This window comes from Synchiropus splendidus, chromosome 6, assembly GCF_027744825.2.
Source record: "Synchiropus splendidus isolate RoL2022-P1 chromosome 6, RoL_Sspl_1.0, whole genome shotgun sequence".
In the NCBI taxonomy this organism is placed as follows: domain Eukaryota; kingdom Metazoa; phylum Chordata; class Actinopteri; order Syngnathiformes; family Callionymidae; genus Synchiropus; species Synchiropus splendidus.
The window spans coordinates 14,617,286-14,689,374 of NC_071339.1; the positions used below are offsets into that span (position 1 = coordinate 14,617,286).

The 72,089-nt window shown below is 45.2% G+C and overlaps 1 non-coding gene across 1 annotated transcript; it reads right to left on the minus strand.

Annotated features, from left to right (window-relative positions):
* Positions 1-22,000: 22,000 nt before the first annotated feature.
* On the minus strand, positions 22,001-22,072 carry trnaq-uug (transfer RNA glutamine (anticodon UUG)). The gene has a single exon. It is a non-coding gene; the product is annotated as a tRNA-Gln (tRNA).
* Positions 22,073-72,089: the final 50,017 nt, after the last annotated feature.

Genomic DNA, 72,089 nt, shown 5'->3' on the forward strand with positions numbered 1-72,089 from the left:
TAATTCAAAGCGACTCCAAAACAATGTACATTCACCGTATGGTGCTACTCCAGCACAAAAGCACGTGGTCGCCAGCGGGACAATGGCAGATGAGGGGGAAAGAGTGAAGACAGAGAGGGGCTACGATAACAAACCATTAAACTTGCCTCTGCTGTCCAAAATCCTGAGGAGAGGGAGATAGAGCATCTTTAAACACTGTCATTTGACTTTGAACAAAGTGACTTTTGAAGTGAAAGAAGCCATTTCCCCCCTTTTTCTCTTTTTTCTCTTGCGCTTCTCTCCACATTTTAATGCTCCCTGCTCTATCATGTAAATCCCCATTCAAATTAGTTGGGCATTAGAGCCCTCAGCAGTAATGTCAGAGAGACTGAATGAGATGGGGGACTTAAGCACCTAACGAACAATGAAATTCCCAAGCCTTGGGACAGGACAATTAAGAAGCAGGCTTAGCCAATGATGAAAATTTATTGCTATCTAATACATATTTCTATTTTCTGAACACTAACCAATTTGAATGTGATTAAGGGGGGTGGGGCGCTTCATTAAAGAGACGCCGGTTCTCAGAGGTCGCTGGAAGAGGAGCCTTTTGATGTTAAATTACAAATACGGAGGAGAAAGCCACCTCCATTGTCTTTTTGGGCTCCTCCTATTGTTTTCCGCTGTTCCTCTTAAACGGGTTAGTTAACCCGCCGCTGTCCAGGAGAGACGTGGATACAGGGGAACCTCAGAGGGGGCGACGCGCCAGAGGGGAATGGACTGGCTTCTTCTCCTTTTTGAGTCTGATACATGCTTTTATTCCTCTCATCTGCATTGCTTTCGGCCCCGAGCTGGACCGGCTCTCGTGGCCGTTTTCATCTTGACTGGTACCAAAAATGGAGATTTCAGTAAAAGATGTAAAACTAACAGGCAAGTCGTGGCGAATAGTTATCAAGCAACATTTGTCCCTAATTGTGGGCATGTAATTTTTTTAATAGCTACAACGCCTTGTTGCTCAATTTGGCGTTTAAAAAAAAAAAAAAATCATTTGAGTAATTGGATGGCAGGTAGAGCGCTCACAGTGAATTTGTTAAATTAGAAACGTGCCTCCAGGGACCACTTAGGTCTCCCTTTAAAAGAGGGAAAGTAAAACATGTTAAGGATGACAAATGATGACAAAGTCTTCACGACTGTAATAATATGAAATGGAATGACTTCATTACAGGATCACACTTCTTTTTTTTTTTCCGTTGAGTTCAAACATGTTGTCTTTCATGGGAAATATACTCTCAAAGCAGCGCTCGCTCACCCACCACTGGACATTGTATTTGACACTGACAACTCGGTGTGATTTCAGGCTCGAGAGGAACCTGGCATCCATCCTACATATATTTGGCAATTCATCCAACAGAGCAGGTTAGTCTTTTGATAATCGACATGTACTCATTCAGAAGAAAAAAAAATACCTGTTTCTATTCAGCCGTGGGAGTAATTGGATCCGCAGCCTAGCGCTCGGCTTGCGTTGGTTTGGACCTTGAATTGAAAGGTGTCTGGGGGGGGGGCACTTACTTCACCTCTCAAAACCTGTACAGATGACAAATGACCAAAATGTAATTATGAGGGGAACTGAATAAGCATTACACATATATACTGTATGATTCTTGAACGTTCCTAATGACGGCAGCCTCCAAATTAATTAAAAGCGCTACGCGTGAATAACTATTTTGACATCACAAGTCATGGCTCTAACAGCTGCAACTCTTTCTTTTGTGAAACTGGTGGAGAATTCGAATCTTTCAAAAAACGGATGCCCTGTGAGTGCAACTGAATGAATGTTGGAAATGGAAATTCATTGATCATACACTAACCTGAATACACACATGATGAAACGATGACTGGCAGCCACCGTTGACTCTCAAACCTCTCAAGTAAAAGTGAAGCCTGCACAAGTTTATGGAGGTTACTCATCAGTGGTGCCAACTAAGGAGAAAAGAGAACTCAGGGCATCTTCTCATCTTTGAATCACGGAAGTTACTAAGAGTTCTAACATGCTCAAGCAAACTTAAGCAGTTATGAAGGATTAAATGGTGGATACTATGGCGAATACATACCATGTATCTTCAACTGTTTTTTGTTCCAAACTTTGGTCCAGTGGTGGGGTCAGGGCTGCAGACTGTTGGACTGTTAGATTTGGGCAGTGCTTCTCAATCATTATCTGTAACCCCTACCCCCCTGCAACACATTGTATCCTTGTTAACATTAAAGAAAAGAAAAAAAGAAAGTAATATAGATCAACTTTCAATAAAGAATAACTTCATAAACTAAATTTGTTTCGGTCAGTGCATCAATGTGCCTGAAATTACAAAAACAAAATCACATACGGATGTGCAATTACACATTCTAGTACGCCATAAAAAGTATGTTCCGAGGTCACAGGCATCACCCCACTATTTGAGAAGGACTGGCGTAGGAGCGACAAAGCTCAGATGGTGGAGTGGTCGGCCAGTGACTGAGAGGTGGCTGGTTCAATCCCTGTGCCCAACGTGTTTGTGTCGTCGTGTTCCAAAGCAAGACACTTAATACTTCTGACAGTTCAGATGGCACACGGCATTGCAGCTTACTGTTGTGTGAATGGTCGACTTGGGATGGAAAGCGCTATGTAAGCAAGAGCCATTTACCATTTTAATATTGGTCTGCTGCCAGTCCTGCATTGACCCTCGGTATGGACCCAGCTCTGGCACCTGACATGGGCACTGGTACTTCACTAACTCATGAGTTCTCTCTGGACCCACATACTTATTCTCTAAAGGCACTTTGGGAGGTTTGTACTGCAACCCCTGTCAGCAGTTACTCCTCTAAATGGCACACCCCAGGTGAATATTTCACACTCGCCCTCAGACAACAGGTGATTTAAAGACATTCTAAAGTCGATGGAAAGTTTTGGGTGTGTCTCTATTTAGCACGTTTAGAGGGATCAAGCCAAGGGTGCATGAACCCTCCCACCTTGGACAGAGCTGGGGACGATTTCAGGACCCCTGGTCACCGTTGTGTCACGCATTTCACTATAGAACACAGACACTATCCTTACCGCAACGATTGGAACACCCAACAAACACAGTGTTCAAGTGCACCTGAGACTGCACTGATGCAAGAAGTGAAGAAGTAAGTGCAGGCAGAATGGAATAAGTGGAGAAAAGTGTCAGGTGTGACGTGTGACTAAAGGGTGTCAGCAAGGATGAAAGGGAAAGTGTCCAAGAGGGTGGTGAGGCCAGCAATGTTGTATGGTTTGGAAACAGTGGCACTGAGGAAAAGACAGGAGGCAGAGCTGGAGAGAGCAGAGATGAAGATGCTGAGCTTCTTTCTGGGAGTGAGCAGGATGGATAGGATCAGAGGGACAGCACATGTGCTCAGGTGTTTAGGAGACAAAGTCAGAGAGGCTAGATGGAGATGGTTTGGACATGTACAGAGGAGAGAGAGAGCCAGTACACTGGTAGGAAGATGTTGAGGTTGGAACTGCCAGGCAGAAGGTGGAGAGGAAGGCCAAAGAGGAGATTTATGGTGGTGGTGAAGGAGGACATGAGGTTTGTAGTTCTGAGAGAAGAGGAACAGAGGTGAGATGGAGGAAGATGATCCGCTGTGGCCACCCCTGAAGGGAGAAGCCGTAAGGAAAAGAAGACAATGTTCATGCATTCATCTCCTTCTTTAGCAAATTTACAGTCATAGTAGCGTTGAAATTTTGTGAGGCTAATTGAGAGTGTAGCGCTGTGACTCCATTCTGTTGGAGTTCAACAAGATGAGGCCACTGAGGGACTTTTTGATTCACTCCCAGTGGAAAAAAAATGCATCCCTTTTTTGTCAGATGTTATTCTTCTCATATTCAACAGTGAAGAGTGATGTTACGTGTCAATGCACGGCTCTGGCACGGATCCTGCCAGGAAGCACTCGAATTTGAAGTGAAAAAGACAAAGTTGTATAAGTGAACCGAACAAATCAACACTTTCACATCTCTCTTCTGTTGTTAAACTGCATGTTAAGGAGCTATTAAGCACTAAAATAGAACACAACAGGAGCCAGCCATGACTCACCCTCAGTTTTAAGGACAATGTAGGTTCAAGGATGGAAACTTCAAATCTATATTCATTTGCTCATGATTAAGTACGTGGACTATTGCTCACCATGTGACTCAGAAGAACACTTTTTGTTATTAAACTGTCCTGTCGAGGAGAAAAAGCCTGATATGGGTCAGAGAGGGGAGCAGCAAACTCTGCATATATCTCCCCCCCTAAAACACCAGCCACGGCCAGATTAATTTGCGTTAATAGATGCGTTCTCAGGCCCAGTTTGGAGCGGATAAAGGACATTTTCATTAACTTTCTTTATATTTAATGTTCAATTAGTTGCGGGTATAACCGGACCATAATCAGATGGAAATATGGGCAGAAATTAATGCCCCGGCAGGAAGAAAGAAGGCCAGGGGATTGGTATCCGCCCAATGAGAGACGCGTGCGTGCGTGTGTTCACCAGCGAAACCCGGCGCTCAGCATACATTATATTACAGTACAAAGGTATTCAACCTCATAAATATATTTATAGAGATTAGTTGCGATATTTACATGAATACACAAATATGAGTGTCGGAGCGACGCCGGCGGGGAAACAAGACGGCGACGGAAGGAGGTTTACGACAGCATAAAGAGAAAATGAATGACACGGAAAATAGAAAAATCAAACGGTTTATTGTGTGGGTGAGGCAGGCTTTTATCATCCTGATAGGCAGTGTTTAGCGCCGTGCGCACGTGTGAGTGTGTGTCTGTGACTGATGCGCCGTGTTGTGTTGCATGTCACGCTGAATGATGGGATTACTCATTTTCCCCTTAGCAGAACACAAATCACCCTTTTATCCGCCATCATTGAATCTTTCCAGGGTTAAGTGTTTATGTTCACAGCTTCGTGCCAAACTGGGTGTGTGTTTGTCTCTGTTGAGCACTTTATGTTTTTAGCAGAATATTCCCCCTGCCTTCAGCAGCAAAAAGGATGCGTCAGGAACGAAGAGCGTGCCAGAGAACAGTAGAACGTCGTCTTCCTGGTGTCAATCACAAACACCGAGCGCGAACAAGAAAGGGAGAGTTTCGCAAACTGGCAGAAAGTGACGATTAAAAAGGCTCAGCTTGGGTTTGTCATGGTAGCGCGTTGTGCATTCGTGTGGAGAGGGCTGCGCAAATCCTGAATATGAGGTCACTGTCTAGAGATTCATGGCCTGCATTCCTGCATTGCCTTCTGTGGAGAAGACAACAGCCCAAAACGTCTGCATTGGAAGATGTGAATCCCTCCTGCTTCCTGTGAGAAAAATTAGATCAGGTGTCGACAGTGGTGCCTCGGTTTACAAGCCGTAACAGATTTTAATTTTTTTCTCACGTGTCCGCATCATACCAACGGTCAGTTGGGGAACACCCACCTCAAAAAACGGACCCTTATGCGACCGTGGCACATGAATGTTCACATAATTCCAGTGCTCAACCTTTAGCCGTAGGCTGAAGACAGAAAGCCACCAGCCCAAGTTCAGATCCAGGACCACGTGTGGAAAAGCTCTCTGACTGAGCCTGTGTTTGTGAAAAACCTTCAACACACTGGGTCAAGTTCGCACAACTGTCTGCTGTGAACTGTTCGCTGCACAAAGAGAGTTTGAAAACTTGGCTGCTGCTGCCCAATTTAAATAACACAGTTAACCCACTGAGGCTTCATGGCTTCAGGAGAGACAAAAAGGCTCATAACCAAACCCTCCTCATCTTTTGGGAGAAAATACAAATGTAGTCAAGAACTTTTCCCATGAAGTCGATCAGTCCGGTGGAGGTGTTTATCTGATCCCATGAGGCGGTGATCGGTTACTACTGATGTCATTTTAGCTGTGGTTACGGAAGATTCCTCCGACGTTTGTGTTGTTAGTCTTGTTTTCAGAACCAAACCAAAATGAGACTTGCCAGGTCAGGTGGCATCACACAATCTCAATGAACAACAGTTTAAGCAACCACGTTGGTTTGCTCTGTTGAAGTGGAAGTTTGTGGCGCCAGTGAAAAAAATGGTCACAATAGGTATCAGCAGCAGTGCTGCTTTAACAAAACCTTTCATCTTCCAAACAAGAGCAGGAAATTCTTCTGTGCTCATTTTACAATCTTCAGTCAAAATGAAACTTCCAGGCATAATTAATGGATGCTGGAGTTCCAAAGCCAATGTCCCTCCTGCTTGTATTGGCCTAAATTTTTCCAAACGGATTCCTTCTCTTACTTTCAAACAATTTCATGCTCCAGTTTTGGAGCCCACTGCTCAGAAGATAAGTGGGGAACACGGAGGACGCCCATCATTTACCCATGATCCCCTCGGAGTTCATTAGCCGCCCGCGCTAATTAAAAACAAACAGGATAAATTCACCACAAATGGAATTTTTGGAGGAAATCTTGCCAGCCATCCAACAATTATGCGTGAAAAGTATCATTTCAATTAGAGCGTAAGCCGTCGAAGGCGAGGGTCAGATCTGCGGCTGAACTGCGGGGCCTGTCTTGGTGCCAGCATCCGGGGACTTGAACGCAGACCATTACTGAGGTAATTTGGCTGAAAGCCCACTTGAATTGGCCCCAGACCCTCGATAGTATCAGCCTCACAATTAACCAACAAAAACAGATAACCTCCCAATCCCTGCAAAGCGTCAGAGCCGGCGCGGCTTGCCAGACGTCCGCAAACACACACAAACACTGACGGATACTTTACACAAACAGATACAGTGCAGATGCTCGGATGAAGTCGCACACAAACCTAAATACACTGCAGGGACTTCTCTCCAATTAACATGCATGCAAAGCAATTTGGAGCCCAACAAGATGTTTTTGTCTGACTGCTCCAGGGTAATTTAGCACTTCTGTTTCCACACAAGCTGCAACAGAGGGAGGGAAGTGGAGAGGGGTTAGAAAAGTGGAATGGATTTCTTGATTAAAACGCCTCTCCCCCCTCGCTTACGCTGCGTTGGGAGACATGAGGCAGCATCTCGGCACACGCAGCAAACATGCAGCGAATCCATATCCCCTAATACAGAAGGCAGCATCACTGTTAATTTCCTTTTGTTAGCCGTCTGCTCCCTCCGCCGATTTAATTTGTGCTGCTGTTTTAGAGTAGGAATTGAATTCACAGGCGTTGGCGGGCGTGCGCGTTCCTGCGAGGTGCCAGTGTGTGTCACTCTGACACACGCGCCAATAATTGCACTCAGAATTGATGCGAGTGCAGGATCACAGCTGATTCCAGGAATTTGAATACGCCGGAAAACCTCCATGAATCCATGAAACGTTAGGTTGGAAACACATTTGCGATGAGTTCCGCCACATTATTAATCGTCTATAAATGAGTAATTCACCGAGCAGTTATCGTCAGTCGCAGCGCTTTAGTGCACAAAACCCGACACTGTAAGGATCGTTGGCTGAAGTTATGACTATGTTCCAGGAGATGTGAGATTCGGCTGCAAATGTTTTAATTTAGTTTTAATGTCTCAGTTCAGTTTATCTTGAACAGCCAGCCAACACTGCGCCACACGTGACATAAGCACCGGGGGTCCGTTCAAAAAGGCCTGAGAGGACGTTGAAAACAAGTCTTAAAGGAGCTCAATTACGTACATTCAACACACTCACAAAAGTCTTACTGATATTTGCAGTTTCTCTGTGAAAATGAACCGGATCTAGCACGTTCCACCCGACTGCGTCAGATCATTTTATTCACTGTGACGTCCGTCTCAGCGGATGCGTCCTGTGGCTCTGACCAGATTCAGATTCATGTGATCCGAGTGGTGTCAAGTTCTCTACTTTCCTCTTCATGAACATCATTGGCGGTAGTGAAGCGGACAAGAAGCTCGGCGTGCCTCCCACCTTTACAGTTCCCTCCCTCCTAACTTGTCACCACGTAATTAAACCTATAGTCACTTTCAATTAGCTGGCCTTTCTCCCCTTTGTGAGCCTTTATGCAAAAATTAATTAGCCAATTAGCCAATTAACATATGAGCGCCCCTTTGTGTTAACGAGGCTTTTACAAGCTGCGCCAACCTTGAAGTAACAGCAGACACGCAATAGATGCCATGGGACTAGTTTACCCTGCACAGAGCCTGCACACACACACACACACACACGTTCACGTCGCCTCCCTGGAACCCGAACCTCCTCTCAGCAGATGGACTTTCTTGCTTATTTTAGACCGGTTCTGCAAGTAGATGTCTTTCATTAGGTGAATCAAGTAGAGTGGAGTGAAGCCAGTTTTCCCGGTGGACTTCTAATGTTGCCACATGGCGGCCCGCGACCATCACCGCTCTCGCTAAAAGCAGCGGCCCGTCCAGCGTCGGCCTCGCACAAATCACCAGCGTTTATTTTTACGTGATACTGTACACAGTCGATCCCTCCAGAGTCAAATAATATTCATGCCCTCGACGTCTCCATCGAACAAAGACAGAAACACGCGCGGTTGTGTCAGCGTGCGTCTGCTCTCTGTCCGTGTATAAATACAGACCAGAGACAGCGGTAATGGCTGCTGCTTCAAATAAACAGAGCACAGAGAAGTCTCCCATTCCTCCTTCTCTCTGACCTAAATCACTTTTGGACGACACCCCACTTCCTCACACTGGAGGTTCTCAAGGCGACCAGAGCAGCGCCACCAGCCCGGTGTAGTACAGTACGTGTGAAGAAGTGAGAGGGCGCGCAAGAGAGAAAGCCTTGATATATTCCACATGTTGCTCTCAGCCCAGACACAACAACTCCTCTGCAAAAGAAGGAGTGTTGTGAAAAAGAGAGGAGACAGGGAGAAGTTTCTGCTGCTGAGAGGAGGGAGCTGTTGAGAGCCGGTGGGGAGGGGGAGAAAGGTAAGAGCGATGAGGACGGGGGTCACGCAGGGTTCACTTCAGAGCCGTCCGATCAGAAAGAACATTTTTCACGTGCGCGCACAAACACGCAAACACACAAGTAGCGGAGATCCTTCTGTCAGTGCCGAATACCGACCTCCTTGAGAACGTTTATTTTTGCGTTCCGTCAATTTAAACAATCCCTTAAAAGGGATCGCAGATGTTTATGGGCCTTCTCAGAACAAATGCCGCCTTTCTGACCCACAAATACACACAACAGAGCACACACTTGAAGTACAAAAACACACACTCCCGAAAAGTTAAGCCGTGAAACAACGGGGAAGACCAAAGTCAGCAAAGGCCATGGACGTCTCAGTTTCAAGCAAAGGCTGGATCTGTCTGACGAGAATAGTTTGTCTTTTTGTCGGATGTGAAATTAAAGCGGGATGGGTTGAACAAAAACAGCTTGTTAAGGAGGCTGCCCGCTCAGCGAAAGCCACTCAGACGAGGAGTGTTTTAGTGTAAACACACACACTGGTTTTCCCCTTACAAGGCCATGTGCTGCCAAACTGTGTTTGTGTGTGTTGAAGATGGGTGATTATGACCATTACTAACCAGCTTATAGTTGACGGTGTGTGTGTGTGTGCGAGAGGGAGGGAGCCAGTGTTCTCCAAATACGTTGCTTTTACAGCTGCATGGGATACTTTGACGTTGAATCACGACATTAAAAAAAAATGTGTGAGGTCGTATATTTCTTTGGTGAAAATGGAACACAAAAAGGGCGATAAACTTATACAAGTTTTTACCGGAGCACAGTGAGGTTTATGATTTAAAAAGCACGATCATTCCATAAAGGAAAACTGCAGACACTGAACGGGAACCAAGAGCATTTAGATGAGTCGCTAAGAAATGACGTCATCGCAGGCGAAAAGCGTCACAGCAGTTCTCAAACAGCTACAACAAGCGCAACTCTAAATAACGTCCAGATGATGACAAAATAAGAAGAGATCCTGTCACCTGGAAGACTGTTTCTCCTGACAGTTAACTCCACGTGATCACGCGACTGGGAAGGAGGAGCGGAGTCGCTAAGAGACGGTACGATGTGCAGGTGTTTGGGATCAAGATAACATGAGCACCGAGAGGAGCGCACAGTTTTTCTTTTGTTCATACAACTGAATGGAATAGCACAGCAGAGACTTGGCGTGAGTGCACCATTGTTTCTTAATCTTCTTGAACAATATACAGTATAATTCAGGAGAACAGTAGTAGGAAGCAACTTCAATCTCAACCATAAGTCACACTCAGCAGATCACTGCAGAGCTAGACCATGTGAAGCTCTGAGACATGGCTTCAGACTGACCAAAGTGGGGAGCTTTCTGAAGGGAGCCACTCTGTCCCCAGGATGCCGATCTGCTGACTGTCTTGACTCCACAATAACTGTAAAGTCTGAGATGTTCTTCCTCTGGCTATGACGTATCGAACCCTGCTGGTAGAAATTCCTCACTACTTGTCTTCAAAAACACAGTTTCATCATGTACATCACAATTCATCGGCTCATGCTGCCTGCTGGTAGAGTTCAGCTGAAAGATAATCCTACACATCACAGAGGACACGTGTGTGTCGTCAAGAGACGGATGTCCCGGGACCTTCTTCTGACTGAATTCAACCCCAAAACTTTCAACAATATTCAAATGAACTTTCTGCTGGCATCTTTCCGAAATCTCTGCCGCTCATTGGTTCTGTCTTTATACGGCAAATCCATGAATTGTTTTTACAGCCTTGAGCTTTCTGTCAGAGCGTAATGTGTCTGCACGATAGGGACCGCTATAACTTTGGGCAGACAGGCGGGGACGCGGGGGAGTGTTAGGGGTTGGATCGGGGGTGTCGAAAAGTCCCTTAAGTCTTCGTAATGAAGCTCAATCCATCTCACCTCCTTCTCTCTTTCACTATCTCCACCACGCTCACACACACACGCCAGAACTTAAATTGGCTAACTCTTCCTGAACATTGTGATTATGACCAGCTGACCATGAAAAATTAACAGGTTTATCTCCTTCCCCACTGTCTCAGACGCTCTGCCTCTCTCTTTATTGTACTCTGTTCTACCCCCATTCTGCTCTGTCCATCGCTACCTCCAGCCCTGAGATACTTTTCCAATTTTCCTTCAGTGTCTTCCACTGAGCCCAGGGGAGGACTGGGCCAGAATGGAGCTGTGATTAAGTTGATACATTCGAGATAATAAGAGCAGAATGGCTATCATTCTCTGCTCTCTCTTGTACGCAAGAGCGCTTGATCCCCTCTGCCCCGCCCCACACACCCCCTTTCTTTCTGCTCTGGGCAGTTTGGACACTGATAGACGAACCATATGTAAGGACAATGGATGGATGAGAGGGTGCAGGCGTCTTCTCCGAGCCCCGTATCATGCAATATGCTTCCACTTGCCGGTGTCACACATGTTCCAGTTAAGTCCTGCTATCAGTGGAGAAGCTTTGGTGCGCTCGCCTCTCTCCGTCCTCCTGCTACTCTTTCACAAAATCTCCCCTCATGAAAGCAACACCGCGGTAATTTAAGGTCCCCGTGTTGGCAGTGATAATCCCTCTGCACACACTTTGAGAAAAAGTTAGCGGAACATTAATATCGCTGGTATTTTTGCAAGTAATGTGAAATCGTTAATGTGCTGAATTATAGATGGGATTTCAGATAATTAAAATTGCAAAACCACATTTACTTTTGAGTCGTTGAGAAACTAAACTGAAGTCAATTCCCTCCTTTTCTTCATTGAAGCCTCAGCAGAGCGAGCCGTCTGTCGTTCTTCATCTGGACTGAGGCGTAAACTTCCAGCTTTGGAATCAGCCATCCCTGTTCTGTGGGACATGAGCTGGAAGTGGACGCTCGGACTCTGCATCACTGCATCGATGAGGCTTAAAGGCGCAAGTCTTCCCCTTCTTCATGGTCAGCAACGGTGTTCGTCGCAGATTCTAGGGGACAGTGACAAAAAAAAAAAAACACCAGTCAGTCAACAAACATTTTGGTGCTTTTAAGGCTGAGTTGGATGCGTGTTAAATGAGTTGTATCAGGGACTGCAAACTTCAAACTATTTCAAACTTAAATTCTGTTTTCATGAACACAAAAACTCATTGAATTTACATTATTATCCAGCATTAAAAGCATGTCAATATGATTCATCTGTCTAAATAATATGAAATATGATGACGAAGTCTTTTGATAAATATAATTTTTATTAACTGGAAGTAAATACTTTAATGCTCTGTCACACCACTGTTCTCCCTTTACATCAATGCAATTGTTGTTTTGTTTTGTTTTGTTTTGTTTTGTTTTGTTTTGTTTTGTTTTGTTTTGTTTTGTTTTGTTTTGTTTTGTTTTTTATCTTTCCATCCTCTATCACTCAACCCTCCATCTCTCCACCCTAGTTCTTCCCGTCCTCTATCACTCAACCCTCCATCTCTCCTCCCGAGATGTTTCCATCCACTATCCCTCTGCCCTCCAACTCACCACCCTAGATCTTTCCATCCACATCCCTCTATCCTCCATCTCTCCATCGTAGATCTTTCCATACACTTTCCCTCGACCCTCCATCTCTCCACCCTAGATCTTTCCTTCCTCTATCCCTCTACCCTCCAACTCACCACCCTAGATCTTTGCATCCACCATCCCTCTATCCTCCACCTTTCCACCGTAGATCTTTCCATCCACCATCCCTCTACCCTCCATCTCTCCACCCTAGATCTTTCCTTCCTCTACCCTCCATCTCTACACCCTAGATCTTTCCAACCTCTATCCCTCTACCCTCCATCTCTCCACCTAGATCTTTCCATCCTCTATCCCTCTATCCTCCATCTCTCCACCTTTGATCTTTCCAACCTCTATCCCTCTACCCTCCATCTCTCCTCCCAAGATCTTTCCATACACTATCCCTCTACCCTCCATCTCTCCACCCAAAATCTTTCCGTCCTCTATCCCTCGACCCTACACATCTCCACCCTAGATCTTTTCATCCTATATTCCTCTACCCTCCATCTCTCCACCCAATATCTTTCCATCCACTTTCCCTCTACCCTCCATCTCTCCACCCTAGATCTTCCCGTCCTCTATCACTCAACCCTCCATCTCTCCTCCCGAGATCTTTCCATCCACTATCCCGCTACCCTCCATCTCTCCACCCTATATCTTTCCATCCACTTTCCCTCTACCCTCCATCTCTCCACCCTAAATCTTTCCATCCTCTATCCCTCTACCCTACACCTCTCCACCCTAGATATTTTCATCCTATATCCCTCTACCCTCCATCTCTCCACCCTAGATCTTTCCATCCACTATCCCACTACCCTCCATCTCTCCACTCTCAGCATTCCCGCCCTCCATCTCTCCACCCTATATCTTTCCATCTTCTATCCCTCTACCCTCCATCTCTCCACCCTCAGCATTCCCTCCCTCCATCACTCGACCTGTCTTCCCTCCCAAATGCAATGCTGAATTTCCAGACTTGAGGCCTCAAACTTTGCACGTGACTAACTTCTATCCCAGCCAATTCATTTTTAGGCCTTAGCCAAAATACACTCCCGTGGTGTCCAGGATCTGCCCCAGGCATGCTTTTTGGTAGGTGTGTTCGGAGCACTTCACTAGGGAGCCACCTTAACTACCATCTGTAGGTGTTATTAGTGACGCGGAACCTAATCCTAACCCATAACTTGTGGTGACCGGAAGACAAAGAAGCGGTTGGAACAGCAGTGATCGGAAAGAACAAATAAAAAAAACCTGAACCCAAAGTGTCCGCCATTAACCACAAGCTAATACAAGCGCTTTGTTTTTTCACTTCCTCCTGGGCGGCATTTCATTCATAGACTCACTAAATAGTCAGCAGCCTGCCTTCCTTTTCTATTTCTGCTTCCTCTCAGGACAGAAGTTTGATGGCTCACACTGATTCCAGCATCACAGCCAGACTGACAGTTGACATTCTCTCGTCTGTAAAACCCCGTCCGGCTCCTTTCTTTCCCTCCCTCTGCTCAGATTGCCAGACTATTGTCAGAGGTATAGGGGTGCCTGGCAAGAGAGGGGGGGCAGAGATAGCAGCCTCCCTCTGATTGTGTGGTTTTAGGGGTTGAGGTGAATGAATGTAAGAGGAGAAGAATGACGCTGAGCTAGCTAACACTGTACGCTGCACATCAAAGACAGAAAAAGGTTTAAATAAAAACTGAGGTTTGTTTTCCCCCCGTTTAGCGACTCTGAGCTTCTGTGTTCATTGTTTCCATCCTGTCTGCCGTCCTCCACACTTTCCTCTCTATCTCTCTCATCTCCCACGGAAAGGTTTTCTGCGGCAAGAGACACAGATCATGTAATTGAGTTTGTCCATGTGGAAAAACAATACAAGCCGGAGAAATACTTTAATGCCTGGTATTTTGTATACATGTCAGATCTCATGAGCGTAAGTTTAAATTGGAACCGTAGCTGCATTGTCTGTGTGAAAAAAGGAGGGAACTGCGGAGAGGCATGGACAAAAGTGATCTAACATGAAGTAGCATATTGAGTTTCATTAGATGCTTCTGGAAGACGTCTTCCAAAGAGACTTCATTTCTCAGTCTAGAGGAAAGAGAAACCTGCAGATGCAGATAAAGCCAGTTTATTTGACCTGAAACCTTGGCCATATTCTCACATTACATTTACATTACATTACCACAGAGGGGACACACGACTGTAGTGATGAGTTTTATTTGTGTGTATTTATTTAAAATTTGACCTTTTGTTGTGTCATGTCCTTTGACCACATGTATATTTAATATTTCTCCTAAGTCAAGCTATTTAATGACCAGGGACATAAGTACATTGAGATTTATTTAATTAATTTTCTCAGTGAAATGTGAGTTTTCTGTCTTTAATTAATGAACCGAAGAGTAGAAAACACTTGAACAAAATAGATACTGCATTTATTTTCTAGAACCTGCTCACACAACATGCTCACCAGGAGCTCAGCGGAAGATGCTGAGTTCCTTTCTATCTTCCTTCCTCGTCCTTTACTAAAACTTCCACTGAAATCCGTCCACCCTTTTTTGAGTTCTGTTGCAATGAGACAGCTGGAAGACGAGGGGGTGTCGAAACACTGTCCCCCAAAGACAAGTACCTGGCTTTGCCTGAACAGGGTCGTAACCTCCCCGGGCTGATCCCCGCTAGTTTGGCCATGATCTCTGGATATCTCTGGATACTTGGAGAGAGATAAACATCTGCACCTGCAGACACCAGTCAACCTCATGGTGTGTTTGGACTGTGGCAGGAAACCTGAGTTCCTGAAGGAAACCCACACAAGTATCCTAGGATCCAGGTTCTCTCCAAACACAGTTGGCCTTCTGAGGCTGACCACACCCATACTGGGAAACCCCAAAAATGTGTGAATGACAGTCATGCATTTTGTGAATGAAATCAACCACAGCTTATTAGGATTTCTTTTTTAAATTATTAAAAATAAAGACAGGGTGTTTGCTCGAAAATTTGATGCCTGATACAGTCTGCGATTGATCTAGTGTACCCGCAAATCGTACACTAGTGAAGTCCTTACCATTGTTGAGTCGGTTGGACTTGGGTTGCAAAACCATTTTATCAATTATTCCTTATTTTAGACTTGTTTATACCCTAATAAAATGCATTATTATTATTATTATTATTATTAGTGTGGTTTAAAAAATGAGCATGATCGTGATGCGTGAAAGCGCATCTGGGGACACATGTTTCTCATGTATCGAACGTTTTCAGCAGCTCTGTGGTCACCTGCTTCCTGCTCCATGACAGCAAAGGGAATTATCTGAATGACTTTTAGTTCCATAAGTTCTTGTTTCATCGTGGTTTGTGACTGGCGTCTCTGTCGAATGTGTGTCTCTCTCTGTCCATAAAGCATCTTTGTTTAAAGTGATCGGTTGCTGCACATTATAATGATGAACACTTTCTGAATGTACACTAATATAAACGTTATTGTTTTCAAAACTACCACATTGAGACACGGATGAGGAGTTTTTTCACACTCTGGAACTCGGTTTCAAAAGGTTCCATCCAACACTGAACTTGTGCCACTTCATCTACGTGAACCAGTGGCCAACTGCCACTAAGCTCCGACCGCTTCCATCTTCACTACTGCCCCCTGCTGTCACATCAAGCTCATTGCTGTGAACAACATTTAAAACGCTTGAAAAGGAATGCACAGAAGAAGTAAACATAGAGCGAAAATGCTGAGTCAAAATAGGTACCATGTACAACGCGGAAGTCATAGGTTTATAAGGTTGAATACTAGTTTGATCAATGAGTGAAGTGACTCTGTGAAGCACTCAATTCAGTGAATCTAAGTGAAGTGAGCCGTGAAGTTTCTGCCTTTTTGCAGACCAAGTGACTGCTCTCCAGCCCCATACATGTGCATTAATAAGTGGTTCTCATCAAACGGAGGAGTGGAAACTATAAACACCAATAAAAAACATGCATTCAGACTTTGATAAGTCATTCTCCAATCCAATATTCTGTCATTAATAACAGTGCAAAATGGAGGGCAGGAGAACTGCCTGAGAAAAATCCAAGTATCTTCTTTGTAAAGGAAGGAGCCTCCATTTAAAGCCCTGTCGCTGCCACTCGTCAGCTTGTGTGATGTGTTTAAGCCAATCCCATAATAAAGGATGCGGCCATACATATTCATGATAGAAATCTAGTAATTAGTAAACCCCCCTTCCACACACACACACACACGTCCACACACACAAGCTTCATGCATATGTATGCCCTTGGCAAACAAAGGCAGTGGCATCTTGGGGCATTCTCTATTAAGGCACACATACACGTGTGATGGCACAGATAGCAGCCCTGTCACTCACACACAGTCAAGTGCAAACACACACACAAAGAGGTGCTGGTGTCGAAGAGGGAGGGGGTTCCCTCTCATCAATAAAGAACCTATAATTTCCTCTGGGTTGCAAAAAAAAGGGTCTTAAACACAGAGATCAGCACAGACTCACAACTACCTTTCATTGTCCAACAGACACCCAAGCAAGCCACGTGCGCACAAACACACAGCTCTGCGTCACTATTTCATCACACTCAACAAAAGACAGTGCAGCATATTTAAGAAACCTTAACCCTGGCGGGACGCTGCTGTCAACTCCCAGCTCGATACAAACACACACGCACGCACACGTTCTCCTCTGGCTGCACAAAAACACTGGAATTCAAGTGAGAGTTGGCACAATCAATGCAAAATGATTGCATCATGTGAAGCGCGTCAGTTGCTTTGAGCCCAAAGGTTTGGAGGGTTTAGCTTTTGTGGAACGGAGGTTTGATGCCATCTGACATCCTGAGCCTTCCAGCGCTGGAGCTCCGTTCCTGTTTTGCTGAATGAGATGATAGAAAGGCAAGAAGGGAAGGTGATGTGAAGAGTGAGCGATGGGTGACAGGCACAAGAAAGGTTTCAAACAAAGAAAAGAAAGTTGAAGACGAGGAGAAAAGTTGAGCTGTAATTTATGCACATTTCTGAAAGAGGCTCCTGCCGACTGATTAATCTCCAAATATCTGGATTCGCAAGTTAAAACCTCTGCGTTTGCCTGCGTGTGGACCTTTTGTCCTCCTTTTTTGTGTAGAATGTAGATTTAGCTGTGAGTGTAAAACACATTCTGCTCTTGCTGACCCCAGCAATTGAACTTTATTTATCAAGTTATAATATAAGGTCTCCTCTCTCCACGGCGATGTCATCCGTAATTGCAAAGCTGTTGTGCACAGTGATTAAAATGATGACCTGTAAGTGCTTCCTCCTCATGTACTGTGAGGATGGAACTCGGTTGCTGCAACGCTACGCAAAACACCACGACTTTTCTTCTTTCTTTTATCAGCAGGTCGAAATGAAAGGACTATATTTTTGACCTCCATTTGCTGCAATGACTTGGCAGCCTGTGCAGGGCGTCCAACGTGAGTAGCCTCAGCAGGCAGGGATGGATATAAGGTAAGACGTTACAGACTGATCCTCCCTCCAGATCAACAGTTGGATGGTTAAATATCATGCTAATTTCAAGACAGCACTAAAAGTTCAAATACAGAAGCTCCCTCAGTTCCGCTGGAAGCATCTGTGTCACGTAACTGTCCTTTGACTCTGCAGCTGATCGCTTCATCTGCTATCAATAAGAGAGGAGCCAACGTGGATCTCCAATCTCTTTAATACATGTTTCATTTTCCCCGCTTGGAAACCTGCTCAGTTGAGAGCAGACCATTCAGGCAGGAAGTCAGTGGATGAAAGCAAAGTGGGTCCATTGCTTTTCAAAATAAAACATGGTGCGGACATTAAATCGTATTTTACAGAAACATCATCACGACTGTTGTAATTGGAGGCTGAGCACCGAGACGTAAAAGGAAAGAAGATCTAACTCGATTCTCCACTATGGACGCTGACATTGTGCTCTCTGGACTCCGGCCACAAAGGTTGAAATTGCGGAACATTTTTGAAAAAAGGGAGCATGATAAGTAAAGAGGAGGCAGGTGAGTTGGACAAATCATCATCAATGTATGTTTTTGGAGGGTGGGAGGAAACCAGAGTGACTGGGGGAACCCCACCCAACACATGAGGGCCAAGTTGAAGGGACCTTGGTTCACTCCAAACACAGACTGTTTCATTTCTGAGAGGCTGTCGCACTGACCACTGTGGCCTCAAGTTCAGAAAGGGAGCCTGGTCTTCTTCAGCAACCGACTTCAAAGGTTAGGTATTGAAACTACATTACTGCATACTTAACCCATAATTGGCAGTTGGAGAGACTTGGCATCAGAGTGTGCCATGAAGATGACTCAGATCACAGCTCGCATCTTTGATTTAAAAGTATAGCTGTTTATTGTCAGTGAAGTTCCAACTCGGCTGTTTCGTTGAATTATTCGAGGGATTCACTCTGCTGCATCACTCACTCTGACACAGAAATGAAACTCTGGATTTGGTTAAAAAGTATTTCTGAGGACTGTTGTTGGAAAATACCTGTATCATTTTGCATTTGGATTCGAAAATGGCCTTCCACAACAGTGGCTGGAGAAAAAGGAGGGAGGGCGAACGCAGCGTCACAGCAGAGACAAATGGATTATTGCTTCACTTTGAGAAGGGAACGGCACCAAAGTGATGAACGAGTTCATTCATTAAAACGTCCAGCATGGACTCCAAAAATGAGACCAAATACTCGTCTTTTCCCTCAGAGTTGGCCATTATTTCTTACATTATGGAGCACTACATAATAGATGTGGATTCCAAAAAAGGGAATTTTATTATTTTGTATTATTAATACAACATGTAGGGCATAAATCAAGACACCCTTTTTTTACATGCGGGGTTTAATAGTTTGTAATCCATTTGTGACATTTTACGCTCACTATATATATATATATATATATATATATATATTAAAAAAAAAAATATATATATATATATATATATATATATATATATTTTTTTTTTTTTTTTTTTTTTTAATTTTTTTTTTAATGAAAACCCAAGTGATAAAAGTATTTTAAGGTAACAGGGTATGATTAAAGATATTAGATATAAAGAGTGAGAATACTGAGAAAGGATGTGAATACTGAGAGACAGACCTGTGGCAGAGAGTCAGTTCTGAGGAAGCTGAGGACAGCCAGAATGGATAGATAGACAGACAGACAGACAGACAGATAGATAGAAAGATAGATAGATAGATAGATAGACAGACAGACAGACAGACAGACAGATAGATAGATAGATGGACGACGGACGGACGGACAGACAGACAGACCGAATAGATAGATAGACGGATGGACGGACGGACGGACAGACAGACAGACAGACAGACAGACAGACAGGATAGATAGATAGATAGATAGATAGATAGATAGATAGATAGATAGATAGACAGACAGACAGACAGACAGACAGACAGACTGACAGACAGACAGACAGACAGACAGACAGACAGACAGATAGATAGATAGATAGATAGATAGACAGTGGGTCAAACAGTGACTTAAAATGTGCAGTTGTGTGCAGCTTCAGACGAACGAATGGTCAGTCGCCAGAGAAACTATTTGAACAGCATCGCCAGCTGAGGGGAGCCTCTGTCCTTATTATCACGTCCTGAAATGTATGCACATGAACAGACACACAAAACGGCCGGGCACTTTGAGAACAGGCTCATCTAAAGTTGGAATAGGTCAGGTATAAAGGTCTTTTTTGTGTGCGCGTCAATCAGCGGAGAGTGAAAGCCCCTGAGCATGCGGCGAAAATGAGAGGCTGGCGACAAAGAAACACTCAGTCACCTGAAATAATACGGCTCCTCAGCCATTCACAGGTTGTGAACTATGGCGCTTGACACAGGCCGAGAGGGGAGAAGCCTCTAAATTGGACCGGGTCAGACTTTAAGATCTCATGTTCTCATGCTCCGATCAGACAAACTGTCGATGCAACTGGGAACACCGCTGGAGCTCCGATCATGAGCTTGGAAAAAGGCTTCGACTTTTTTGAATGAAACTTAATTGGCGCCCCCTTCCTCCCCCTCACCCCCTCCATCGGTGGACCCCTGTTGGGTTTTTAGACTGTGACATACATGAAGCTGGAGCTAAAGATATCTGAGAGCAGGCGGAGCGGGACATCAGCTAAACACTGGTAAACTGCACCTGCAGGGATCTCCTCCTGGGTATAATGAGAGCAGGCTGCTCCACGTCTCCATGTGCGTACCATTGTGGGTCTGCATGCTTGTGTACGCGTGTTAACTGAATAGAGCGAGTCCCCCACGAGCTGGTGATCACAGTTGGTGCGTCCGTTGCTGTTGTTCAAGTTCTTCTTTTCGAAGCGCAGCCGTTGACAAACTGAAGGAATAAGGAAGAATAACATCACAGCTCTGTAGAATCACAACAACAGGCAACATGAATAATTGAACAAAATTCTGCTTTGATGAAATACATGCAGAGAAAATGGTTGGAGAAACACGCAGGCCTTGAAGTGGAAGTGTGTTTGTTTCTGCTGGGGACTGAAGCACATGCAAAACAAAGCATTTTCTGGGATAAAAGTTTGGACCTTTTTTTTGAGTGAGATGTGAACCGCTGACCTGCAGATGTGAAGTGTCCACTACGCTCCTCCACTCCGCCTAATGAGCTGCAGAAGCAGGCGGTCTTCTACTGCAGAATGAGCGTGTCACTTGAGGGCAACGCTCCCACCTGGTCCACGGGGTGTGTGGTGTCAATCGTTGGTCAACAACCTTGACATGCTTCACAAGTGTATCTGGACTGGAACTGTCATCTGCAGGAATTGCTTTGGGACAGTCAGACTGGCCCAGGAGCTTTTGTATGCACCTCGAAAGCCACTGCTCCCTTTCCTCAGAGAAAGATAGGAGGTGAAATAAGCCACAAACAGTTTTGAGAAGGACAGATTCAAAGGACAAGAAGATTCCCAAATTTTAAACCAGATCACTTTTTCAAAATGGAGTGCCACACTGTAAAACCGGAATAAGTTCAGATGATGTTCGAACTAAGCAAAGCAGAGGCTGAGAATATGGTATTAAAAGTTTGAAAACAGAGGACAAGTATGAATGATCTAACACTTCAGACAAGCTTCCACTTAGACTTGAACTCAGTGCAAACCATTACACAATAGAAGCATATGCAGACCCACCAAATTAGGTCACCCAACATTTGAAACTGTAACAGGAGGAAAGTGATGTTGGGTAAAAGGTGTATTGAGCAGGTATATCAAAGTCACCCTCACCAAAGTCTCAAGCCTTGTTGACCATGTGTGTCAAATGCAACACCTCCCACAGATAAAGAAGGACAGCTGAGGGAGACAAACTAGTCATCTCTAACTAAGTTTCCATGTAGAGATTGTGAAAGTCTGAACTCGACCACTCCAAAGTTCCGCCTGCAACTGAACTCGGATCACTGAAATTAAAGCGGAACCTTCGCTCCAGTAACTGACCCAGAGGTTTGCTGATCCTGCTTCTTGAACCAGGGGTTTCTGCTCACTTCCAGGAAAAACAACTCAGGCATTTCACTTTCTGACACAGCACCTAGTCAACAGCAGCAAGTGAGTTTTCAAAAGCTGTTAACAGGAACCGTAAAGGCTTGACAGGTAAGAGGGCTGCAGACTTCCTGAGCAGGCCGATGACTGCCACTGTACATACCAGGACGAAAAGGTTCCACCGAGACTTGAACTCGGATCACTGGATTCAAAGTCCAGAGTGCTGACCATTACACCATGGAACCTCAGCAGGGGGATAGCAGGCATGGCTTGATACCACTGTTTCACATCCAATAAATCACTGCAGCTTTGTGGATCAGTCGATACCAATCCAAACTGCTTCATGCTGACGCCTAAAAACACCACACCACTGAAGTCGGGCACACCTCCTTTGGCTTCATTTAAACATAAAGCTTTTAGTGGCAAGCACAATAGCGCAATATGGCAAAACTATTGAAATTATAATACGAAGCTGTACACCATTGTAAAATCCAAAACCAGCATGTCATGCAAAGTGAAATGGCCTTGATAGATATGATGTCTGATCTAGGCCCAAAAGACTGGATACCGAAGGATGGATATCTGACCTCATATTTAAACCAAAAAAGAGTCCAGTTGAGCTGGAAAAAAGAGCTACACTTTGGGAAGTTAAGGAAAACATTACCTGTGAACATTCAATATGCTGGTTCCAAGAGGACTTCTTGTCCAGAGAGCAAACTGTCAAGCCAGGAAACCTCCCTCTGAGGGACTGATAGTCGATTCACAGCAATTGAATCCACTATTGCAAACAAATGAACTCAGTTAAATCCGCCATTGGCGGAGCTGCTGTCAACCAGATATCTCAAAGGTAAGACTTCCTGATGACACAATGACGGACCAGATTTCAGAGGCAAGAAGGTTTGAAAAGTCCCACCAAATACTTGAACTCAGATCACTGGGTTCAAAGTGTGGTGACCATCACTCCATGGAACCACTGGACCTCTGTGGGACTGGTAAATACGCTGCCAAATATTTGAACCGAAAGGCCCTGTTTCTTTGGCCGAAGGTGAGCTGGCACCCGGAGGGCTCCACTTCCTGTCTATCATAAAGTTGCGTGACTTCATTTGTAATAATGGAATAAACAAGGCAGGCTGAGCAGCAGAAACATTCAACAGATAAGGAAACAAACAAGGTGTGAAAACACGGCGAGTCTGTTATTTGCTATCTTGTGTGTTTAATTGTCCGTGCGTGTGTGTGTGAAGGTGTGGTGCGAACATCTCAGCGCATGCGACGCACAACACCAGACAAAGAGCAAACGCAATTAAGGTGGCGGCACTGTAATAAGGTGTTTATGGCACGAAAAAAGAGCAGAACCGGACGAATGCGAGGATGAAGGATGAAGGGGGGCAAAGGAAATTGAGGGCGGGGAGGAAGTGGTGGAAGATATGAGCGTCTCAATTCATCAAGCTCTCTTTGTTGGGGGGTGCTAATTCATTTGTTTGTGTGATTGCCGTTCTGCATGCGGCGTGTGCACACACCTGAAACACACCTCTCACTCTGCTTCGCTTCTTAACCTGTCTCTTTCCCTCGCTATCGCTTTCCTGCCTTTTGTTTTCTTGGCTTTGTTTAAGCATCCATATTTTCATACGGGATAAAGCTTCTCAAATGATCTCTCATTTCCTTCACCCCTCCGCACCCCACCCCCGTCCATGCCCCGGAACCTCCATTAGTAAACCGGCTTTTCGTCGCAGCGTCAATCAAAACCGAACCCCGTCCGTCACAAAACATCTTCTAAGACGAGACACAAAAAAGACACAATTCACGCCTTTTCTTTCCAACCTTAAATGGGAAGCATAGAATTCAAAAAAGTAAATAAATGGATTCAATAATTAAATCCATCCTGAGATAGACATCAGTGGCCCGGGTCAGCTTCAAATTAGCTTACGTTTCCGACAGAGACAGAAATGACTTATTGTCACAACTTTCTGCTTCAGATTTCTGCGCTTGTTCCATCCAGTTTGTGATTGGTTTCCGATTGTCGGGAAGATAAGCGTGTAATTATGTTTCACTACACCTGCTGCCAAAAGTATTTATTGCCTTTCACAGAATGATTGTTGAGTTTCATGCGGTTACACATGTAGTTGACTTGAAATGTCTGGGACTGTGGAAACGAATCAAAACAGATTTAACTGATCCTGCTATTATAAACATGGATTTCTTCACTTTATTGGAGGTAATCCCTTCTTTGTCATCTTCTTTGGCTGTTTCTCGTCTACCACAGCAGGACCTTCACCATCTTCGTCTTCCTCCATACGCCTTCAACCTCCATTGTCTCCCACCTCATCTTCATTTCCAACATCCTTGATCCGACACTGTTCTGGCTTCCCAAACTTGGTCTACAAGAGTTTCAGCGTCCAAGAAGCAAATTTCCATTTGGGGTTCAGGCAGCTGTGCTAGAACGGAGTAGATGGTTGTCTCGGTTTACCCATCAAGGCCACATCCTTGACAGTGATGTCACACAGCATTTCTATGTTAGGGGTTGTGGACTGTACTCCTCTGATACACAGGGGAGTTTGTTGCCTCAACAGGAATCAGGAGAGCTTTTCAAATCCAAAGCTCCTTGTCGTTGGACTTGCATATGATATGATGGTCCTTGTGATAGGAAGTTCTTCTTGGACATGTGAGTCCAGCAAGCTTGCGAATGTGAGTGTTTGTGTGTAGTTCTTCTATACATGGCGGCCTCTGCAGCCGCTCGTGGATCATCTCAGATCACAAGGAAACTTTAAAACATACATTAATAACCAAAGTAAATATCGACATGAAATGATAGGAAATATCCTCAAGAACATGCCACCATGATGATTTCTTTTCACTGTTGGTGAAAATTCAGAACTTTGTCAACTAAAGTTTTCTTGTGTAGATTTGTCTTGGCGGTTTTGACAGAAACAAAAGTTGCTCCCGTACAAACCCAGGAATCGGTGGCCGAAGCACCAAGCAGGACACACCCTTCCGTGCCCCCACCATCTGCACCCCCCACCCCTTAATCCCCTGCAGGTGACCGCTGCGAGGAGGAAGAGCTTATTTGAAACAGGAGAGGGTGAGAACATTTGGGTGAAGAAGGAAAAAACAAGTATGGGGGAAAGTTGTGCAGATTTAGGACATAAAGTGTGTGTCATTTTCTCTGCAGGAGGGCTTCCACACTTCATCTTCAACTCCTAAAGTAGTTTGATAAGGGAAGTAGAGTGACCTCCGAGGCCTGGTCACTCATCCCCAATGTATTGGAGGAAACAATAAAAACAGATTCTATTGGCATCTATTAGTTTAACAAGGGCAACACTGCATGAATCTTTGAATAATGAAGTACAGTTTTTCTATAAAGAGGTGAATCAGTGACATCAACAGTCTGCAGGAGTCACTCCAAACATCATCTCACATCTAGAACTCCTCACTGTTGTGTATCTTCTCAAGACAAAATGGCAGGTCTGTTTTATCGATCAGTGGTTTCCCATTGCAGCTCTCCTCCCTGTCTCCTTAATAATATAATTGTCTCAGCTCAGAGTCATTTCTACTGAAAACAACCAAACCAGAAATTACATCTTCCATTGCTACGATAAACCAGCTGGCTGCCAAGAAAAACGCCCCACTAATGCCATCCATTTTCACTTTCCTGTCTGAGGCTGCTTTTGGAAACATTTGAAAGTGAACTTCCAGTTCCAGGCGGAGTGAACGTCTTGAAGGTCCATCTCACGACTTTGTGTGGTGTTTATCTTTAATTCAGACCTTCCTCGGTCCTGCAGCGTCAGCCACGTGCAGCCATGACACGCTAGACACATAAAACAGCATAGTTGGGCAAAGTCGACTTTTTGGAAGTTTACGATGGTGATGATTATGACTTTTCAGGAGAAAATCTTCTCTTTGTAACTTTTCTCACACAGTGTTCTGATGAGATTTAAATTCGATCCCATTTCAATATTGACCTAATTAAAGCTTCAGGTGATGTCTTTTTGGCACTTGAGGCTGGTTTTGGTTCGTCCTCGCCGCCAGGGATCACGTTCTAATTAAACTTCAATTGACACGACTCTGTCAGGTGCTGATGATGCTGTCGCTGTAGAACTGAGAACTGTCTGGTCCCATCTTGGTCCAAAAAAGTGAACTGATCCGAGTTGGTGTTATCTACTCCTTATGGCTTGTGTTCAAGCTTATCTATCCCAGTGAGGACCGATATGGGGGAAAATGCCTCCTTTGTGAGGCCATTTCGCCGGACCTCACAAGGCTACGCCTTAATTTGAAGATAAAGTACGTCATTACAATTGGGTGTAAGTTTGGCTCACAGTTCTGGTTAAGTTAAGGTTGAGAGGCAGGAGAAAGCAATATGGTAATGAGAGGTCCTCAGAAGGATAGAGATGTAAATATGTGTGTAGGCTTGTTTATCCTACTTTGTGGGGACCAATTCTTGACAAAACATTTGGCTGGACCCCACGAGGTTAAGCCTCAATTTGAGAATTAAAACTTCAGAAAATTGGGTCATTTAGTTTCAGTTTGGTTCAGAGTCCTGGTTAAGGTTAGCCATGTGGTTTGGCTAGTTAGGTTTAGAGTGAGAGGCTGGGGAAAGGGTTATGGCAATGAGAAACCTCACAATGACAGAAATACAAACGTGTGTGTGTGTACTTGTATAGATATTCTTGTAGGGACTAATTCTTGAAAATTCAATTGTAAAATAATAAATTATAATGTCATTATAATTGGAATTAACTTTGGTTAAGAGTCCTGGTCAAGGTTAGTCATTTGTTTTGAATGGTTAGGAACCTCCCACATTCTGAAAAACAAGCTTTATGTTACTGGATGTAAAGGTTGAGTGGTTATGTGGTTGTCTGTCCACAGGTGCGTCGTGACTGAATTGTGACCTGTCCAGCGTGTCTCCCTCCTCCCCGCCCTTTATCTCAATGAAATACATTTATAAATATTGTATTGACATGACAAAAGTCTCTTCTCTCTGTGTTTCTCTCAGTTTGTCCCAGCTGGGTCACAGTGGAGCACTGCTCCTGCCAGTCTCTCCCCTCCAGACTCTGAACACTCTGATCAGACTTTTCTCGGAATAGGAAGTGAAAGTGGACAATCGTGCAAACTCTCCATCTTTGATGATAAAAACAATCAGCCGCACAAGTTTCCACGTCAGGACAAGATGGTGTGCGACTCGCTTGGCCCTCAGCCACAAACAAACTCTGCACACACACACACACTCAACATCACACACCTCTGACCACTGGTGCTTGTGCGAACCGGAGGCCCAATAATTGAAAGCTGGCTCGCTTCAGAGAGCATGACAAAAAAATCAGGAGGGGAACCGAGGGCTTTTTCACACTGTTTGTATGTGAGAGTCGCTCTCTGCCTGGGATCGGTCAGGGAGGCTGTCTGGTCCTGCCCAGTGGTCCGGCTTCGGAGGTGAAGCTAACGCGGGTGAGAGTTAAGTCCCGGCTGCCATGGCTAATGCCTCAATCTTCTTGCCCCCCTCGCTACAACAACACAGGATCAACAAAGACAGGATCAACAAAGCTCAGGGCCAAAATCCTCCAACGCATTGACACAGAAAATTCCCACTCCTCTCCACAGCGCAGGGGCCAACGGACACACACACTCACACACACACACACACATCACCGGAGCTGCGTAGGGAACAACAAACAAAGGCGGTAAATACAGCTGCAGACGGCTGGGCAGATAACAACCTCTCCCAAACAAGTTCTGTGGCTCAGCGGCGAATGACTGCCCTCTGCAGCTCGCCGCCCCGGCCCGCCACACTGCACACCTGCTGCTCCCAGCTCAAGCTCACTCAACTGCAACATCCCTCCAAGTTTTAAGTCTCCTATAGAAACTTTTCTCTCAGCTTCATTTTCTCTGTCGTCTGTGCCCCCATTTCAGCTGGACAGACAGGTTAGAGACATTTTTAAACACAGTGGATGTCAAGAGAATGAAAGGCCGTTGAAATGCCTGAAAGAACGTGTGGGCGTTTTCACGCCACAACAATGGTTTATTTTAAAACGACGCACCGGATAGTTGGCATTCTTATCCACTCCAAAATGGTTATCAAAGCAGTATGACACATGTAAGATACAATACACAATATTTGAGTATAAGAAGATTTCATCATAAAGAAGAGGTTGTTGAAGATTCAGACTCAAGAGACATGATCCCACTGTTCAGACACTTGCAATATTCAGAGCCAGATTCCATCCCAACAGTTTCCATCAACACCTGGTTCTGTGCTGCAACAACATGTTCTCACTCCTCTGGTGATCGTCATGTGGACCTCAGATGTCGAAGTCAGTCATCAGAGTTGCGTGTTCATGAATCAGGCTTTTAATTCAAATATTTCCCCTTGGATGGACCCAACAACCTCTGAGTCACAGGCCAACCGCGCTACCATCTGAGCTAGTTTTGTACTTGTGAAGCAAGAAACCAGGCTTGAGATGCAGCATCGAATCGGTCACAAAAATCAGAACTGGAGTCTGAAACCTTTCAGCATCGACAAAAAGCAAAATCCTACAACGGGAACAAGAGCGCTTAACAAGGAGGAGGCCACGGACAGTCCAAGTGTGGAAGCCAGATGTTCTGAGTTGATGCTTTCCTGGAGTTGGGTGGTGAATTTTACGTGATTTTATCAATCCAAATCCTTTAAGTAGAAAGATCCACCAACAGTTCCAGTGCTGTTTCAGGGTGACAGAGCTGGGCATTGTTGCATCTGAGTCTGGGTAGAGTGATGGAGAGAGAGACTCCCTGCAGTGGAAGAGATAGAGTGAGAGTGATGGAGCGAAGGGGGGGGGGTGCATAGGAGGAATGGGGGATCAGCAGTCCTGCCTGCAGAAGGGTGTTTGATGTAATCCAGGAAGTTAGTTCAGTAACTCCATCCCTCCGTTTTAGTGAAGGACAGCAGGAGGGATGAAGGAGGCCCTTGTCTGGAGAGCCAGGGGTTTTCCACATCTGTCCTCCGTATTGTGGCCCGCCTCTCTAAACAGGCCGGCAGTCTGTTATGGCTGGGGGGAGGCGTGCAGCGGCACTGTCTGAGCGAGCCTTGTGGAACGCTTTAACACTGATTGCAGTTAAGCGTTAAATCATCCATACTAAAGTTACCAGCCGGAGGAAAAGCATGGGGGCACAATTCAGCTGGGAGATGTCTGTGTTTGCTGCGTGTGTCGGGCTGCGTGTTTATGAAACGCCAGTCACGCAACACTGACCTGCCTGCTAAAGGGAAACACGTCTTTCAAGGCTCTCTTTTCCCTCAGCAGTACTATGTCCTACTCTTTCAAAAGACATGTGCATGACAGCCCCTGCTCTCCCCTAACGCTGACCTGCCCTTCACCTTTCCTCCAGCTGGCCCTCGCCCCTTCCAAATACCTCGAGATCTGGCAACCATGGTGCACTTTCAGTGGGCAGGTGTCACCTAAGCAGGTGATCACGGTCCACATTCACATCGTCCCATGATGTTCCTCTGCATCAAGAGTTTGTCAAACCGATAAAACATGAAGTCGAGCATCCCACGATTCCTGTAGATCCTTCAAATCAGCTGAGCCTTGTTGGGCTTATGGTCTGCGATGCTTCTGCGCTCTAGAGTCTCCATCAAACATGAACTGCAATAATTCACAATAAAACCAGGGCAGATGAGCTCAGAATGACCCAGGTGAAGTGATGAAGAACACCTGTTGGCTTCCTCTCTTACTCTTCTTTACCTCCACGCTCTCTTCAGACTCTTGTTCCAAGCAGCACGGGTTGACCTGCGACTGTGAATTACTCATGCGCTGGAGACGGAAGTACTCACTGACAGTTTGGATGGAGATTGTGTTTCTGCTCTTGGACTCAGTTTGTTGTGACAAAATCTACCATTAGCCATTTCTACAGAATAAAGTGTTTTTTTATGTCAATATTTCTTTTTAACTCAACTTAAAAAACAAACCATGGTCATAAAACAGTGGAAACTTTCTCCATTGTTTGTGAGAACGTAGATGCATGTTGAAAATACACAAACAATCTTCGGTGTCCCCAATATATTTATATTATTCAGACAGACTATAACAAGAATGATTGTGTCTCTGGCCTGCTAGAACTGTACATACACTCACTCAGGAAAAGAAAATACATCTGACATTCTGAATTCCCTGAAAGTCAGGTGACAGCTGAATGGAAGTAGTTCCCACCCTTTTTTAACCTGTGATTCTTGTTACGTTTTGTTTGTGTTCCTGCTGCGGATATTTGCGATGATATGATATGGGAAGCATCAGAGTGAGTGTTCAACATTTTACTACGCTTTAGATTTTTGTTAATGTCGCATTCCGTGTTTTTGCTCCTTATGTTGTTGGGTTTTTTTTCATTTTCATGCTTGCCTAAAACGTTCTACTGTTTAATATTATTTTAATTTTTGAAAAAAATTGGCAAATGAAAAAAACAAACAAACAAAACACTTGGTTCTGAAACAACCCTCAGAACCACCAGCTTTTTTTTAGCCAAGGTTCTGAGTGGACCCATACCAGGGTTGGTAGATTTTCCAATATTTTTGGCATTTTTGGGACATAAAACACCCTCTAATTGAAACATCTGTCATTCTAGTAACGCCAACAGTATATTTGCGCATGGGCTTGAATGATGCAGCTGAACACAGCACTGTTTGATGTTGTGTTTGGAGTGGCCCGCACATTGAGTGTGACAACCAGGAATGTGTACTTGACTAGAGTCGGGGCAGTAGTGAAGATAGGTGCAGCTTGCAATGGTGCTCTCGGTTGAAATCGAGGGAAGTGTCCAGAATCCTGTCCAACCGTCCAGAAATGAAACTCATGCAGAGTCAGGAGTGAAGCTCATTCAGTCGTGCTGTTCTTTAGTTTCATGTAAGTTTAAGGAAGCAGCTTTGGGGTCAGTGAGCAGGACAGTCGTCACAGGGGGCACCCGCCTTTCCAAATCTGGGCCTCCTTGGATTACATGCCAGTTCTATTTCCAAGAGTCAACGGTACGACTCCAGTTGTGTGATACAAAACCCCAAACAACAACTGCTGCATTGAATGGAATCAGACTGACTCAAGGTCAAGGCTGGGAGCAGGGGAAAATGATGGGCGTTTTCAAACCAATAAAATACTTCCTTTAAGTTAAGCATTTTATACCAAAGTTCTGAGCCTCAAGGGTCATTAATCGGTCAAGTATCCAGCACAATGCGAAGCTCTTTATTTCCTGCCCCGAATTTTCCGTGTCACTTTCTTAGCACAGCAGTCACTCCACATTACTTCTTCCATTCTCTCCATTTCAACCATTTTGTGCTCGTCGCAGCAGGGTGACAAGTCATTATAGTAGGCGTTTGACAGTCAAACACATTTCAGTGTAATTGCCACCTCATAACGTCATAATTACAATAGACGCAACAGCCCTGAATTCAGAGAGGCTTGACAATAATGGGAGCACTGAAGTGATAGGTGTGTATCCAGAGCGTAGACACACACAGACACACACACACACTGGCCCAAACAACAGTATCCACTTGTGTCTACTTTGGCTTTCGCCTGCGACTTTTTCCCCCAACATGTGTCCTGATGTAGAGATCTCCCATTTAATTCAATTAAAACTTTTAAACAACCTAATTGGAAACAACTGTCTGGAAAAATTAAATTACATAAACAAAACTATTCTGACAGATTACGTCTAATATTAGGCATCTGGGCCTTATTAGGCCTCAGGAATAACAGCAGTGGCGCGCAGGGAGCCAGCCATTTTCTGCTGTATTAGCTCTGACTGGCCACGCAACCCCAAGGTAGTTAATGGGTGCGTCTATAGGAGCCCTGTTTATTTATTCTCTATTGGAGCAGGAGCGGGTTTGAAACCCAAACAGGCCCTGACTAGCACCCCTCCCCTTCTGTGTTGATTTCTTTCACAACCTCCCTCCGGCCCGATTAAGAACATATGGAAATGGGGCGCGCTAAAGGTGAAGAAGCGGGAAGGAAATGGTTGCCCTGCAGAGCCAGCCAGAAGGTCGTTGTTCAGACAGCAACCTCTCAGATAAAGTCATGGACTAATGAAGAGACGACTCAGATTGGTTACTGCAACTTGTCGCGCTAAAACATAGGTGTAACTCCACCACAGGGGGAGAAAACAGAAAATCACAGTCTGGGCTTTGGCACTGCCTCGACTGGTGCAGTACATTGTGAGTGGGGGGATTTTGTTGGCCGTTTTTGGTGCAGACATCTACTAACTAGAGACGTTTCATCCATCACCGAGTTCATCCATGAACTTGACACTTGAAATATCACTGACTGCGACAAGGTCAGTCAGGCAGCAGGTGGCAGTGGCGTTTGGGAGACGCTACAACACACATACAGGAGGCGCACAACAGCTAAGTCACCGGAATGAATGACAGCCCTCTCAAAAACATTGGAGCCTGTAAATCCGGAGGGAACTAAAGAAAACCTCCAAATCCAATAAATGAGATGAATAAGCAGACCTAACAAGATGGAGGGTGGAGGTGATGGGCAGAAGGGGATGAAAATGAAGGCTGTGTTCCTTCTGGTGCTGGGACAGGACGGTGGTCCGTCAGATGGATGGAGGAGGAGGAGGATGTGAGGGCACACGTGAGGTGGTCTCGAACGTCTTGAACGTTTGTTATTGACTGTGTTGAAAAGAGTGGAAGTAGAGCAAGACAAGATGAAGAGAATGCCGGCTGGATTGGACCAGGTGGAGAAGACTGAGAATATCAGAGGGACCTGCAGATCGTTCGGAGACCAAGTTAGGGCGGACTAAACCGCTGATTTGTTTCTTTATTTCAAACTGCAAAAAAACAAAGACAAACAAAGTCACTGACACATGTTAAAGACATTAAAGGTACACAAAAAAACATCAAAGACATCCCTATACAGAAGCATTCGCAAAAAAAAGTCACCAGCTAGCAAACAAAAAAGAACAAATACCCATAATACATATAATCAAATATCATGACTAAATAAATAAAATCTAAGTAAAGATAAGTAAATGGATAATGACAATTTATAATAATAATAAGTTATAAAATAAATGATTCATCAATGAGCGTCGAAACCACTCCTTCGTGCAATGAGGTTTGATCAGCCTGCCACTGAAGGTGACGCCTCATCTTCCTAACACCGTGGCTCACTCTGAAACCATGGCTGACCATTTTCCATCTTGTAGTTTGCGCACCCGTGTTGTCCATCTGAAAAGCAAGCACAGCTCCACAGAAGCTGCTGAGGACTTGCGATATTGTTGCTTCTGTCCACTAGCAGCACTTTTATGAGCTCCTGCTGCAGCTGTTGTGGAGGTCAAGTCTCCCCCTTAAACCGCCTCTCCAGCTTAAGGTTTGTGTCTGATCTCCACCTGACCCTCGTGCCGCCGCTCGCTGTCTTCCCTCTGCCCTACCGCTCTCTCCCGCACCCTGCTGTGGTTTCAGAGCGTGTCATCACATCACAGTCGACAGCTCTAATCACTGTGTGGAGCGGACAGCCTGTAAAACATGGCAGCGACTGACAGCACGGCTCAACACGCATACCTTCCTCTGCCTCGCCCAGACCCACTGACATATAAAATGAAACATGCAAACACACCCCCGTACACCGGTGTGTCTGAGGAGAAGACCCCGTCTTTCATCAGTTTCTCCTGGGTGTGTTGTAGTCAAGGTTTCCCGCCCGTGTTCTTCAGTAACCCCAAACATGGAGTTCTCGTGGAGGAGGCAGTGGAGGGTGGAGGAAGAAAGGGGGATCTGTCAATCAAAGTCTGATCCACCTAATCCTCAGGTAAGAACAGAGCTTTAAGATGGAAGACTGTCACAGGCCGAGAGCTCCGGAGTCTGACCCAACACAGCGACTCACTTCCCTGTTTCCTGGCTCTCCTCCCAGCGATGCCCTCCGAGTGAGCCATCTACCTTCAAATATATTTTCGGTTTCACCTAGAGAGTGTTGTACAGATCATGTGAGGGGCCCTCTTCTGCTTCTCCCATGCTAGCAGGATGGAACCTGAACATCTGCCGAAACAGAACAGATTCACAGCCACTTTTCTAGTCTTTGTCATGCTTTGCATGTTCGACAGAGCTCTTTGAGCGAGTCACAGTTTTGTAACTTGAGATAACTCTGTAAATATTTTATTCTGATGTGATGCTGCTCTATGAGGAAAAGGGCACCTATCAATAGGTCCACTGGAAATCGCAAAAGAACTCCACCTCTGAGGAAACGAAGGCATTCAAACATATAAGTTACAATAAATAGAGACAGTTTTTAACTTCATTCATTTTCTCCAGTTGGTGTAGTTTGTTGGCTCAAGCTGAGCGTAAGTATTTGAAACTCAGCATGGACACACTAGAGCAAAGCTATGTTCCCTCATTTTCACTCTGTTAGATGATCGGAATTTTCTCACTCCCAAGGCATCAAATGCCTATTGTCAAGTGACTTATACATCTAATGTTGATGATGAGGTGTTTCAATGGAGTAAAAAACGTCATCTCCCGTGTTACGTTCCAAGCAGAAGGACAGGGTTCTACGCGAGGAGACGATCTGATGTTCTCTTCACTGTACATCACGTCACTTGGTAGATCTAGCACCGTAGGATAGAAAAGTCACCCGAAGAGAGTCGCTGTTTGACACAGAAGGAATGAGAACATGTTGCATAGACATCTGTTATTGACATGACATGGCTGTTCAAAACAAACAATGATAGAGGAGACAATGCTATCTCGTGGGCTCCCAACATGAGGACACTGTTTCGTGATGGACGTCAGGTCTGCTGCATTTCTGAGCTGTTTCGACCCTTCCAAATTTACCCAGCAACCGTGGAGCAACGCTAAAGGAGCAAGTTGCCACAGTCACATGGGAGTTGATGCACTTTAATGAATCAAATGTGTGTCATGGAGTCAAGTCTTCAAGTCCTTCCTGGATCCAGACCGCGCTACAGTACTTCACACCACCAAAACTGAGCCGTCACCAAAAACAGTTTCATTGCTGTTGGTCGTTCTGTGTGTTTACCGTATGTACACTGTGACGCATGTTTTGTCAGAAGCAGCCTGAAATTCTGAACATTGTCTTCCTTCAAGGCGCTTAATTAAACCATCTCTCTTTGTGGTGCGGAACGAGTCAATACCTTCTCAGGATCCATCCTTTCAAGGTGGGTTTTGAAGAAGTGCAATCACAAATATTGAGGGATTTGTGAGTTTTTTACTTTTCAAAGCAAGCACATCTCTGTTATGAAGGTATTCAAATTATTTTTACGCCACAAGGAGGAGAAAGGACCAGTGCCTCTCAAGGTTAGTCTGAAGTGGGCTGATGTCCTTGCACTGTCCAGTCCTTGTATTCCCTTTAGTGTTTGTGTAGACGTGTGTGTTTGCCAGCGCGCGTACTTGCATGCCCATGCATATTCTCTGAAGACGTGTACCCATTTGTGTAATGTGTCGCCAAATTCAAGTTGAAAAGTTTTATTTTCTGCTGAATAAAATCATGAATTGGAAAAGGTTAATAATAAAAGGTGGACACTTCCCCACTGCAACACAAACTTCTCTGCAACATTATTCAAAACATATTTCGTCACAGATGAAGCGAGGACCCTGGACTGGGCTGGTTAAACCTCAAATTGTTTGTCCTTGAGTATTATTGGAACGCAGAATAGCATCAGTACATTCACTGGGAAATATAGCCACGAGGAAAGATTAAGATCTTTACACCACCTGAGACAGAATTTCACCAGTCTTTAGTCACTGAAAACACATCAAATCTCTTTCAGCTGGAACAATGCAGAAAAGTGCATGGCGCTGTGAAAAGAGGAGCAAGGTTGTTTTCATTTTTAAACGACACAAAGTGACAATAACAACACAACTGTCCTCAGAGAAATTATCCAATTAAAAGTATCGATTTGGTGGAAAAACGTAAGAGAGGTTTGCACACATGAGAAGCATAACATTTCTCCTGTAGTAGAACACACGTGGGGACAGTTAAAGTGACGCGCATATACTTTTCAATGTCGCTCTGAGGGCCCGGCGTATTTGAAGGAGTGAAACGGAGGTGATGGTGTGTGTGAATGTCAGGAAACAGGATGGCTCCAGAAGATTTATCACTGCTTGATCGGGTTGCGAGTGAATTACTGCCGCTAGCCCCCCCTCCCATTCTGCCCCGGGGCTAAAGTGGTATATCAGGCTCTATATGACACATGCACAAGCACACCGTCACACACATACATGCACGGATATGGCAGGGCAGTATATCAGCCGCTCAGTGACAGGCTCTGTGTGTGTCTCCCCCATCATCTGGCCATTAGACAATAATGGTGGGGAGTGGAGAGTAGGGTTTCCCTGTGGGCTCAATACAACAGCATTTATTACACACAACAGAAGCACCGTCCCGGCGCTGCCACTCACCGCAGAGGAGGAGCCGCGGGGACGGAGGGGCCGAAACAGGTAGTGCTTTTTCAAACAGTGACGGATGATGGGGAGGCATGTCAAAAGTTCACGGTAACTTCACAGCAAGCTTGCGCCTGCATTCATCCACATTGGGTCCAGATCGATGACGCTTCTTGGGATGCTTCGCGGCTTGTCAATAACCCAAATGTGGAACTAGATGTATTCATTTAATTCAAAGCTCTTTCTTATCAGAATCTTCTCAGAACTCCTCGTTTGAGAAAGAAAGCGTCTCAGGAACATCTGTCCATATTATCTTCCTTGGCGACTCTATGAAGCTTTAACTCTTCAGAGTGTGTGAGGGAGGTGGAGACACATGAGACACACAGGATCAGAAAGACAGAAAAGTCCTTTTCTAGATGACATGCCTCAAGTGCCCGTCAGTGCCAAGGACCTGGTGACCAACACGACAGTGGGGATCCCACCAACTTGGAAAGTGCTGTCATGAACAAAAACATAATAAAATAAATAACCCACAAACAACAAAGGCTCACAAATTCAACAATCTGACGGCCGAGGAGAAGAAGCTGTTCCTGTGACGGGAGGTTCTGGTCTGGATGGACCGTAGCCTCCTGCCAGAGGGGAGAGGAACAGTCCATGACCAGGGTGAGAAGGGTCGGCTCTGATCCGTCCTGCACAACTCTGGGTCCTGGAGACATACAGGTCCTGAAGAGGTGGCAGGCTGCAACCGATCACCTTCTCAGCAGAACGCATGATGCGTTGCAGTCTGCTTTTGTCCCTGGAGGTGGCGCTGTTGTACCAGACGGTGATAGAGGAGGTGAGGATGGACTGGATGATGGCCGTCACCAGCAACTTCGTCGGCAGTCAGAGTTTCCTTAACTGCTGCAAGAAGAACGTTCTCTGCTGGGCCTTCCCGATGAGGGACCTGATGGTCAGCTCCCATTTGAGGTTCTTGCTGATGGTGGTACCCAGGAAGCAGAAGGATGGGAATGGGCGAACCAGCCAACGCAGGATTTTAGTGGAAGATTAGTTCCCAGTGGCTCCATCAGAATGATGCGCTGCTGCGGTACCAAAATCTTCCAGAACAGCCTCTGCGTGGATTTTTCCTCCCATAACACACCCCTCCACTTGCCAATCAGATGGCAGTGACATCACAGCGCTCCTGTCCCATTAACTTGACATGTCCGAAAATCATCTGGGGAAAATTGATGTCCTGCTTGTCTTCAGCAAACAGCATGTGTCTGCCCTGTTCTGTAGTAATCCTTTGCTAAAGCCCATGTTTGCTCAGAGTCCCCTGGATCTGCTGTGTCTGGTCTGGTCTGGTCTTCCTCCAGATTAGATTTTTTTTTCAACCAAAAGAACCATATGAAGCACGAGCTTCCTCTGCAGGGTGGCAGTGACTCTCACGTCACTGTGTTTACCCACTGTTCAGGTGACACTCAGCTGTAGCGCCTAACAGCACTGGCTCCATCAAACCATTCTCCCACTGCTGGAGCTGCTCGGTTCTGGCCTCTCTCTTCTCCGTTTCTTCTCAGTCCTTTTTTTAATTATGGGTGTCAGGTTATGGCGTTAATGGCAATTCATTAATTACAGACATAATTAGTCTCACACACTCACACATTTCGAGTGAGTCGATTCATAAATAAACTCTGCAATGCTCTCTGCAGCGGCTCAGTGGTACATGACTGTAGCACTGTATGTCGCCACACCTGACTTCACACATGTTGGCAGGTGTGTGTTTACTGCTACAGAGACACAGGTGCAAAACAAGGGGTTAACATTTCTGCTTCTGCATCGAACACCAGTGAGACGATCTGCATGTGTGGATGAGTCCTCTGCAGCGCCCACTACTGACTCCCCAGGCAACGGAAAGATCTGAAGACTGATCACTACATCAGAGAGAGAGCTCCACACCAAGATGAGGTGTCCTGTGAGACGGGAGTCACAGATGATCCTGGCCATGGCCAAGTCCCCTGATCTGTTGTTATTATTTCAGCACTGTAAGAATTACATAAGACATCAGTTATCAGTTAGTAGACCACATTTTAGTCACCTGACTCCACTTATTGTATTCACTTCTCTAAGTCCAGCAGGTTCACCTGATACAGTCCTGTCTAACACATTTCCGAAGTATATAATCTGTCCTTGAATAAAACTGTGTCCCCATGCTCATCTTAGAATCCTCGGGCCTCCTGCATCTTCATCCACCTTCATCATCCTCCTTTATTACACCTGGTTCATCATGTCCTCATGCAGCACATCCATGAATCTCATGTCCTCTCCTGGTTCCTCCTCACCCACCTTCATCTGAACACGCTGGATGGTCCATCTTTAAGGAGGTAGCCACCTCCTCCAACCACCTGCATACACTTTGGTGCAACAATCTTGGAAAACAGTTGCATACCTGCGCAATGACACAATGAAAATTGTATTCACATTCTGTCCTTCTGAAATGAGCTAATTTTCAATGTTACTTTAGAGTCAACGATCGCTGGGAGTTGTGACGAAAACTTGCGTGATCTCAGTGGATTATTGCGCGTCCTTTGTGAACACAACATAAATCCCACGTTTTGCCAGGTAATGGATTCTTGCCTCTCAATGAAGTCTTCATAATTTAAAAGCATGAAACGGAGGGTTGCCCGACGCGATGCTAGCGACACAGGAAACACGCGGTAATACCTCGCTTTTAAGTCCCTTATTTCCATTTTGTCATCTCTGAGCGCTTGTCATGCTTTTGAACAAACATTGACTTGATTAAAATGCAAATGCGGGTTGGTGGCGGAGGAGATACACAATCTCTGGAGCTGCAGAGACGAAGGAACCCAGCCTCGGACAAAACCATCTGCAAGTGGGCCGACGGCATTGTTGTGGACTTGGACGGCCGGTACTCCACGGGCTCCACTCTCCCCGGCTCCAGGCCTTTATTAAGAGCAGTTGTTTGATGAGAAAAGGAGCCGGCCTTCACTCCAGGGCCCAGCAGAAGCCTGGGGAGTGGGTAAGTGGGTTAACCCAAAGGCCCAGACAAAGCCTGAGGAATGGATAAGTGGGTCACCCGCCCTCAACTGAACACTCAAAGGATCCACTCTGACTCCTCTCACTTTTATTATTAGCGGCGGCCTAATGTGTGAAGGGACTGCAGGAAGGAGCGCAGCGCTCATCGGTGTGTGCGCGAGTGAGCTGGTGTGTGTGGGAATGCGCCTGCGTGTGTGTGTGTGTGTGTGTGTGTGTGCAGGCAAAATGCAACGGTCTACGAGGACCCCAAGAAAATAGAAGTTCAAGGCAGTACGACAGGGACTTGGTCTGGATGTGAACCAGGAACAAGAAACAGGTAGAAATATTTTTTCAAAATAAAAGGAAGGAAAAAAACAGTAGGTGTTTATATTTACATCAGTAAAAATCCCTGTCATGCTGGAGAACTGGCCAGTTCACCTGTTGGAATTCCCAAACAACCCACCCTCACTCCATAATGTGTTGAGGTTGGGATAGTGGACCTTTTCGTCCTATACTGACGCCGAAGGCAGCCTTGCTCAGCGATGCATGTTGACACTCATTCATTTGTTTGTCTTGTTTTTCATTCCTATGTGTCAATACCTGAGAAGGTTCTCTCGTGGCCTATTTCTATTGTTTCAGCTTGATCACTTTGAAATGTTCGACTGACAACACCAATTTTAAAATCAATTTTAAACTTAAAACATGAGCTCAAAATTTCTATAACAACAATGTTGTTGTCTTCATGCTTTGTACTGCGAATGTTAATCTAATTGACAGTCACAAACATAGATCAAAAGAATCCTGGGTTTATGTCTTATTTATCTGTTTACAGCAGTGATTTTTGAGTCAACAAAAGTGTAATATAATGAATAAGGGGAAATATTGATATCAATTTAATATTGATGTTAATATTTCCAGCCGTGTTTCTGAATTATTGCTCTCCTATCATGCCTCACTTGTCTACACAGATGATGTCGCAGCATGACACCTGTTTCCTAAGAATTATTTTCTTTCATTTTGTTTTCTTTTAATTATGAGAATTTAAAAATGTTTAATTTTATTCATCAAATGTTGTTATTCACCACTGAAATATCACAGGATGCGGGATCAAAAGGAGGCTCTTCATATTTTAGCATGTCATGAAAGAACCCTTTTCCATCTGAATATATGTGTTAGCTCTTTAAAGGCCTCGGTTGGACCAATAAATCTGTCCTCCTCTGGGCACTGCACTCCTCAGGCTCAGTCTCCACACCCATGCTCCCCCAAACCACTTTTTTTCCCCAACAATCCTCCTTCCATTTTTCACACTGAGCACCCTTTGAAGCACGTTTCCGGCTGACTAAAGACAATCTGCAGTCGTCGCACGTGAATGCATGGCAGCTCTGAAAGTGTGTATGTTTACAGTAATATCTAATTGTCCAGGTTGCACATTTTCAGAGCTTAGGCCGACACACACACCCACACAGGAGCACACACACAGAAGCACATTCTTCAGCGGAGAGATCAGCGGAGGGATCAAGTGTAAAGCCTCTTGTGTCATGGAAGGCCTTTGATGAGGAAGAACACAAACACAGTAACCTCACCAACATAAAACACACACACACCATCGTACTCGTACGCTCTGCTCTCACCACAACCACTTCACTGAAGATCCCACCATCCTCACCAGGACTCGGTTCTGAGTGGCACATTTCACACACACACAGATCTTTATGAGGACCTCTCATTGCCATAACCCTTTCCCCAGCCTCTCCCACTAAACCTAACCATCCAAAACACATGGCTCACCTTCAGCAGGACTCTGAACCAAACTCAAACCCAGCTATAATGACCCAGTTATTTGGACGTTTTCACCCTCAAAATTCCATGTGGACCGGCCACAATGTCCTCACACAGCAAAATGCCCTCATAAGGTCAATGTCTTGTCAAAGACTGGTCCATAGAAGAATATTAATAGATGTATATACACATATTTTTATGCTTTGTGGGGACCTCTCATTGCCATAACCCTTTCCCCGGCCTCTCACCCTAAACCTACCCTAACACATGGCCCACCTTAACCAGGACCTAAACCAAATATATTCAATTATAATGACCTAGTTGTTTTGAAGGTTCAACCCTCCAACTGAGGCCTAAACCTCGTGGAAAAAGGTCCCCACATATAGCAAAGCTCTCCACAAGCAGGTGTGTTTCCAAGAATCGGTCCCCACAGGTGCAGCTATGCCAGGTTGCGTGCATACATGCACACACAGGTTCCCACGCAAACAAACAGAGCATGCTTTGTGTTGCACCGAACATCACCACAACACTGATCAACAGTCCCTGAGGTAACGGCCAAAATAAAGATCTCATTACTTTCCTCTCCCTCGCTCCCCCCACCCCTCTCTCCCTCTCTCCCTCTCTCCCTCTCTCTCTCCGTGGCTTGTCAGCTGCCAGACCCTGACATCTCCTTTCATGTCGGCCAGGCCTCTGAGAGGAGCTGAGAGATGCTGAGAGGCGCGGAGAGCCTCCCAGGGCTTTGAGTAGCGTTTGATTCCTGCTAGATAATAGCTGGTTCACTGTCAGCCCCGGGATGATCAGTTAAATCCTTAATCACTGCCTGTCCACTCGCATGACAGTTATTTTAGGGCTCTTTTCTGGACCTTCTCTTCTCTCTGCAGCTTTCTTCCACGCCCCTCCCGCAGTGAAAAGTAATCCCACAAGAGAAGCAACAGAAAACACCAAGCTATGAGAGGATTCACCGGTGGAGTGATGTAAGGACAGTGGGAGCTGGAATCATCCATGAGGCAGCGGTTCCAGCTGACCACGTGAGGCCGTCTGGACCCGACCAAGAAACCTGAGCCCGAGAGCCTCTAGACAGGTTCACAGCAGAAATGCAGGATTGTCCTACAGAGAACAGTTCTAAAGGAAAACTACAGCGTGTTTGTCATAGTCCAAATAACAAGTTTACTGATGTCTCTACCGAGACACACTCAGAGAGCGACGACCTCCGCCATGAATCATCGTGCACACAATCCAACCAATCACAACTTCCATGACAGGAATTGTTAACCTGGCTGGGACTCAATCCCTGGACTGCAGGGGCAAATCCACTGCTCCAGACTTGTTAAAACTCAGCAAACCTGAAACATTGTCCAGCAAAAACACACTTTGTCACCACAGTCACAGTGAGTTGATCATGCTTAAAGGCTTTTCTGTCCGCACCATTTATCGGGTCACCAGCATCGATTCAACCTAAATTTGAAAGAAAAAGTGCTGGTTCTCATACAGTGAGTGGGTCAAATAGAGCCACCATCTTGTGACTGGAGGTACCAAATGGAAATAGGTTTTTGAATATGAGAAGTATAAGAAGCTCAAAGATCAAATCGAAGTAGATGTCTTGGGTCAGTAGTACAAAACGTGTGGTATGTGTGGGTCAGAGAGGCACTTGTGGGCGTCATTGCTTGCTGTTTGTTTGCGTTTGAACATTCAAACTTTATTCTCAAGAAAGCGTGATGTGCGAGGACCTCAGCTGCTCCGAGGTTTATTAAACATAATGGACGCTCATAACCTGCGTTCCCGGGCCGATTTACTGGGTCCCACTATCAGAATGGAGACAATCAAGGCGCCCGAATGACATTGAGAGGGCAGAAATAAGTCTAGTGCCAAAGACAGTTGGCAACAAAACCTGAGATATCTGTCACGATGAAGACAGAAAACGTTCCCTCCTTTTATTTCCCTCTCCTGTACCTGCCTTTTCGGAGGACAGTCAAAGCCAAGCGCTCACACAGAAGAGCTCATCTGTCAGCCCGTCCTGTCCTGGTGTCACAGAGATGAGCATTCCATGTTCATGTCCGACTCCGGGCCGTGATCAAGGCGGCTCTGCAGTCAGGCTCGGCTTCTGTTGACAGCCGCACCTCTTCCCCCGCCTGCCTCTGTCGGAAAGATGGAGGGCATTTCATTCTGACAAACGTTTGGGTGTCAGGAGAACTACTGAGAGCTTCACAGGATTCTTCTCCTTCTGGACAGCTTGGATGTTATTGGTCCTGAGTGCCAGACGAAACTTCATTTCATCTACTTTCTGATTTGCTGTAGTCGTCCACTAACTTCATGAGCGTAACCAGACAGTGCTTCACAGCACCATAGCACAACAGTCACCTTCACAGACTTTTCCTTGTGGCTCTACTTCCTGTGTTTCTGAAAGTTGTCGCTGTTTTCCAGCAAGCTCATCCCCAGCTCTCTCCTGTCTGAAGGGTCCGGATCCTGGACCGAACACCACATCGCCTCCTGCAGATAATTGGTCCATCGCCTTCTGATAATGTGCTTTTGTTTCTGTGTGGGTGAGGCCCAAGAGCAGGAAGTCAGGGGAGGCAACACAAGTTTAACAAGATGACATTTATTGCTAAACCAATGGAATTTGCAGAAACGGGATGCAGTCCAGCATCGGAATTCTGAACTCGCCGGACGATAAGAGGAACAGGATCTTGCTACTGGCCCATGGTCAAGCTGCTCTACTAGTGATGGATCAGATGAGATGAGCAGCAGCTTTTGACTGAAGGAAGTGACTGTACAAAATAAAAGCTCCAAGAATGTATTGTGTCATGGAATTAAAATCCTAAACAAAGAGTGCAGATGGGTTGCAGCTGAAATATCAAAACACGAAAATGACTTTACTCCACCGAACATCTGGACTTTCCTGGAGAAACTCAGTCACCTGGCAAGTTGTCCAGGTAGAACCACTTGGAAGAGCCAATTGAAGTGGCTTTTTAAGAGTCCTTCTTAACTGGGAGTCCAACTGGGAGGAGTCCACGGATGAGAACTGCGAGTGCCAAAGTCTATGATGGAGCTCATTGGATGTATGACTGAGCTCTTTAGAGTGAGTTCTTCATCCAGACAGAGGACAATCGACAATGACTAAAATAACATTTTTACACCTTCAAATTGAGCTGGAACCAGTAAACCAATGCAGCTCAGCGCCAAGTGTCTGATTTTTTTTCTTTTTTCAAACGACCTTTTCGTCCTCTTGTGCTGAATCTCACTTTTAGGGCCACTGACGTCCTAAACTTCCCGGTTTTATTCCGTTGAGATTGTGAAGGTTTTACGGAGGATGTTAAGTCGTTCAGGGCGTGATTTATAGTAATCCAAGAATCCGGGAGGCAATTATGTATTGACAGTATTTTCTGATTGATGGAGTGATAAAATCATGATTTCCTCAATAAACTCTGGCCCGGTCATGTCAGCCAACAAGGGCTGAGAATTTAGAATCGATTTCTGCCCACTCACACTGGTTGTGCCCTCTAACTCAGCCAGTTCCATTTGGCCCCTTTGTTCGCTGTTTTTAAAAATATCACATAAATAGTTGAGAACATACTTACATAGTGTGCATGTTTGTCAAAGAAAGTTATTGTTTTGATTTTTTTTTCACATTTATTTTATGTGTCAGACTTTGCTTTTCAAATAATAATAATAGTAATTTAAAAAACATAAAACAATTTACAATTACATGATGAAAATGAAAAAGAGAAGTCTCCAGTGTTGATACAACCGGTACGTATTGTATGCAGACGTTGGACCATACCATGTCACCATTACGATGTTGCGGACAGGCCAGGCTTAATACTTGACACTGTGGACAACAAAGAAATGATCAATTAAAGAGGAAACGTGTGAGACATAGGTCTGGAAGTCAAAGTGATTTCCATTTGAGTTGAAACGGTCCTGTTCAGTCACCAGCCGACTAGGCAGTGACCCTCGGAGTCAGTGCTGTTACTGCTGAAAGTGGAGGATTGTGTTGCCAGATTTGTTTCACCACCGAAGCCGAATGTTGCCTTTTTTCACTATTATGGGCGAATATATAATATATTGTAGAATCTTCGTTGTATCCCTACTAAAAAACAATAGCACAAAAAAGTCTCCTCAATTGCCGTACTGTGCTGAGTTGAAGTTAGCAACCAAGTACTTCTAACGTCCATACAGTACATGATCCTCATTACTCCTCCTCCTCTCCGTCATCTCCCACATTCTTGGTCCAACTCTGTCTCTCCTCTCCACGTGTCTAAACGATCTGTCCTCCCTAACTTCTGACAGACTCATTTCTAATCTGGTGCTTTTGCCCAATGTCAACCTCAGTATCTTCATCCCTGACTCTCCTCTCAGAACGTCATGGCAGTGTCCACTACTGTCATGTGAAGCCCTGACACCAACTTGCTGCACTCTCATCTTCACCTCCCTCATCTCCATGTTTTCTATTTCTCTTCACATGACCTTCGTTCCCCTTCTCCATGGTGTACACCTCTACTTCCATCTTACTGCTGATTCCAGGCATGGATGGCCGGTCATGTATTCCAGGAATCAGTCCTGCTACATGTGTCCTGCTGACGATAAACAACAGTTGGATGAGTGGATGTAACTTGATGGGGGATGAAAGGAGAGACAACATGTTTGGCTGTTGAGACTCACAAAACAAAACTTCAAGGGCAGGCATGCTCCATTAAAAAGGCCTGCCAAAGATGTTCCCTCAAAAGCAGGTGAGTCAGTTGGAGATCAAACTCTCATCACTGCCGCAGACTGAGCTTTCGCCCATATAAACCAAAGCACTTCAGGAGTCAGCGCTGTTTTTCTCTGATGAAATATAAATCGACAGATTACTTTGTCGTACTCTCATTCTCGGTCCCGCTTGTCTCTCATGTATCTATAAAAGAAGTTATTGTGGCCGTGCTGCTGAAGACCGACTGTACTCGATTGCCTCATTTCCACATGTCTTGACCTCTGACCTCCTGATTCTGACTTTGCTGTGAGGCACAGCGAGCCTTTCAGCCAATAGAATCAGAGCGCAGCTGGAGGCCACGGGGTCACAGACACACTATGTATGGAATTCCATAAAGCCAGCGAGGTCAGAGGTCACTCTCAATCATAGTCAACGCCGAGCGAAGAATTGGGAGACGCAGACAGGCACAACAGAACAATGACACACAGAACAAATGACACAAAAGGGTGGGGGTGACGGCTGCTAGAGATGATCGTGCACTGATATACTGGAGCGGATTTAGTGGCTCAATTGGATCTGAAACTGTTCAGCCATTTGGTTCCGACAGTAAACCGGAAACAAATTTGCCTGTTGTCAGCAGATTACAGTTTGAAGTGTGTTGAGTGTTTCCAAAGCACTATTGGATGGCATGACTTTACCCGGAGACACCATTAACATTAATGGTGAACCGTATAGAAATGTCAGTGAAGCCTCAAGGGGGTGGGGTTTGTTCCACCCATCAAACAAAAAAAACATGGCGTCCACGAGACGTGATAGTGAAACACGTCTTCTCTCCTAAGTCAAGTGTTTCCTTTCTGATGCATTTCATATATATTATATTGTAACCCTTTTAAAATCTTCCCCATCTTGTCATATTTTTCCCCCTCTTCCTTCTCTCTTTTAACACGAAGACGACTTTGAGCAATAGTTAGGATCGTCCTCTGCAGCTCAGCTTCAGTTCCAAAAACACACGTCATCGTGATCTGTGAAACAAACGCACTGCACTGCGGTGACCCAAGCTCTGAGACAGAAACCTACAGGTGGGAGGATGAAACATCTGCAACATGCGTTTACACAGACTCAAGTGAACCCCAATAAGGTGACCATTTACTCCACTGCTGAAGTAGCAGGAAGCTCAATGGCATCATGAGGAATCTAGATCGATGGAGGATGTAATGCACCCCACCAAAAAGTCTTGAATATAAACTGATTCATCTCTGTATTTTCGACAGTTTTTACTCATAACAAATACCTGTCAGTAAATTGTTTTTGAATGTGCACCCTGATCTAATGTGCTTCCATGCAGTCATTTCATACACTCAGGTGGTAGTCCTTGTGGTCAAGATATTTAAGTTCAGATCAGTTTTAATCCCGTGTGTACTACAACCACTTTTGGTCTACAAGTCTGAATATTTCATTCTCATTTCAGGCAGTCATCCTGGGCGTTGTAGTTTTAGTCGACATGACTTTTAATGATGAGATTCTAATGGACACATTTCATTTCTTTTGTTTCATTTGTCAACAATGACGCATTACATATTGAGTTACAGTTGTTGCCACGCAGTATTTTCATACCAGTGTTGACTGATGTCTGTTAGCTAGTCGATATGGGGAAATGCATAATGGCGGCAGTTTGCCTTTAAACACACACATTTGGAGGGAACAACTCAAATCAAAACACAAATCAAAGCTGCAAACCTGCCTGAGTTACGTTTCCATGTGAGTGGCCATCTTCCCTTGACCCATTCAGCGTGAAAGAAGACTCATTGGAGTCATTGTCTTTGCCAGCATGGAAGCTTTAACAGCAGCTGCTCGCACGTGGGGGGGCGCCACATAGACTCACCTTTGTTGAGTGGGTTACAGTGGATGGCATTGATTCTTGTTTAAAAAACATCTGCTCGGTGTCTCTGCCTCGCTGGGTGTTGACGGAAATGTTTGAGCACATTAGCGCTCACCCACTCACCTGGTGCGAGATCAAACATCAGAAGGAAGAAAACGATGACTAACCGCGGAGGCGTGACGACCCCTCCCGCTCTGCCTGTGGCTCCTTGTGATTTCCAACCATTTCCTGCGCGTGAGCGGGTCAGCGCGCTGACGGGAAATTAGACAGCACCTGATGAGGGCGCCACCTGGAAAACAGGCCGGCTTTAATTACGCCGATGATGATGAGTTCATTTTAGACGTGATTCGTCATTTAACTGAATTCATCTCGGAAGAAACACTTGTTTGATCTGTAAACTTCTACTGGACTCAAATGTCTCTTCTTCACACTCCTAGTTAACACTTTGACCTTTGGTTCCTTTCATTTTCTTGCAATGGCAACTGAGGTTTGGAAGCTATTGGGCTGCAGCAGTGAGACCACACCTGGTTCCTCTCTGTCTGCAAGGCGACAAGTTGTTCAGACAAACTGGTCCTAACCCTCTGGTGCTCACAGTATGAAATATTGACTGTGGAAAGAAACCTGTTGTTTGAATAGATACAATTTTCTGCATCTCGATCCATGGTGATGGACAGAGATGAAGGAGGTGAAGAAGAGAGTGCAGCAGGGTGGAGATGACTGAGATGTCAGAGCCTTACAGGACAGTGGTGCTCACTGCCATAATGGTTAGAGACTCAGGAGTCGGAAGAGTCAGAGATGAAGATACTGAGGTTGTTAGTGGGAGAATGGAGAAGATGAGAAATGAGTTTATCAGAGAGACATGTGGAGAACTTTGGAGACAAAGTTTAGGAGGAGAAAAGCCTCCACAGTAACAGCGCCTGCTACAGTAGAAGCCTCGGGATGTGGAGGACACATCCATCCCTCAGCAGCTTCTCGACTTCCCCTTCCGTCGACGGTGGAGGTGCAGCCTTGGCCTGGACTCCCCTGAAGGCCTCCTGGATCAGCTGAGCGCCACATGTTTTACTGAAGAAACAGTCAACTTCAGGTGTTCAACTACCATGAGTCGAGGCAGTGCAACAGTGCGCAGTGCGGGCCACCGAGTGCGTGTCGTGAATCGCAACGCCTCATTTTCTCACCTGACCCATCAGGTCGATACCCTCGCTGTGATCCTCGTTAACAAATTAAGTACAATCCATCTGACAGTGTGCATTAGTTGGGAGCAGGTGTGTGTGTCTGTTGTGCATGTGTGAGCGTGTCTCAGTCTGAAGAGTCCCAAAGGTGTCGTAGCTGCCTGAGCCACTCTCACAGATCAGTTGAAAGATCATCAAGAGACGTTTTTTTTTTTTTCAATTTGTGTGTGCGCACAAGTGTACATTTGTGTGTGGCGTCTCTGTGGGAGCATGCTGACTGTGTCTACTGCTTAACACTCACTTTCATCACACACACGCTCAGAAGTGACAGTCCCTGTCTCTACAAAGGGATTTAGAGCATCACCAAGAGACCTGCCATCTCTTCCTCCCTCACACACGCTCGCAAACACACACAAACACCGAGGCAAAAAGCCAGCAATATTTCTACAGGGGAATTTGTGATGTCACTCTTTTTTTTCCCAGCTAATGGTTCCTCATTGTTCCCAATGAGTCTGAGCCCGAACGCCTCGTCTTTCGCTCCTGTCATCCCTGCTAAATCTCCACTATATCCAGCTCCCTTTTGACACGTATCCCCCGAACGCACAAGCAAACACGAGGCCCACAAAAGGCTAAGCGCCTAAGCTAACAACCGATACACAAAAACACAACAACAAAGCAGTTGTTGTCAGGCTGTTAAGTCCCTGCCACTGCTTCCAAGGGTCGGGAAGACGGCGAGGCAGACACAGCGATGGAGAACAGGATGAGATGGGCTTTGGAGAATAAAAGCCTGCTAATCCCTGCATTTGGATATGAGAAACGCCGGCCGCAGGAGAAGGCATCAAAGCTGCAGCTAAATTAGCCCGCGCGGAGAGAGCGAGAGGAGAGACGAGTGAGGACAGTGCGCGGGAGGAACAGGGAGAGCCAGTCTCCCAGGGCCCAGATTAGCAACACACACTCATTACCGTGCACGCAAACACACATGCGGCCGCGCACACAGATTAGAAACATATACTCATTATTCCGTCTCAGTGGGACACTAAACCCTAAAATCCAGCACACTTGCTGAGAGCACTTGCCAGAGACAGGCAAACAGACTCCTTTATAGCGGTGCATTGTTAGTCACGTAGCACCTCATAGGGTGTGTGTGTGTGTGTGTGTGTGTGTGTGTGTGTGTGTGTGTGTGTGTGTGTGTTAAGGAAGAGCTACGGAAGCTGGCAATTAGGATCTTAGGAGTACAAGTTTTATTCAGCGCCACAAGTGGAACTGTCCACAAGTGCGGGTGTGTGTGTTTGTGTCGAGGAGACACAAATGAAACGGTGGAGTGAAGAAACGAGTCCCTCTAAATTCCTGCTCCAATTCTTGATTAGGCTGACCAGCAGGACACGTCTCCCTCCAAAGGGCATCATATAACAATCAGGAGAATGCTGGCGTATTTGCATAATGTGAGCAGGAACAGTTCCATTTGCATTCATCTTGGAGGAGTGCTGATTAGACCTGCAAAGAGGACAGGAAATCAAACATGAGGGTCACCTGCAGCGCCTCCCATTTCCATTAGGCACAGTTTATAAGTTGCGGTTGGAAGGGGACCGGCAACAACACTTGTTAGTGCCGGTGTCAAACTAAAGGTGCAGCCGTGTCCCATTCCACTCGATAGATTCTGAAGCTCCTTCAGCGGGACGGGCCAGAAATGTAGCTGAGGAGTGTCCAAACTGCTCCACAAAGGGAGGTGGAGGTTCTTCTTCCAACCAATCCGGAGCACAATCACCACTCTATACTATATTATATTGACGTTGGGAAAGTGGACTTTTGTGTCCAATACTGACGACAAAGGCAGCCTTTGAAAAATGCGTTCTAATAGATGAAAACATATTTTCCTTCCTGTCCAGCGTTTCAGGCAGGGAGTGTGGATCGTGCATGGGGCGTAGGGGGGACGTTTGGAACCTTTCTTCACTGGACTACATTGGATGTCAGTTGTTATTTATAGCCCCTTATATGGTTCTCCGTACTCTTTCTTACTGTGAGGGTTGCTGAGCCGGGAGGAACCCAAGTGCAAAATGTTGAAGAAGCAGCAACACAGTTCACAGAAGTCCAATAATAGGCCAAAAAACACGGTCACTAAAGAGGAGTTGAAATGTCTCGATTGTGCAAAATCCCAAACGTCCACCAAAATGGGGGGGAACAAACAGGCAACCAAGGGAGTAGAAATCTGAAAGTCAAAAAGCACACGCAATCTAAGTAAAGGGCAACGAGGCAAAAATGCGAAAGCAAAAACTTCCGAGAATATCCGAAATAGCAAGAGAGCGCAGTGCGTTCTTTACCAGTGTGGAAACTGAACGATCTGGCACACGAGACCCGGTGGAATATAAAGGCCGCCACCTCCAGCAGGTGTGCCATATGTGAAGTTTGAGAAAAACAAGAGAGGAGAGCGGAAGTGCGCGTACCAAAACAAAATGAAGATCACCACACTTATCTTACGAAAGTCTGAATCACACTTTGCAGGTTCGACTGCCTCTCCCTCCCTGGATTTGTTATTTATTTCTTCCTAAACAAATGTAATGTTGGAAATTAACAAACAAACAAAAACAGCCACTGATAACAGTAAATTATGTTAGTGGCAGTTGCACACAGCTCTTCCACATTGTCTGTTAGCAACCAGGCAAGTGCTGCTGCGACCTCGCCGCCTCTCCATCTTTCCACGCTACCTTGTAAAAAGCTCAACCCCTTCCATCCATCAGCATCATCTGGGTGGCCAGCAACTGAGGCATCTTGACACACAGCTCAGACAGCCTCCAGAGGACTCAGCATTGAGGGCAAATGAGTCAAGCAGGAATTATTTCAGCGTTTAAACTTTTTTTTTATTTCATAGTCCATGAAAATAATTGTCTTAACCATAGTTTACATGTGTAAAAGAACGGTTTAAAAATCAGCGGAAATTTCTTATGTTACCAAGCGGGAAGTGTTTTTCTTATTTCTGCACTGCCCCCCTTCTTTTGAGGTTTGTGGTCTCTGCAAAGATCTGGTGTGTTCCCTCACACACACACTCACGCACACGCTCACACACACACACAGTAGCAATTATGGCAATCAGCGAGCCGACCCAATTAGTGTTTCCTGCTTGTTAAGCCCTGGGGGTCGGCTGCCCAGCCACCTCACTTTGCATAACTTAATCTGCAATGACAGAATGTGACACCCAGACTTCTGACCCCACCAGCTTGTGGAGATGCCAGTCTGTCGAGGACATCGTGTTCAGTCCTCAGCAGTGTGAGGGTTGAGACTTTTGGCCGATTTTTGGGTGAAGCTTGAAGTCATCGTGAGCAAGTGTCGGGAGAGAGAGAGAGGGAACGAGAAAGAGAGAGAGAGGGGGCGTGCAACTTGTCCCATTCATGCGTGGTTACAATTTACAATGACTAAATTGCTCCCAGGCCGGGGAGCCCCAAACCTGTGAGTTTGTGGATTCAAGAGGCGGAGCCCTCAGCCTGGGTGTGACTCGGGCTCTGCCTCGATGCTCCAGTGGGACTCCTCTGAGTGCTGGCTCAGGGCTGAAGGACAGGTATGTGGAGGTCAGAGCAGTGGTCCCAACACATGACGGCCAGTGAGTGATGCAGACTGAAAACTGAAACGGATTTGTTCCAATGGGACTTCATTTTTGCTTCTATCTGGATCGTTGCTTTGGCTTCCTGCTCTAAACAATCGTTGGTGAAGTGGATGTCTCACTGCACTAAAGTTCTTTCCACGATTCTACAGCCACACAATCTCACTGTTATTCTGCTCCCTGCTGTTCAAGTTTCCTGTCTAGTTTTTATTCACACTCTGTGCTATTGCTCTTGCTTATCACGATAGTGAATATGCCTCAGAAGTCTATTGTTTTTCGTTTGTTTTTAACCAAATAATGGCAACAACAAAATCAAATTATAATCTCAACTGAGGTTCCTTACATTTCTGGTTGTGTTGACATTTACATTCAGCGTTATTGGTGTTGTTGGATGAACGTCAATATATATCTATTCTGAATAGAAGGGCTTCATTGTCATTATGTACAATGAGAGTGAAAAAAAAAAACCTTCACCAACAGAACTTTTAGCAGTTAGGCAATATTAAAGGCACATGAGAACATATTGTTATTTCTTTATTTTCTATTTTTATTTTATTTTATTATGATTATTATCGTGTTTTTGTTGGTGGGATCCTCACTGGCAATAAAGATGATTCTGATTCTGATGAAAATATGAGAATATAGTTCAATAAGTTAGATCCCATTAAGTATCCCATTTTGTCTTTTGAACAGTCTGCAGGTCTGCACATAGTCCCATAGTATAGTGCAACAGTTGCAGCAGTGGCAGCAGGCACCTGAGTCAAAGATTTTGATTCAATCTTAATGGTTTACTGGTTCACAAGCACGATTGATCCTGAACCTCAGAGAGTAGCTGAAAAGGCAAGAAGGCGAGGCACCATACTGTAGTGTAGCTACTGCTCTACTGACACCCCAGAACCACCTCTCTCAGGGAACTGTTCTCAGTCCACCAATGAGATGTCATAACCAAAACCAAGACTAAATGAGGAGAATGTATGTTTAAAAAAACTTCTGTGCACAGCAAAGTCTTCACTCATCACTACCACCCTGATGCTTACGGTTCTGTGGACAGACTCAACAGACAGATAAACTGGACCACTCTGGTATCAAATATTAAAATGCCATTCATCTATTATAAATTAATTACATATATATTTCACCTCTGGTTAAAACCCATACAAACCCCACACTCCCCGACGAATACATTTGAAAAACGAGGAACCATTTTTAGTCATTTTCATTTCACAAAAAAAAATGTTTCATGGATATTTATCCCCTTGACAGAGGTCATTTCCCACAAATGCGCAGCAAACCTGAGCGTGTTCTCTGCTCATCTTATCGTCTGTATTTAGTCATGAAATGGTCTGACGGAGAAGTTGTGAATCCAAAACGCTCAACAAACCTTGTACGGCTGAACTAACTAGCGAGTCCACGAACAATGAAGATTTCAGCCTCCCTCTTTTTTTGTGTTACTGCCACATGTTTGCACAGAAAACTTGATCACTTTTGTTGCAGCCCATCTTCTCCCCTGCCAGTGTCATGGTGGTAAAATTAGATTCACGGTCGAACACTTTTCTGGAGTGCATGGGAGACCCTCCCCGTCTCCGTGAGTGGCTGCCCCGTGACACATGTTGCCAGGCATTAAACCTGACAGAAACCATGGTTACTGAAAACAATAGAACTTTTGTGGAGGTGTGTTTGATCTGAGTTACCGTGCCAGTGTGCGAGTGTGTCTGCATGTGGGTGTGCGAGTGTGTGTTTGAACTCAGTGTGAACTGCGTGGAGTCTGCGGAAGCTTTCTGCTAAGGGAACAAAAGCACAGCGGCGCATGTGATTGTGGCCATCACCCTGATAGCGCGGAGAGGAAGGAAAACAACTTCTATGTTTCTTTCAGCTCTTCACTTTTCCCTTTTTCCCCCTCATTTCCAATTCTTCCTTCTGCTTTCTTTCCCCTGACTAATTGTTTTCGATGCTTTTTTAAAGTTCAAACCTGGCAGAAGCGAGCAGAGCTTAGCGGGGTGTTTCTTCTCACCAGTATCTCTCCGGTGCCTATTCCATTAAAGCCGGACTGATAAACAGGCCAGGATAATTAAAGGGGAGTGATAAATAGTGCTGCCTTAATTAAAGGGGAGTGATGAGGACACGTGTCGAAATGTTTTGTTAGCAGGCCGACGGACAGATGAAGGAGGAGAGTAATTGCTTTGGATTAATTATTTGGATACTGGCAGCAGGAGGATACACACATCTCTGGAGGCTTCTTCTGGATGGGAAGATGGAGCGGAGGTGAGATGAGGAAGAATGTACAGCAGCTGTGTCCAATCTACACACTTTTGCCGTTACGTGAACAAACTTGAGATTTTCCTTTTCATATCAGCTCCTATTGTTCTGACGGTTTCGTCTGGAAATTGCTTGGTGTCGGAGCTCCATGGTGGAGGCTGCATCGCCGAAACATCAACACCATTGACTCCTCCAACCTCGTGCTGTGCATGAGGCTGCGCATATTGTTTAAGTTCTACTGTTACTGTTGCTTTAAGTTCACTCAAGTTCATCTTCTTTCCCGACCCTCACTGTTGTGCTCTCCATCTCCAACAGCCTTGGTCCAGCTCTGTTTCCAATCCTCCCTAACTTTGTCTCCAAACTTCTCCACATGTCCCTCTGATAGACTCATTTCTGATCTGGTTCAATGACAACCTCAGTGTCTTCATCTCTGACTCTCCCGACTCTGACTGTCCTGTGAAGCTGCTGCTCTGATGTTACAGTCGTCTCCACCCTGCTGCACTCTCTTCTTCTCCTCCTTCACTCCCATCATTACAGAATCTCTAAGACTCTGATGACTATATAGTTTGTCTCTTTCATGTATTCGTCATCAGACTACTGACTCAACACTGTAACCAATGACTTGACTAAAGCTGGGCAAACTCAAGGTCATTTTTAAGTCAGGGCTGACAATTTAATACTCCTCATACTAAAAGGATGTGCTCACTCTGAGGGCTCTGATAGTGTAGTACTCTTAGTCCATAAACTCGACTGAACCCTCGAAGGCAGGCCGTTATTTTAAGAGTTTTTAAGAAATCCAAACCTGAACTGCTGATGTACCCATTTGTACAACATCTTGGAGCAAACACTGACTTCATTCAGGGAATGAGCACAAATGACTCAGCCAGACTCAAGTGATCCGGTCCTGCTTTTACTGAGCCACTTAGATATAAATATTCAATAAAACAGCTCAAAAGCCTGAAGGTTGATGATCACTTGCTGTTTATTTTTTCATGACTCACACCATTGGAGCCAAGTCACATGGCGACACGTGGCATGTGAGTTTAAGACTGGTCAGAGTCTATGTTAGGATTATTATTATTATTATTATTATTATTATTATTATTATTATTATTATTATTATATAACAAGAATAATTTAAATGTTTAGATAATAACCCTAATAACTCTTTTTTTGTTAGATTTTTTTTTTTTTTTTTTACACCATTGTTAATGAAAACTGAGTATTTGAGAGGAATATAATTTATCATCCATTGTTTATCATTATATCAGAAGTGTGTACTGAACTGATAGTAGCCCTTAAGGACACACAGTGCCCTTGCAGTAGCTTGCAGTGGCTAAAATGTGGGGGATCCCTGGCTTGGAGTGATACATCTTGTTGACTACTTTGCTATAAAAACAGTCAAGTATTTGTCAAGTCTCAAACTTCCACCCCCATATCTCATCTGTCCCCGTGTGTGAGAAGCAGCGATGCAAAGTGATACGTGTCTAATTATCCATGTTGAAAAAGGCTTTGAATGAGAGAGACAGCGGCATGTTGCTTTTTACATCTCGTTCATTCACGGAACCGTGCCGGCCATAAAAGCTGTATTCGTCTATGAGGTTGGAAATATGGTTCCACACAAGCAGGTGCAGGCACCATTTCTCCAACACAACCTCATGACAGATGCGTGGAAACCAAAGCAGCCAAGGACAGATGATATTGTGGGAAAGAAAGCAAAGTTGTGTTCAGCACGTGTGTTAATGTGGCCGTTGTGCTGTTATCCAGCGGATGAAAAAATGTCAGAGCTTTACTTTCCTTTCATTGCTTTTCTAATTTCATGTTAATTATTTTCCTTCATGTTGAACATGCATCTCCTTGAAAGACCTGTCGCGACTGTTTAATGTTTAGCCCCAGCAGATGTTTGCGTGCACACACACCCACACTCACACACACTCGACGAGGGGTGGAGGTGCATATTTGTGTGTGTGCGCGACTGCACACAGGTAGGACCATCTGTGGCATAGATCAGCACCAGATGTCCAGAGCTCCGCCACCGGCCGGATCGCCTTACATAAATGCTTTGCCATGTGAGCGAATCATTTAGCCATATTAATTGACGGTAAACTGGGCCGGCCCCCGGACTCCTGCCGACACACACAAACACACAGCCCTGCATCACAGGTGGGTTCCTTCACTCACAGGAGCAGCGAATGGGTAACCGCTGGTAACCGGACTCTGATCAAAAGGAAGATTGACATAAATAAAGAGCCTGCAGGAATGCATTGTGCAAACAAAATATGAGCCGGGCCCCAAAACATTCCCTGGAGGGGAGGGCTGAAGAGGACGGGTGAAGGAGTCAGAGAAGGGGGGCAGCGGGACTTGGCTTTTTTTTTTTTTTTTTTTTTATTCCCTCTTGCACTGCTGTCTTTCATTCCACGGCATGTGTGAGGGAAAACTAGAGCACAGGTAGCCACCGCAGCCGACGTGTGAGATGCTGGGCAGCCGCCGCTGAATCACATTTAAAGTACGGAGATTAAAACGCGTGTGCGCTGGGCTGCGTCGCCGGCTGGGTTTCAGCCCTCCAGTGACAGTCTAATGTTCTGCTGGCCATTGTTGTCACTTCTAAACAGCCTCTCCAGCAAGTGAGGGGCTGATATCTAATCCGGGCTCAATGACCCTTTGATATGGTAGCCATCACCCCTCCAAGGTGTGTGCACATCTATGCACGGAAGACGACTCAGAAAACTGAAGGAAGCTCTGCGCAGCTGCTGTTTGTCTCCATGTAAGGACAACAAAGTGGCAAATCCCGCGAAAAGGTACACACACGGTACACATGACTGCGACACGACCATAAGAGGAGTTTACAGCTGGCACTGCCGTTTTCACTTCTTCTCTCCAAAACAGTGTCAGTGAGAGAAACTTCAGCTGAAGCTGAGGTTCCTCCGCAAACGCTGGTGACAGGACTCTTTTGAAATCGGAGTCCTGTCAGGTTTCTGTCTGCCAATCCTGACAGGACCTCTCACAGCTTTCTACCTGCCGTTTGTGAAGCACTTTACATCTGCTGCACTTTAATATAAGACACGATACAATGTTGGTCATCGATTCTGATGAATTATATGGATTCAAAGAGGAATAAACCACAGATAATTTATTTTAAGTGCATAACACTTCCAAATGAGAGCTTTTGTTTACATTTTGTGATGTCAGTTTTAGATGTGATACTTTGGGATATATGTTGATGTTTAAAAAAGGAAGATACAATAAAAAAATAGAGTTGTGTTGCACTTCTTGGTGAGTCAATCTAACAAAAATAACTCAATAACATTACCAGGACCAGACAGAGCTCTTGACAGCTGGAGCTACACTGAGAATGTGCCACAAATATAAGTGAAAATGTGGAGCTCGGTGAGGAGTTGTCCTTCACCTTGCTCCTCATGGATCTGTCCATAAAATAAGATGCAAGAGAGACGTTGTATGTACAAGTTGTGTGACAACTATTCCAGAACTCGCACAACCCCGAAGGAGCCGAGCAAGACAGTCAATCCAGAACTGCCCAATCACGGGTGGCCATGGGTCCTCAGGCATCAGATCCAGAACACCGCCATCTGTTTTCATCTACTTTACCTTTTGAGTTACTCTGTTGACAGAGAGAAGCAACATATAAATGGAGGTAAAAATGAACATTATTAACTCCCACCACTCCATGTCCCACTATGTACCGCAAAACCTATGACTCCCATCTGAAGGAATACGAGCCAATAGCTGGAGCCAAATTATCGTGCAAAGCCCTATTCTAGTTTGATTAGTCTATCCGGCTGTTAAAAGTCAAAATGAAGATGTCATCCACTGAGGTGATGCTAAGCCAGAGCAAACAGATCAGCAGTGTTGGTAAAAAATAAAATAAAAGCCTCTCAGAGGCTTCTGTTCCTTTCTGTTGGGGTCCTAGTCTTCTCTCCTCCGGGACATGGTGTCTGATGCTGGAAGATAAAGCCACTACCGTCGTGGTGATTCCTGGCGAATCCTGTGTTCCTCATTTTCTCCTCGATATTTGTGGTGTCCACCATGGCCTGTGCGTCTCCTGAGTAGTTGCGATGGCTCATGAGGCTTCATGAGCTTGTGAGCTCAACAGATGGAACTCTTGGTTTAAAAAAGATGTCACGTGTCATTGAAATGGTTTTTTTTTCAGAACATGAGGTTTCATGAAGCACCACCGGCCCTGACTCCGCCCACCTGGGACAGTTCCTCCGACATGTCTAATCCTGTTCAATGAATGTTAGGTTTGCCCTTTATCCTCATCTGTGAGGTCGACTGCTCTGGTGCTTATTTTAGGTACAGTCTCATGTCTGGTTCTCACCTTTAAAGACAAATGTCAGCAAGAATGAAGAGATCACAACACAACAGTGCACCCTCACACTCAACACTGCAGTGCGTGACTTACCAAGCCTAGGGGTAAGGTAAGACACCCCTCAGGTGGGTTTGAGGGTACGTCATGGTAGGAGCGACAGCAGATCCCCCAAGAACCACAGGGTGCTGCTCTTTATTGCAAATAATCCGGCAGGGGAATACGACGTGTGAAGTCTCCCCGGACCGGAGAAAAGGTGACACGTTCAGCGAAGAAGGAGAAGTACAGTGATTAAAATAAAACCTGCGTGCTGTGAGAAGGAGACTTTGCGTTCTCAGGCGCTGCTCTGAAGCAAGAAAAACAGCTTTGATGAAAGGAAAGAATCAGGAAAGGCTGGAGTGAAAGGAAAGAAAAACAAGGACAGGTAAATCTAATTACAGAGGCCAGATATGGCGGTAACGTTAGTTAACCCTGAGACAATAAACACAGTTCCCATGCAACTGTGCTGTCTCTGTTCCTGTGTGTTTGTGTGTGTGTGTGTGTGCTGCTGTGTGTATTTGTGCGAGTGATAGGCACCAAAGGAGGGCAAATGGAAAGACGAGCCAGTGTTTGTTTGCACATGGCTGTTTCTCAGGCCCTTAACACTGGCATTCCTCGAACACCGACACACACACACACGTCGACATTCCGTCATAATGGGGGTCAGATCACAGCACACACCCTGTGGCAAAACGCGCAAACAGACATGAGCTTCTACTTGTGTGACATTTCCAGCAAGCTGACCGCGAAAGTGGAGAAAGCTCCAAAATATTTTTGCCGACACGGCGGCCTTGACAGAGGAGCTTCAGCGGAGAAGCGTGAAGGGTTTTAATTGATGCTGCAGTGTGTAGGTTGGAATTACGGAGCTTAAGTAAGGAACTAAGTCAATGCTGTCTTCACATATTAATTAACATTGCTTTGATTCATGACATTTCCCACAATGCCGTGTAACGCGGCGTGTCAGCGCTTTCTCTCTGGCGGGCGCCGAGCAGGTCTGACACAATAGCACCTGCAAACCCACGTGCCATATATAGCGATCCTGGTCGAACCTAAACTCTCTGGAGAGCAGCTTTTTAAAGAAGCCTACCGAGGGACACTCCGCTAAAGTTAAAAGCACGATGAGTCACACAAAGCCGGTGACAGACGGTGAAACACTTCCTATCAGGAAGGTAAGAAGTGTGTGGGGGGGAGGAGGGGGGTACTATTTGTGCACTTTTACCGTGGATGAAGAATGGCCATAAAAGGTAAAACCATCCTGCTCAGATGTGCTTACTGTAAACAAGCAGAGAGGAAAGTGGAGAGGGTGAGAAACGCAGTCTGGAGAGGCACCAGATCTCCTGTTTTTACATCACAGCCAAGCTTCGCTGAGCACCAATAAATCTATACCCAAGTGAGACTTGATATTCCCCGGGGCACAGCAGAACAAAAGGAAGCATCTGAGACGAAGTTGACAACCAATAAAGCTTCCTGTATCAAACTGAAAGAAGTTGACTAAGAAGTTCACTAAGTGTCGTAGATGTGTGTGGAAACACTATGGTTCTTCTTGGTGGTGCTTCTTGTTTTGCAGATTCATTGACCGAGTTCTAGTCAGGTCAATGACTAGAGATGGCTGATCATCTTGGGTTGGAGCTCAGAGTGGAGCCGATGGCTTTCAGGACCAGTTACGTTGTACAAGGTTGGGTTGTGCGGACAGCAGTCGGAGAACACGTCTCTCCAGAAATGTCCTCCGCCTCCGAAGTTAGACACTATCTCACAGGGAGTCCTGAGCATGCCCCAGGCCTCCGCCCTATTGACCATGCCAGGAACACCTTACTGTTCATCCTAGATACCTGAGCCACCTGGCTTCTCTTGGAGTGGAGGAAGGAAGGCCAAGAGTCCAGCCACCTTGCAGAGGAGCTTCTTCTTTGCTTTTGTTCATGAGCTTGTGTTACACAATAGGAACTTGCAACCTTGGAAAAGAAGAAGTCTTGATGAATTCATCAATCCATAGCTTTGCCGACTAACTGAAGACTGATTCTTCTGTCACTCAAGACCTCTGGAATGATCTCATGTCCAACCAAGACCAGACCTTCAACCCTATTCCAACTGAGAGCCATTGTCTCAGAGACCGAGGAGCTGATCCTGGTTGCATCATATTGACTCAGTCATTGTTTTTCTTCTTGATCTCCAGATTGGGGCACCTGTTTGATGATCAGGTGCCGGTTTCAACCCTTCACGACACAATTCCTGAAACATGGAAGATGTGTTGTAGATTGGACTGTGTTCAGTGTGATGATGACTGAGCAACAGGGCGCACTGTAAACGTCTAACCTGACTTGTTGTGGGTCAGGCATTGGAACAATATTCATCTTAGGATCTGTCAGTCTGAGCTGGTTCAGGGATTTAGGTTGTGATGAACCTCTGAACTGCTGCCAGGTGGATGAATAGATGAAGATGGAAAAAAAAGCTGATTGAGATATGTATTGGAAAAACACGCACCAAGCGCATGGCAAATAAATTGAACATAATGTTCTGTTATAGAGCATGTTTTATTGAAACCTTGTGGGTGGGTGTCGTTTATCCAATTTTGTGGGGTGCAATTGTTGACAAAACATTATCCTTGTGAGGACTGTATGACTTTGTGGGGACATTTACAATTAAGTTTGGTCCTGGTTAAGGTGAGCCATGTGTTTTGGGTGGTTAGGTTTAGGGTGAGAGGCTGGGGAAAGGGTTATGTCATATGAGAGGTTCTCATCAGGACAGAGATACAAACGTGTGTGTGAGAGAGAATGTATGTGTGTGTGTGTGTGTACTTGCGTTGCTACACTTGTAGGCAACAATTCTTGGAAACACACCTCCTTGTGGGGACCTTTAGCCAGTCTCATGAGCTTAAGCCTCAATTTGAGGCTTAAAACGCCAAAATAACTGAATTGAAGTTTGGTTTAGGTGCTGGTTAGGGTTAACCAGGTGTTTTGGATGGTCAGTCAAAGAAACGTCCCCCTCAAAACATAAAGACGTAGACGTGTGTGTGTGTGAGTGTGAGTGTGTGTGAGCGTGAGAGCTGATTAAATGTGTCGGGTGCGCAGGGCGTTTGCTGCTGCCTCAGGTTACTGCGAAAACACTGTCCACACACTGACCCGAGCACATGCCTGCGAGCGTGAAAAATAAAAGATTTACACATGTGCATGTTGTGTTTTTCAATTTGACTCTGCCAGGTCTATTAAGACCGAGATTGGAAAAGCACACTGGATCAACTGGATTTCACATCCAGCCAGTAAATGTAAAGAAACGTTTTAATGAAATTATGACTTCACTCTCACTGGGATGTCTTCCTGTGTGGGTCCAGAACCGTTGTGTGTTTGGCTGCTCGGTCTCCCCAACTGACCACGTGTTGTCCAGGACGCTTGCTCTGCGGCTCCTGCTGCTGGAATCACACAGATGAATACTTTTGTGCCTCCGTCAGGCGCCAACAATACCTGATGGAAAACAGTGAAGCAGCGAGCGAGTGAAGAGGCGCCTTCAAATGAGTAAAGTAAACCTTGGCAAATGAAGAGATGCATCAGCGGTGAGCAGGATGAATGAGCGCTGAATGAATGCAACGGGGTGAAAAGCGAAAAGGCTGATTTGCGTAATCCTGTTGTGGAAATTGGCTTTCGAATGCAATATTCAATTTCTCTGCTTCCTGGATTTGGAGCGAGCCAGAGAGCCGGGAGAGACTTTTTTGGACAATAACAATAATCATCATAATCAAAGTAATGTACTTGAGACATAAAAGCTATTAGAGGAATGAAAAGATGAGGGCTTGAAAGGTACAAACACATTTAGCAGAGATTAATATGCGTCCACTTACAAGGTTGACTTTATTGGCTGGAATCTGGTGTAATCATAAAAGAAAAACACTGATGCATTAAAATGGATTTTAACGTAGTCTGGCTTGTGATCAAAACTTTGACTCGCGGTGGCTCAGTAGGTTCAGGCTGCAGAATGCAGACGTGACTGCAGAAGTTCACACTGATCCATGAGTTTGTCAGGAGGTTCAGGTGATTTAACGTGAAATTCTGAACTCCTCGTGTGAGGCTTGTCAATCATGCGGACGTATCTTGAGATCAAAGGTGATCTTGAATCTCAAAGAAACTCAGAAACGACTGAAAATGAAGGTTCAGGTTGGCAAGACGAAAAAAAATGCCAGTCTCCCTCAATTTATTGGCGGATACATTTAGCACTAGCGTCTCTGGTTCACTTCAAAAACCCCAAAAAAATGTTCTCATTACAAAGACTTGAAGGCCATACAAGCAAATCAATTCCCTTTGGTTCGCATCGATCACCTGAAAGATTTGTAATCTCTGCTGGGACAGAAAAGTTTAACACAGAAATTAGTGACACAACCTGGCGGTAAATTTGAGCCAACTAGATGCACTTAAAGCTCCCCTGGGCTACATAAGCTCAGACTTGGCCCTCCAGACTTAGCTATCAGGTGCGCCCTCTGAGGGAGGAAAGATCGCAGTTCCTCTGTATTTGGAAGGCATCACACAGACCAACTTGGGAGTGAGTTAGTTAGCATGCAAGCTAAACTATTCCAAAACCTCTGGATTTGGGCTTCTCTGACTTCAGAACTAACTTTGTCTTTGGCAGCACTTGTCGCACCACCAACACCTGAGTGATCGTTGTTTCCCTCCACCTCTCAAGTCACATCACAAAAGTAGGACAGTCTGGGGACGTGGCTAAAGCGAGTGGAGTCAACATGGTGGATCTGAGCAACCAATCTTTACTCGTCATAGAGTGACGTTGGGAAAGTTGTCTTTTGTGTCCTGTACCGACGAAAAAGGCAGCCTTCAGCATCACACGTTGATGCATCGGCAGCACAACACTTGATGTTGGGGTTAGGGTAAGCGATGGGACGCCTCTCCATTCATTCTATCTTTAATAACGTGTCATTTGCTATTTAAAGGCCATCAAATGGCCATGCGTTTTAGTCAGTACCGTCACTAAGGAGGAGAGGCATGTACAGAGTTCTAAAAAGCAACTGACATCCAGTGTGATTCAGAGACAGAAGCTTCAGCAGGTTGCGATGCCCAACATGAGCATTTCCACACACCCCTTACAGAATTGTATGGAAGTAAAATATGGGTTTTTTTTCTCTCCCTATGCAGATGCTCTATGCAGCCTCACGCAACGAACCGCACCGCCACATCTGGAACACCACACAGGAAGGAAAGTCCTATGCGTATGAGTCAACATGGAGGCTGCCTTTGTCATCAGTATAAGACGCAAAAGGCGTCTTTCCCAACGTCACTATATGACGCCATGGGAGTGAGGATGGGTTGATCTGAGCGGCAGAACTGTGGCCCTTGATCTACTGTGGAAGTCCATTGAATAAACATATAACGTGCCATCTCTGGGTCCACCAGGTCCTTCATGGGAGCCGAAGGACCGAGCAACCGCTGAGATTAGCGTCTGTTCAATATAACCTCTTGTTGTTGTAGACTGAACATTCTGCATATGTCACTCTAAAACAGATGCTACATGTCAACATGCCTTTTGTCGAAATGTTGCTGCGTTCCATTTGTATCATTTCTTTGTCCTTTCATCGTTGTAGCTAAAATGTATAGGATAGTTCCGGTGTCTCCTATTAAACACGAAGCGAAGTAACTGAAGCACCCGAGAAGTAAAGTAAAGTCTTTACACCTGAATAAGGCATGACAACACAATCTGTGAGCAGCTGAGTGACCCTCAACATGTTTGCTACACAGCAGAGGCACACAGGACTCCAAAGAACACACAAAAGTTGACGTCAAATATTGCTATGCTAATGTATGTCAAGGACTAAACTATGCAAACCCAGTGTTGTGCGTTTGCACCTGGCCTGACTTGAATCATGTGATTGAATTGCTTGTGTGCTTGGAAGTTAATATAGAAACACAGGTGCAGCCCGGGCATCAGTCACTCGCACACACACACACACACACACACTCCTCTACACACCATAGCTCTCGCAATAATCAGGGTGTTTATAAAGAGTGTCAGGACACTCGGCTCATTCTGACAAAAAGCATCGGGCGAAATGAGCGATGCCAAGACAAGCTCACTAAACACCATCGACCTCATCATCCTTCCCTCCACTATACACACACACACACACACACACGCTCACACCGTCGCCCGCTGACAAGGACTGATGGAGAGAACGGAGACAGGGACGGAGGAGTCAAACAAAGGAGTGAAATATGGCGAGGAGAGGAAGCACGGAGCCAAAATAAGAGAGGAGGAAGCAGGGATGGAGCACAGGATGAAGCTGACAGATATTAAAACAGCCAGAAGACACCCTTCCTGAGAGCTAATATACAGAGATTAGTGAGAGTGGAAGTGGCTCTCATTCACGAACCTCTCCGAGCACAAGCAAAGTTTTCAAACTCATTTCTAATTCTGATGTCACATGCTGCCAATTAAAGAGATTCATTTAATGTTGATTTTATTTTAGGATGATAGTGCTGCCATTATCGTAAAAAAAAGTGGTCTAAAGCGTAAATCACCGCGCTGCTGTTGCTGTAAAAAGCCCTTTTAAGCTGCTGTGAAAATAAGGCCTCAGTCACCCCCACGAATGAATTGATGTGCCGCCGGTGAGAGGGTTGTTTTATGTTTTTTGGCGGGCCGCGTGTGGCACAGCGGTCTCATCGGCTGGTTTTGATCGACCTGTGGGTCTAGTTAGGAAGTGAATTTGGGACTTGACTCCTTTCTTCGCAACGCTTGCTGGACACCGTCGCGCACAGACAAACTCAGACGAGCACAAACCGACGTGCACAGGAAAGAGGGGGAAAATAATATTTCTCTTCAGAGTGATTGATGCGATCTGCTTCGCACTTCATCGTTTTGAGGACGATTTGAGCGAACAGCCTGTTCTCTGCAGACCTTGTGTGTGTGTGTGTGTGCGTGAGAGTGTGTGTGTCAACAGCAGGCCGTGAGCATTAAGGAAAGAAATTGCTCTATTATTTTAGCGACTGCAACAAATCAGTTGGTTCACCTCTGTCCCTCGCAGTTGCTGGAGCGAACGCACACAAACTGGATGTTCGTTCCAGCCATGTGAATAGACTCTTTCACGCTCAAAGCAAAAAAAGGGATGAGAGGTAATTAATGCGTGTTCGTTCTTCACTGAAACAGTTGAGCTGCCCTGGTTTCAGCTCATCTCTGACCAACTCTGTTTCCAGCTTCTCACATCTCACCTCCTGAACAAATAAATGTGACAAACGCTCGCCAACATGCGTGCTCACTCAGCTCTATTCAGGATTTCAGGTTTCAAACCGTCCGAAGCCACGCCTCTCTTCGCCACCTTCTTCTACCTTCTCTGAACACCCTGGTGCATACTGTCCCACAGAGCTGTCTTTGGCTCTCCCCTCTCTTCCATCTCTGGCCTTATTGCACTTGAACTTGGTGACAGTCTTTTTTCACATTCAAGAAATCACTTCCTCAGGATGATGAACCCTGACTACCACTCTTGTTTCCCTTCATCTTTTCTTCTCTGCTTAAAGGCTGACAAGCATACTGGCATTTACAAGTGTTGAGGTACTCCTTCTATGTCAATAAAAACAGTTCCAATATATACAGTACGTTTGCAAATGGTTCATCCTGATCTACAAACCTGGAGGACTTCTGAAAATCTGGTCCTTTATTCTGAAAGGTATCTTCAGATTGTGTCGTGTCTGTACGTCTTTCTGAAAATGTGTGTGCTGAACAACAAAATCAAGTGCCATTGATGTAACATGATCTCAAGAAGTTGAGTGTGAGTGGAGGAAGAGCTGGTCAGGTGAGACGTGTCGACCTCTGTCAGGAAATGATGAATGAAGAGTCACACACATGTTTGACACGTCAGTGTGGACAGTTGATGTATAAATGTATAAATACATAACATAACAACATTTATCTATTTATTTATTTAAAATGATGCCATTTATGGTCCTTCATTCTGCCCTGCACGCTGATGCTCACCAGAACCTTCTCTCACTGGTCCACGACATTCCACGATGAAGAAGAGGCCACTCTATTTCCTTCCTTTGAATTACATGCTTTGCAGTGTCAAGAGCCCATTCGCCATTGTTCCACACAATTTGTCATGAAGATTGCTTTATGTCAACAGTAGGCTCCTTAGAAAGATTATCACGATTATCTTCATCACTGATCAGAGAAACATGAGAAAACGGTGCAGGTTGTGTCCCTATATATATATCAGTCTGTCTGTTGCTGAAGGATCTTTGGGTCCCTTACACCTGCTGTGGTTCAGACCCTAACATCAGGACCAAACCAGCCTGTCCAGTGAATATGAATTCTGTCGTCACCGTTCTGTTTCTCAAAAGGAAAATAACAAAACCTAAGTATTTCAAGTTGTGTGTTGCCTCCCTACTTTCACTGAGATTCAGCTTCAATCCCTAAAGAGATGTGAGAAATGTGAGTTTTCTGTCACCAAATCCAAAATTTACTTTGTCAAATGTTCCGTGCAAATACAACAGACAGACACAGCTGCTGGTTTGTGTCCTTCAGGGACCTTCCCACGTAGTCCTCCACCACAGTCACAAGGTCAGGTGTCAGATCCTCTCAACTCTGGTGAAGCAGCAAGTGAGAACAAATGATGTAAAACTAGAGTAAGAGATACAAACTGTGAACCTCAAGCGTCATGTGAGGGCAAAGAGAATGAGCGAACAAACGAGAATAAACAAGTGAACAACTGTGCGTCTCTGGAGGCCCACAAACACACAACTGATGCCACACAAAGATTCCCACAGGAACAAACTTCTCCAGGATTCTTTGTAAAGGTTTGTGCTTCACTTTGTTTTCTTCCATCTATTTACGTGACAAAAGCATCCCTTTATGTCTTCCTCTCCTTTTATCACGGCTCGTCGTCTGATCACGGTGTCTCCATGGTCCTGACAAGTGCTGAGTGGGACAAACATATAAAAGCATAATTAAACTTTTGTTTTTTGGATCAGCCAGGGGGATCTCTGGACGGCATGATAACACGAGTGTAAACAATAAATATTTGTGGTGCGGCTTTGTACCATGCATGATGAAGGCAATTTATTTTTCTTCTTTGGCAGATCTTTGCGGAGTTACACAGACACACAAAGAAGCTTTGTGTTTCTGCCAACCTCAGATTTTCATGTGAGGTTTGATGACCTCCTTGGTGGGGAGCGATGTGTTCTGATTTTGGTCCTTGTTTGGACCCAGAACAAGGCTCCAGATTGCCTCTTGACTTGGTACCGGCCAAACTCACGCTGCTGATCCTCTTAGCTCCATCTGTGGTTTTTAACCTGGTGGACCATTTCTGATGAGGTCAATACTTTAAGGTCCCCTAACATGAGTTTCTTCTTTTTTGTGATCTCTGTTTGGACAGTCTTAGTTAAGCTGCCATCAGTTGAACCAAGTTTGAACATTGTTTTTCAGTTTTCTTTTTGAACTACGTCCAGCTTGTGTTGAGTATAAATGCCTGTGAAGCTTCCATGTTTTGTGCAACTGCTGCCACTTCTGAGTCCCTTATTCCCTCTCTTTCACCTCCCATGTCATGATCAAGGGCGGTGGTTCCCAAACCTGGGGGTGGCAGTCTGGGATCTCCTGCTCTTCTGGCATTGGTTGGTGTGACTGGTGGTCAGCTAGCCTCACCTTGCCTTGATGTTGTCCATCCAGGTATCTTCCTGTCTACTGCATCTCCATCTCCTGCCCCCTGGAGGAGGGTCCTAGACAGTGCCAACCATATTGTTGTTCACCAGTTGTTACCGGTTCTTTGTGTGAAGCTCTTCTGACTGTGGCCTGCCTCAGGATCTGCTGCGTGTTCTACTCTCACGTCTACACTGTACTGCCAGATTGTCACCAACTGTTGGTGTCATGTGTCCAGATACCAGTCTAGTCAATGCTGATGTTCTTAGCTTTCATATCTGGGCACTGTGAAGTTTTTTTTAGCTCACAACTTCATGCTCTGAGCCGTAAATCAACAGGGTTTGTGCTACTGTCAGCAAATCATATGCTGGAGAGGCTTCCTCTGATGGTTATGGAAGGGCAGATGTCTTTCACTGCTTCTTATGTGATGTTTTCTTGGACGATGGTGTATAAACCAGTCACCTCCCATCACTATTGCTAACAATCTCTCGCTTGTTATCCACTTCTTTGATGGCAGAACACCTTCACTCTCCATGGCCTTGTTGCCCTGTGTCCCTATAAACTGGTCCCGTGAAGGCAGTGATGCTGTGCTGCTGGGTAGTGATTCCACTCACACTGGCTCTGGAGTCTTTTCTGCTACACTTTTTTTTATTTTCAGTAGGAGCATCAATGCACTTTTTTTCATCTATATAAATTTGAACAAAATAAAGTGGGGTCACAGCCGTAGAGGTCCCTGCCAGAAGTGGTATGAAGGCTGACAGATCGGCATGTTATGGTGAGTTGCTTGGTCATTGTCTCAGAGTGGGTGTGTGAATCATGATCGTGGGTTTTGTTACGCTCTTCAACATCACATTCCTCACCAAACTCTTTAAGAAGGACGCGCCTGTGTGAAGCTTAATGTACAACCCACTTCATGAAAGCTAGTTCCAGATGGACAGATTCAAGAATGGCAGTTTCTCAACTTCATCTGTGATCAGACCAGAACATTTTGAAAATGATGTCATGTCTATCTTAGCATTTCGCACAAAAAATCTCTGCTCCATATGAAATTTTGATTTTTCTCACCAATGTTGTGCTGTTCTTTTGTGCTTTGAACACAACAAGTAAGACCATGCTGTTTTTTTTTTTTTTTTTTTGCTAGGACATTACAGCGCCCCCTTGTGGCCTGGTATGAGAACTACATTGTTCTGTGTCTGTGGGTGATGTGTTTGGTGTGGACGGAGAATCTTCCCGGAGCGTCTAGGTTTTCTTAAAACGGCTTGGTGTGTTTCGGTGTGAACCAGGTGTGGATCCAACCTGGCCTCCTTGGTGGTACCGTTCCTCCTGCTGATCTCAACAATACAAGGCGTCTGCGAGAACATTTGGTCACTGCTTTTATTCGCTCCCAAGTGAACTCACTTCTACGAATTAAAGAAATCATTTTAAAATGGACATGTCACTACCTGTCAGTGTCTCTCTCTCCGAGCAGCACTTAACGTGAAAATGTTGCTGCTTTGTTCTTTTCTCGGACACGTCAAGATAATGAGGAGCGTCAGGTTCCATCAAGCAGAAGAGAACTGGTCCACATTACAAATGCATACATCACTGCTCTCATTTCAATGTAATAACACCTGTCCGGGCTGATGAGAGGCAGCTATGATGGCGTTGTCTGAGACACGCACGCACACACTCGCACACACACTCATGCAAAACATAATGAAATCAAGCAAACACGAGCAGCCACAAGACGGAGGAGAAAAGTCCGTGTAGCAGTGCAAACATGCTTTAGATTAGCTGGTGTGGAAACTGTTGCTCTCTTTCATTACGGTACACTCAACTGATGCTGTTATTTATGGAGATGTATTAATGTATACTCCGAGCAGAAGCAGCCTGCGTGAAAAGAGGCCGTGAGGAAACTTGAAAGGAAAGTGAAACCAGCAGGCAAGTCAACAGCAGGCAAGCAAGAAATGTTTTTCGTTTGATATTTTAAAGAGGAAAGGTTTGTATCTTTCTGAAATAGAAACAAAATACTGACTTTTCATTCATTGACATTTTTTGGCGAGACAGCTCTCCTGGAGGTATAAAATGTGACCCGTCCAACTGATCTGCTTGGTTTAACAGAGACTGGAGGCGGGACTTCCTCCGCGGCTGCGGATCATCAAATCCACAAGCGTCTAAACGCCAGATGAGGCCTCGTCCCCCTTTCATTCATGGCGACTCTCGTCCTCAGATTTCCTCCCATTATTCCGCTTGTATTTTCTCTCATGTTTTTTCAGAGATGTGCTTTCCCTGGTTTTACCCAGACGCTTCAGTTGTGCCTTTGACTCCTGTGTTGTGTCTGTTCCCTCTGAATTTCGACCGTCTCCCTTCTGACCTCGATCCCTTGAACTAAGTTCTGTGATGGTGATATTTTCCTGACTGCCTTGTCTTGTGTTGTGTTTTTACTCTCATGTCGCCACCTGTTCACTTCAGTGTTCTTCAGCTGATGGATCCACTGGTTTACACTTCCTTTCTAAACGTTCATTTCTGTTTGAAAGTAATAAAATAGTAATCACAGAGGAGCCGTGCTTTGTGCTGCGGCATCAGAGCAAGAAGGTTGTGGTTTGAATCCAGCTTGAGGCAACTCTCAGAGGGTGTGAAATCTGTGTGTTTCCCCAGAGCTTGTGAGCGTCCTCCAGGTGAAATGAAAATTGTCCACAGTGCATGTGTGTGGCCATGTTTTGCCATACATCTGAGTACCGACCTTTGACAAGCCCCCTTCTTGTGAGGACATTTTGGCCTGTCCTCACAAGTTTTAGATGGTTAAAAGCACAGTAACATCAGTTTATTATATAACTATAATATAAAGTTGGGTTCAGAGCCCTGGTTAGGATTAGCCATGTTTTGGTTGGGTCAGTCAAAACAAATGCTTGTGTGTGTGTGTGTGTGTGTGTGTGTGTGTGTGTGTGTGTGTGTGTGTGTGTGTGTGTGTGTGTGTGTGTGTGTGTGTGTGTGTGTGTGTGTGTGTGTGTGTGTGTGTGTGTGTGTGTGACATTGTGCATTTTGACACTTTGCCCGGCCCACATAGAGTTTTGAGGGTGAAAATATCAAAATCACTGGGTCATCGGTTTAAGTTTGGTTCAGAGACCTGGTTAAAATTGGCCATTTGTTCTGGATGGTTTGGTTTAGGGTTAGAGGCCGAGGAAAGGGTTATGGCAATAAGAGGATAGAGAGTAAAAGTACTTCTATCTTTGTGAGAACCTGTATGAGTTTTTAATGAAGTGGGTGAAGACAATGTGTGTCCTGTGCCATTGTTTTGGATGGTTAGGTTTAGGCAGGGGAAAGGGTTATGGCAATGAGAGGACCCCACAAGGACAGAGATACAAGGATATGTGTGTGACAGTTGTTTTGCTAATAGACACGAGTAAAACACGACCTTCAATGCAGGTAATAATTCATTTCACTTAGCTTCAGATGTGCTTTGCAGTACGGCAAGTTCCTGTCTGATGGGAGCACCAGCAAGTGAACACCATATTTATCTGATCGACCACATTGAAAGCTTCTCTTGGGGCTGAGGCTTACGTTTCACAACTCTAGAGGGTCACAAGCAGCGATAA